The sequence below is a fragment of the Gavia stellata genome, chromosome 11 (assembly GCF_030936135.1).
Source record: "Gavia stellata isolate bGavSte3 chromosome 11, bGavSte3.hap2, whole genome shotgun sequence".
NCBI classification, from domain to species: domain Eukaryota; kingdom Metazoa; phylum Chordata; class Aves; order Gaviiformes; family Gaviidae; genus Gavia; species Gavia stellata.
In genome coordinates this window covers 8,676,399-8,748,487 of record NC_082604.1, presented here as the reverse complement: position 1 = coordinate 8,748,487, position 72,089 = coordinate 8,676,399, and the positions used below count along the sequence as shown (strand labels likewise).

At 40.1% G+C, this 72,089-nt stretch overlaps 1 protein-coding gene across 2 annotated transcripts; it reads right to left on the bottom strand.

Moving 5' to 3' along the window:
* Nucleotides 1-25,539: 25,539 nt before the first annotated feature.
* On the bottom strand, nucleotides 25,540-68,131 carry PXYLP1 (2-phosphoxylose phosphatase 1). Of its 2 annotated transcripts, none has more exons than XM_059822752.1 (5): nucleotides 68,053-68,131; nucleotides 42,456-42,617; nucleotides 41,383-41,509; nucleotides 29,649-29,788; nucleotides 25,540-27,045 (listed from the first exon to the last, which is right to left on the bottom strand). In XM_059822752.1, the coding sequence occupies exons 1-5, from the start codon at nucleotides 68,129-68,131 to the stop codon at nucleotides 26,114-26,116; spliced, it is 1,440 nt and encodes a 479-aa protein (XP_059678735.1). In that variant the 3' UTR covers nucleotides 25,540-26,113. The 2 variants fall into 2 exon arrangements, with proteins under 2 accessions (XP_059678735.1, XP_059678734.1); XM_059822751.1 differs by lacking the exon at nucleotides 68,053-68,131 and adding an exon at nucleotides 48,004-48,103.
* Nucleotides 68,132-72,089: the final 3,958 nt, after the last annotated feature.

Genomic DNA, 72,089 nt, shown 5'->3' with positions numbered 1-72,089 from the left:
TCAAAAAGAGCACTTAATTTTAACCCAGACTAGTTTCCACTAGTAAATTCCAGCTAAGAGTGCATATGAAATGACAGCCTTAGTCTTCGGCTCGCCAAAACATATAACTAAGACATACCCAGTTCTTACAAGCATTTCTGATGAGCTAAGGCTTTGTAAGGGAAAGAAGTAGACCTTGTCGTGTCCTTGTCTAAATAAATAGAGAAAAAACAATGCTGATTTTCACTGTTCATTAGAGTCGTCCCAGTCCCCTGTACTGCATCTAAGTAATCTCCTTAAAGCTGTATAGAAGAGATCACTTCCAGCTCCACGTTCTGAGGCTGGTGCATCTCATGACCTGGGGAGTTTACAGTGTCTAACTAAAGGTAACTGATTTCAGTGCCAGAATTAAGAGCATAACCCCCCCAAGCTGTTCATTAAGCCTCCAAAGTTATGTCAGGGAACAAGAATACGTGACTACTACACAATGAGCTCTGAAGATTCTGCACCTATATAGAATAGGTAGGTTCCCAACTCGGTCCCCAAAGTGAGAGTTATAAGGAATATGCATGCACATCCATCCAAGTTAATATGCATGGAAGGGAGACAATATATGGCCTGAAAAACCACCCTGGACAATCCCAGAAGAAAAGCCAGCTTCTCTAGAGGATGTTTCAAAGCTCTATTAGGATATTTGCTCCGCCACATTGGTGTCACTTAGAAGTTTCCTTCAAGCCTTTTCATACAAGCCATTGCTGTCTTTTCTCCTTTCCTTAATTGCTCTGTAATGTTCTCCTGGAAAGGGTCATCTCGTTTTAATGATTACCAGCTTAGTTGTGAATGCCTTTGTCTTTTGAGCCCTTCAATCTTTATATCCCCTCACTCTCTTTCCCTCTTTATAGCACTTTGGAACGTTTATTAATACCCTAAATGCACTTGGTTGTGCTGTTTGCTTGCCCAATCTCCCATCTATCAGCTCACACATTCTTTAATTCAGCTGCACATTCTCTCATCATTCATCAGTCCATTTACACATTCTTCTATCCGTCCTCACATTGTCTTTCTTTCTTCTTCTCACTTGCTGTTCTGTCACCTCTCTCATTTTTACAGGGCTCTCCTGCCTGTCTCCTGTGGGCTCTGCAACCCTGGCTCTCCAAGAGTATCAAACAGTGTGTCATTGTATACCATCTTGCACTCAAAATTACCATGAAACATTTCACAGCTAATCATACCTGCAAATCCAAGTATGTTTTATACATTCAGTGGCCCTGATTCTGATTTCATTCACTTCACAGTAAATTAAAGCAATGCTAGTGGGAATATACAGGTGTATAATTAATTTAAGTAAGATGAAAAAGAACTCATATTTTCTACCAATAACATCAGTATTAAAAGGCTAAAAAGGAAGTTGGATAAGTAAAAATCCAGCAACTGACTTTTTTTGAATGGGAAAATTGGAGAATCATTGTTTTTTTAGCAGAAGTGTTATAAAGCTCGTGTTATTTAGTCCCAGAGACTGTAATACAATGGAATATGTCTTGCTGAGTACAAAAGACATGAGAAAAACATGTTAAAAATTTGTACAAAATCCAGTACAAATACAATTGACTCCACAGAGATCCCTCTCAAGGTTCACACATGAGCACCCTAACTAATGGGATTAACAGGCAGAAACAGTGCTTGTAACAAACATGAGCATCCATGGAAACAATGAAAAACCAGAAACAACATGGACAACTTCAGCTATCTGCACAGGCCTTGCTCTGTTAGCAGTCAGGCAAAGCATGAAGAAGTGAGGCAGATTCTTGCCACATACACACACAGATAAGGGTTCTTGAAACTGAGTTGATGGACTAAGCATCCACAAGATCTAAGAGACCAGATGAGGATTCAACTTGGACCTAAGGAATCAGATCTGAAATGGGCCAATCTAATAGAGATAGTCATAGAGATAGTCACTGAATTCTCTTTGTACCAATAAAATTAAGCAGGGACCATTAACCAAAGAAGAGAGGGTTTGTGTGCCACCCTCAGACAGAAAGGAGGAAGATCTTTTGAAGGGACAGCTAGAGATGTAGCTGGAGTGCAAGAAAAGGACAGTCATCAGACAATATGGCACAAGCGGGACCGATGGCAAATGAAAATCCAAGGAGGAAGAGAATGCAACGCTTACACCCAGAGAGTAACAACACACAGGACAAGGATCGAGAGATGAAAAACACAACACAGTCTTAGTCTAAGAAGAATGACCAAGGAACAATGTGAGATAAAGAGATTGAGAACCAATCCGGTTCCAATTCCCAAATGTAGAAAAGAAGAAAATCCCTCAAACTACCAGGAAACAAAAATTTCTCATTAAAAACCAATGGAAAATACCATGCAGTCATGGACAAAAGGAGATAGATCTAGAGGTAATGTCAACACTACATAATCACTTATCATAAGGTTAAGAAAAGAGTATGATGAATGGACATCGCAGTCCAAACTCCAAACACTGACCATAACATCATGCAGAAGTTCTGTAAACAGGAGACTGTTTTACTCATGTCAATAGTTTCACTGAATTGAACAGGATTTGGTGAGACAGAAGAATGGTTCTTTCATGTAAAGAATAGAAAAGAAAAAGAAACCCATCAATACCAAGAAAACTGAATGAGGAAAATGAAGACCACAGACAAAAAGACCCAACAGAAAACACTCAAGAAGTCAGCCATTATCACGAAAGAAGAAATAGCATGATTTTGCTTCCACAAATAGCTACCACATCTTGGAGAGCTTGAAATGCATTGAAGTGGAACCCAGTGTAGGCCACAGAGAGGAAGAGAGGGCAGCAGAGGTTATTTGAACCCAGGAATATGCATCTTAACTGAGATACAATCACGTTGAGCAAATGTTTTGGAGGTAATGGAATGCAGATTTAAAGAACATGGAAGAAGTAAGGAGCAAATGAGTTCAAAGAGACCTCATTGACTCTGCCATTCATTCTTGACCTCTGAAATACTTGCAGCTTATGATGAAAGCAGTGACACAGGCTTTGCCATAGCCTTGTTAATTAACTAATTATCTAAAGCCACAATCATAATGAGAGCTACACAAAGAGCATTCAGAACACATTGGCATTCACCAGATCAAGTTACAGTCAAGGAAAACTATTTTTGTAGTTTATTTTCTCCCTTTCAGACTACTACAGAATTACGATGATGTGTTAATGGCTTAAAAGTACCTTTAGCAAGTTGGTACAAGGCTCAGCTTTCACTGATAATCAGCAGTTCGAATGAGCCCATAATGATGCTTTAGATTCAGTTCTGAGTGGCTGAGTGCCTTTCCCCTCTCCAGAGCATTCATATGGTTTTGATCTTGTTGCCTTCTGTAGAGGAGACTACCAATAGTTTGCAGGGACAGGGGAGAAGGGGTTTAAGAGTGTCATGTACATTTCTGAGGGGTAGTCTTCTGGTATGAATGTTGTAGAAGCCTGCACTTGCCTAATGCAGTTCAACATTCGAACAACAGAAATGACTGGGTTTTAAAGTAAGTCAGGAAAGAAAAAAAAAAAACAAACAACAAAACCCACTATGTATCAATGGATACCTCTGTACAATGTGCATGAGTATTTAAGAAAAACGTGAGGCTGGCTAAGGGATGGTGGAGATATGAATACTAAAAATATTGTAAATTGCATCAGTTATCATTAACTTTTACTGTGGAATACTTGGTTATGTTCTGATTACGCTATGGAATAAACAGAAATAAAAGTATTGCAAAGCCAGTGTCTAAAGAAAGATCAAAACAACTGGAGCTACCCAGACCCATCCCTCCAGTGCAGCTGTTCCCTACCACATTGCCAGGCAAAAGCTGTACAAGGGCCCGTGGGGTGGGAATCACTTCTCCATAAGCATCCTACCAACTCAGAGTCACCACAGACGCAGCACAACAGCCACATAGCCATGTCCTTGTGGACTTCTGAGTGAAAGAGTCACAGCACAGAGCTGGAAATCTTAAACTCAAACAGGGAGTAAACAAACACACACTGAAAGATATGGATAAATAATTAATAAACCTTCCAAGAGATCCAGGGGGGACTTGTAGAGGTTTTTTGCAGTCCACAAAACAGCTGAAATGAGTTAAAAAAAAGATAGAAACAAGGATCTATCTTCCATCACCATGGCAGAAGTGGGAAGGCATGGAGAGTGGAGAACACGGCTGTTTAAACAAACTCCTTTATTTACATTCTGGCTGACTTGGACATTATGAATTTTGTTTATTTAAAAAGCTAAGTATCCTAGCTTATGTTGTAATAGAACTTGTTTGTTTGTTGTTAGCTTGAAGCCTTTGTTTTTCTTTGGGAAGAAGAGATTATGAGAGAAGGTCCTGGCATGTTTCTCTCAAAGCTTTTGCCAGCTTGGGGTCTTGTCACTTCCCTTTACAGCAGTAACAGATGTCTGCAAGCCCACTCCATAAGGTCTATGGCATTTCATTTTTTTGCACATATTCTGTAATTGATGTCTCATTAAAAATGTTCTTTTGTGCTGTATTTCATGGCAGAGGCTACAGTGGGGGACACTTCCCTAGAATTATGTTTGAAAACCAGACTCAGATTTCTGTTGCTGCATGTGATAGATGGAATAACAGAGATGAAAGGAGGCCATGGAAATTTTGACTAATGAGGAGAACATGAAATATAGTTAGCCTTTGGAAATACCTTAAAGCAGCAAGTCTATATATTACCCTGTGCTCTTTCCTAGTTACACATACAGGCTTTATATAGGATTTACCACTGCGTTACATAAGCATTTCAAATACATCATTTCCACACCATTTCTCTGGGGCACACGTCACTTTATTTGTCCATGCACACCTTGGACATGGAAATGTTCTAGAAACAGAGTTTGGCCAGTGTATCTGAAAAGAAGTCCAAAAACTTTCACCAGTTTTTCATCACACTGCTGGTACATACTTAATGGGATAGCTAGAATTTTCTCTCCAAGATGGGAACTCCTTCAGGAGCATCAGCAAAAACATGGACAGTTTGAGGGGAACAAGTAGTTTTTCAGTCTACTGCTTTACTCTTCTAATTGACTTCTAGAATCCATCTCATAGTGATTGTTCTTCTAGGCTACCAAAAGATGCATTTCACCTCTGTCACACACTTCTTTCATTTCTGAAAGACAGCACTGTATGTCCACCCTGTACTGCCACGATTAGACATGAATCTTTCACATCTGGACACCTCTGCTGTAACATCAAATCCTTGCCACACCAGCTGAGAACGCAGAGCCAAAATTATAGAAAAATACCAAACATGCAGACACTGACAGAGAACAGTCACCATGTGGGTATAATACAATGCTAGCTAGTCTCTATGAACATTTTTTTCATTTGTTCTGTTGTGAAAATTGTATTTTTGTCACTTAGCTTCCGTTACAGACTTGGGGACTGCATGTCAGTTGTACTGAATTTCCAGCTGCCACAGCTCAACCCAGGGCTGTTGCATGTCAGTGTTGAGAATTAAGCATGCAGAATGCAGAGGCATTTACAATACATCCCTTATGATGAGAATCAAAACATAAATAAGGAAATTTAAAAGCCCATATCTAAAATAAAAATAACAGTCACCACTGTAGAGACTGTATGAGGCGAAATGAGAACTACATTTCAGCAAAACTGCACACACTCCTGTAGCCAGACAAGAAAAACCTTCTCCTTTGCTCAGTGGGATATTAAAGTTTATAGCTGTACTTCTTACTTTCAGATAGTTCTTTGAATGCATAGCTTCTGGCTTCCTTAATTTCTTTTGTATGTAATATGTTTTGATTTTTTTTTCTTGTTTAAAAAGCTGAACAGCCATAAATTAGTCCAGACTGTGGAGGTCTTAAAAAACATAACAGTTAAAACTGTAACATTCATAAATACTTTTATTATCCTTTCTAGACTTGTGGAATGGCTTGACATTCATGTCTCTAACTTGGCACAATAACCAGCATAATTTTGGACATGAGCAAGCACACTAACACCACCTCATTTCAGGCTGTTTAAGCAAGTAGAAGAACCTATGCACACTCCTTATGTGCAGCAAGGTGTTGTTAGTGCTATAAAGTGTGTGTGACATAAAGCAGTAAAGGAATCTCATACTCATTTTTCACAGAGAAGAATTACAATTGTTAAAGACTGATTCATGTTGCTGACAGACACGTACTACACACCTACATGCAATCTGGTTGCTACTTCCAAAGAGTACAGGCATGCTGGGGAACCTTGCTGTATGAGTGCTAACGAACCTCTGGAAGAGACATCATGATGGTTCTCATAACGAGTTGGCTGATGATCTTTCAGTTCCACCAACCAAAGAAATTAAAATGAGTCTAAGTACAGGAGCTGTGATCCATATCCAAAGAGCCAAGCGGGGGGGCAGAGGGAATGACCAGTTGTCTTAAAATGTAGCATTATAATTGATGGGTCTGTTTTCGCTGTAATTGAAGATCTGAATCGTTGTAATACACAGGATTTGCAAGTCATTCTCGGAAAACTGGTACTAAGCCCCCTTAGGAAATTTCAGTGAATGCAGCCAAGCATTGGTTTTTCTCAAATGTCATCTTTTCTATTGGACACATGTAAGCATAGGAACGTGTTTGATACCACAGCAAGGCGAGTCTCTCAGCCATGCATTCTATTAAATATTAAACTTCAGATGTAAAACAGGCTCATGCCACCAAACCATGTCCAGTTCTAATCCTTATTTTAGGTTAGACAATTACCCTTTTATTGCTTCTAAACTAAACATCTCCCTAGTTTTTAATCAAGTTCATTTGGTTCAAATGAATGCTCTGCAGTTGTGGGAAATATCTGAAAGTATTAGCGGCTGTTTTGTAGGAATCTCAGAAGAAACATTCTGCATGTGGTCCTTTGAGACCGTCACACAGAAAAGGCGGGGGGGGGGTGGGGGGTGGAAAAAACACAAAAGAAAAGTCCATGAGGAGCTAGGTTCATGCTCACACACGATGCAAGGTGTGTTGGCTATTTCAAGACACAAGAAGAGCAAGGATCAGTTCTAGATAAGAGAGCTAGAATCAGCTGGAGAAAAACCCAAGCACTACATAGAACATTTGGAGAAACAACTGAAACACAATTGCCAAGTACACAATGTAGAAATTGAACACGACACATACGCTGCCATCAGTTATCCCTTTAAATCAAGAGTTGAAGATCTGAGTCTGGATTTGATTGCAGCCACAATTCATGAGCCAAGTCAGGGCTAGTGCTTTGATTCAGTTCTAATAATACCAATTTAAGTTACTTCCATGACATCTGAGCACCAAAGAACAGAAGTTTATCTATTCATATGAGGTGACACAATCAAATACAGAAGACTTCCTTGATTTAGAACTTATGCGGATTCCCCCAAAATTAACATTTACTACTGCAAAAATTAATTGCAAATGCCACTGAGGAGGCATGAGACACTTCTAACTATCCTGAGAATGCTTTTGCAATATAATATCCATTATATTAAGGCTCCTATGACACAAATGGTATTAGTACATATAAGACATTCTATAAAAGAATGATATAGAACCAGGGGGAAAAAAAAAAATCAGATTATGGTTCAGAGTCTTTGCTGCATTTGCAATTCATGCCAAATATGTTCACTGTCAAGCTGTCATTTTATATTAGAAGTTAATTTTCCTGCTATTGATCCTCTCTCTGCTTATTCTTTTTGTCATTCTTCAGCTGCCAGGATTTTGGAAGAGCAATAACAACCGAAACTATAACAAAGAACTTGAAGTCCCAAATAAATTTTGCACATATTAATTCCATAACCATCAGCTAGACTGACTTCTACAGCCTCATGCAAATTTTCATTAAAGCTGCCATGCATTTGAATATGAGTCACTGTTTAAAGAGAAAAGAGTAAAAAAGGTGTCTTGCTTTCATGTTGAAGAGGAAGCTAAAATCAAATAAAGGTACTTCACAGCGTAGGTGTATATAATATAGTTGTTGCTATACAGAACACACCTTGTTTCTGAAAACAAAATCAGACAAGGACAGAAATATGGCCCACAAATCAGGTGTTAGATTTCGGTAAGGAATTAATGAAATACACCATATAGGATAGGTTGTTACATAAACAGTGAAGGAAAAAGAATTGTGATAGGTATAATTGCCCCCAGTGCATGCAAGCTATGCTCATTAACAGCTCTCATCAGTACGGATATTCCTGAAAGTTAAGTGAAAGAGCCATACATACAGTCTTTCCATCAACCTTTTCAACCATGTTATTCTTTCACTAAGATTTACTGTCTTTGCACTTTTCCAAGCTGTTTTTGGCTGAGAGATAGCATGGGAAAAAGTAGACCAAAGTATGTGTAAGCCCTGAGCGTGTAAGATCTTTCTGGCCTGCAGTGATGGGACACCCTCTCCTGGAGAAACAGACACGCTTTCCCTGCTCCATCCGTTTAATAGGAAACTAGTGATATTCCTGGGGTCTGGAGCCAAACAGCCACAACAAATCTTGATATAATAACAATAACTAGGAATGTTTCCCCTTGATATACACAAGATTCTTCCCAGGACTGGCAAAGACACTGTTAGATACAGTAGTCTTCAGAAAAATTACTCATTCACATTTAAATTATTAACAGTGCTATGCTATATTAGAATCACAGTAGAAGAGAATAATCTCTAGAATAAATCAGTCATGAAATGAATTGACTCAGATTCAGATCTTCCACAAGAGGAATCCCATCGGTTGACCAACTCCCTACATTTCAAACTATGTCACTTTGGACCTGACAGCATATCACCCTTCAGGTGGCTAGCTCCTAAAGTTAAAAATTAAAATAGCTCAGACAGAAGCACAGGATCATTTTATTTGGCTAGAAGTCTGAGTCCTAGACATTTCCTTTTCCTACTTCTTTAAGATGACATGGTTTCACATCTTCATGGATTATGGTAATTCTCACTCATCCATTCATATTTGCTTAGAATGTCACCTGCAAAATTTATAAAAGTTAAGGCTGCGAAACTTCTTAAAGGGATACCTGAAAGAGGCAACCTGAAAATAATAATCAATATGCTATAGCCTGTGGATGGATCACCTTTTAAAAGAAGGTGAATAGAGCAGGGATTTGTGGTGCCAGTAACCAGGACTAAGTGTGACAGAATGTAGGTTCCAGACCAATTGTAGCCTTCGAAAATGAAAGAACTCTACAAGTACAGGTCTCCCAGACGAGCACCCTGGCCTCCAACATGGCATATTTCCTTTGGCAACAACATCTTATATGATACTGTGGAACAAACACATAGGGGATCCATTTTTATACCCTGCGGTGGCTCGCTGCTATGCTGTATGCAGGAAGTGGGACAGCTCTCTCAGTGAAGTTTCTGACCTGGACACTGCTGATTTGTATCTTAATTAGATGCAAAAAAGAATGGGAGGAGGAAGACAAGAAGTCACAGCTCAGTGTCGTCACTGTTGTGAATTTTTAATTTCGTTTGACACTGGTAACGTATTTCTCTCATTTGGAGAGCTTCTAACCACAGCCTCCTGTGCTACAAGTTTTTAATAAAATACAAATGATCAAACTCCAGGTACCTCTCTCAGTTTGCAGCCCAATTTAGAAACAGTCAGCAGAAGAACAGAGCAGTAGCACACTGCTCAGGCTGCGTCTGATCAAAGGGGAATTACTCCTCACAGCTTACAGAGTGTTCAGTCACTGTTTACCTCAAGGCAGGAACAAATAGCAAGGGTAAGACATTGCAGCCCCTGGGAAGTCCTTGCAGCCCTTAGAAAGTCTGCAGAGAAAATTTTCTAAGATGTGTTAAGCACAAAGGTTCTCAGTGCCCAAGGCAAACTGGAAAATATTCCCTCCCTCAAGTTACTTGAACACTAAATCCTTACCTGCAGGCTGAAGCTGTCATTTCACACTGAGTAGCATCTTCTAGTGTCAGGAGTTCTACTCAAATCATTTACTTTTCTCCTCCCCACCCCAACACACAGTGGTTTCTTACACAAGCATCAACAGAATACTGAATTACTTTAAGGAAGGAGTGAGATTTACATTAACATATAAACATACATTAAAGTCCTGATTAAATTCAGCAGTTGCCTTCCAGACAGTTCAAAGAGTTCTGCATTCAATTACAGTTTGGTGTTTATAAAAAAAAAAAGTAAAGTTTCAGCATTTCCTTGTGTAAGTGCTAGCCTAAGAATGAGTGGTTTGGGCTATAAACAGTAAGAATGGAGCTTAAGATATGATACTGCTGGTTCAAGAATCAGAGAGGCAAGATGCAAATTAAATACAACCACTTCAAAGATGCTCCTGTACTGTAGTCTTTATAGCATCAAACTGGCACTAGGGGAAATAGCTGAGGTTCTGGTGAGGATCAGAGGACAAGACTTTTTTCTTTCACTGTCTAGTCAAAGCACTTTGTCCAGTTCATTTTGCTAAAAGGGCCATCTCTCAGAGTATAGACACTGGCATTATGGCAGTGGGATCTAATCTCATGTGCAGTCTCATGATTAAAAGTACAAATACTTATTTAAGAAGGCAATCAGAAATAGGGAACTCAATTTATCATTCTTATCATCATGTGAGTTGGATTAATGGAGAAGAACCAACAGAGTAAACCACTATCAGTCTAGGGCAACAGGAAATTTTTTCAGTTACGCACAAGAATTTAATGCAGTCTGTAATGTTTCACATCCAGTACAAAGCCAAAACTGAGGCTATAGATGTTGGAAGTCCTGGGCAATGCTGTGTTGGGAGTAAGGTTCAATTTGTAAGTCCCTATCCACAGAACAGTGAAGACTTACTTAAAAAGAAAGTAATGCGAATCCCTTAACTCTGCTGCACCATAAATTACAAACTGGCTCCTTGAAGAAAAATCCTAAAAAAAAACCTGTAAAAATCTGGTAAAGCCAAACAGCCTTTTGGCAATCCACCCTGCAGACCAGCCCTCTTACACCATGACCTACAGAATGATAGATACTGGGTAACACCTGCATTTACAAAAATACTAATCAAAGATGGCACACGCTTGACATCACCCAACTGCATATTACCTCTTTTTTCACTGCCTTTTCTCAAAATGGAGGATTAAAGCCTTTCTGTTCAAGATCATTGTGCAGTGCAAGCACATTCTTTCAGAGTTCATACACACCTGACCGGCAAACAGAACTCGGCAATCTCTCCTAAATGAGTAGCACGAATTGTCTATTCAATCAATAAGACCTTTTTGCTGATCTACTTTTACAAGCAGAGTCGACCTAAGTTCCAGGACACTGGACTGATGTATCTATATACTGATCATATGTATAGTGTATTTATGTTTTAAGTTTTAGCAAAACACACAATTAAGCATAAAAATTTAGCATCCTCAAAAAGTTAACTCATCAACCAGGTTGATAAGAAGTCTCTCTTCAAATAGTATCTCATTTCTGCTGTGTATTTTATCCTGAGGAATCCTGAAGGGGCTTTGAAAAATGCAATAAAGCACTGTATAAACTATATACATTATATTATCATTTACCTCTCAGATGAACTCTAGCACCTGTTTGACACTGTGCATAGCTGCACAGCAGGCTACAGCTTGAAGCAGAACAGCTTTTTACATTAAAACTGCAGGTGGAGTTCAGAGCCAATGTAATTACAGAGTCTGGGATTTCATCAGAACACTAGGGTTTAAATTCCTTTCACTACTTCTTGTAAAAGTCTGTGGAACTTGAATTAATAAAAAGGTTTCCCTCTAGCCACTCCTATTCTGAATTGACATTTCTTCACTCAACTGGCAATTTTAGCGGTCAGTAAAATCACAGAGGAATCCTATTCTCGGTTAGAGCTTCCCAACAGACACTGTATGTTGGAATGAGTTCAGGATTTTCAATCAGGTTGCAGGTGAGCCTTTTCAAAGTTTGGTTCACAGCTGTGAAGGGGCCATGCTCATTTGCCTATAGTGTTAGCATCCATCAGGTGGATGGCATGCATCATTTTTTAATGCAACTACCATGCTAACACTTCCAGCAAGATTCGTTTGAAATTGCTTCTTCTCTTGACACCAACAAAGCAGCCTGCCATGTCAAAAACATAATTTGGAACTTACCCACCTTCTCTCCCTACAGACACTCTTTAGAGCAGATCAGCTGAGACTACTGGCACCAATCTGGAAATGCTTAGTTGCACTACGTTTATGGACAAATGTCTATTGATGGAGAACAACAAAGAAAAAATTATGTTCAGGATTTAAGAAGCCTGGTGTCTGTGCATTTTTATCTCATCTCTGATCAACTTCAGTGTCTTCAGAACATGCTTTAACTTTCCCTAGAGATGGGGCAATCGGAGAATCTCCTTCTTCCGCCTGGTCATATATTGTCATAAAATCTGCAGAACTTGAAGATTTCTACATTCCTGTCAAATGTTGTTGAAATCAACCCAGGTTCAAAAGTTACGTCTCCCCAAACCAATGCCAAGTGCGATTACAAAAAAAACCTCACTTCTGTGTTAAAATGCTACCAATAGACCAGATTCAGTCAAGTGCCAGATTAAAGTACCAAAGCTTCGTGTTCTTTTCTTCCATACATCCAACAAATAGGTGATTTACAGAGCCGGCCTACCGGGGTAACAGCAGCATATTGGCATTCTGTCAGACTGAGGAAAACTCTTCAATAGGAAAGACAGCTGCTAAAAATGTTTGATAAGGGGCACCTAACTCTACTGGCAAAAGTAATTTTCTGTTCCTAAGATCTCAAGAAGGTAATGACCAGTATCTCTGCCTAGCTTTGTGCAGATAAATGATATACCTCCCACTAGTTTTGATAGGAACCAAATTGATAAATGCTTGAAAATTTAGACCAATATTTAACAGGACAGATTGTAATCTCCTCTTGCAGGGAAGTGTTTTCATTATAAAAACTACTTTCCCTACACCGCTGGAAAAATCAGAAAGAAATTTTGAAAATTCACATTTTGGAGGGCCTGAGGAAAGAGAACAGTACACACAGAGCAAAGTGTACCATTCAAGCCCAATTCTGGCTTGACAGACTTGAGAGCTGGAGATAAACCTTTTCCCCCATGTACTTATTTATGAGAATCCCCTATAAAAATTTGTATTTATATGCAGACACACAAACAAATGCACATGAACTCACAGGCACCATTTGGATTCTGGAAAAGCAAAACTTTGCAACAAGTTTAAATAAGAAATTTAAAAATTTCTAAAAATAGTGGATCGGAGATGCAATAAGCCCTTCTAAATTCTGTGTCTGAAAAAGAAGACCTCATACACACATCTATATTTTTAAGTCACCTGAGCTGTCATTAATTTAACAGAAAAATATTTCAACTTCTTTAGAATGAGAGACGGCGGGGGGGAGGAAGTAATGAAAGGTAACAGGTTAAGAAAATATCGATTTTTCCCTGAGGAGGTTTTTGGCAGGAACCCAGGAACAAAACCCCCATTTGCACACCCCGGTGGGAACTGAGAGAAACCCCGGCCCTGCTGAATTCTGTGGCTTTATTTCGATGTATGGGAAGTCATCCTATAGCTAGCTGTACATGACTTGAAGACTCCGAAGGAGTGTACAGCTTCTGAATTTGCGAGTAGTTTGCCAGGAGACTACTATGAACACATGCCAGCAGTATTTTATGTGATGGATATTAGGAACATATTTACATAAAATCAAAGAAAAATAAAGGATGAAAGAGACTTGGAAGCCACCTGTTTATCTCCTAGTTGCAAAATAAAAAAATAAAATAAAAAAAAAAAATCAACCAATGCTCCCAGGGAGATGTTTGTATCTCCTGTTCCTAAAGACACTGAAGGCCTGTGACTTCAGTTCCCCTCCCACCAGTTCATTCCACCAGGCTTACTCCTGCAAATTTTTTCTTAAATGTCCAACTTCAGTCTTTTTTACTACAATTACTTCTTGTCCTAACCACAAGAAAGCAGATATTATTTCCTTCTTTTTCACACTAATCATATTTGCATTTGATTAAAGCCTTCTCCCCTTTCAGTTTTCTCTTCTGGAGTCTATCTCAGTCTAGGTTGTTCAACCATATTTTTGAGCTTTCCTATTGTTCTTGAGGTTCTGTGTCCAAAAGTGAACACACCACTTGCGGTAAAAGTCCTTTACCAATGCTAAGAAAAGTGAAAGAATTACTCCATGCATTTTGAGGCCATACTACTTCTTTAGCCCACCATCCTTTTCTCCCTCTGACACTCCCTCATGCAGTCCATAGACAGTAACATCACTTGGCTCTGGTTCTCTCTCTCACTCATCTCTCAGGGTCCTCAAGAGTGTAGCCCCATCTCTGCTCTGCTGAAGACCCCCCTTCCTCCCAAATTGTCCTTCCTTGTCAATTTTATTGCTAAATACTTCTGTTTTGTCTTAAATAATATCATCTGCAGAGCACTTGATCTTCATGTTATCGATAGAGTTATTTTTAATAAATATAGATGAGAGAAGTTTTCAAAGATTGCACCAGTTATTTTGATTTCCTCTTTTAACAACATTTCATACTGACAAAATACTACACTTAAATGTTCTCAAGAGCTTGAAGAGAAAGAGAAATTGTGACTGTTTCTGTGATAAATTGAAAGCTTAAGAAAATAAGGATAGAACTATAGCCATGTTTCAACCTATCTATATTCATTATTTAAAAGCACATAGGACTGAAAAACCATGATGCGGATTCTGTACTGATGAAACAGCATATTGTTTTAAAAAGAAAAGAAAGCAACACTGCATCTCCTATTCCACAGCCATAAGTAAATTGCTCGTAGTATATTCAGAGCTGGAAGTATTCACAATGAACCATTTATTAATTCATCAACTTTCCATCCCCAAATTAACCACAAAACAATTTCATATTTTAATTTGATATGCAACATCCAGAAATATCCAAAGGGATTCCATGGCATATTTCAGTTTTGAGCTCTCATGCAAACCGTTCCCTGTACCTGCTGTTTCCAGTTCTCAATATTTGACAAGCTGTACCTGCTTCACCTCATGCACGTGCTATTCATATTTCTGTTCCCTGATCAGACAGTTTCCAAGTCCTCCATACAACTACCAAAATACCTTCATGATGGCCAGAGCTGAATGAAATCTATACCCATATTTACAGGGAAACACACATTTGTACAAAAGCTGATGATCTTCTGTCAAAGTATGCCAGTGCTGGTTTTACCCCCTCTACAGCTACAGCCTAATACTCTCAGGCAATAAAAAAATAATCTGAAGTTGGGGTACAACATCAACACGAGACATGAACTCAACCTGCATCCAGATTTTCTGGATGAAGCAAAAGGTTGATTGGAGTGGCATTCCAGCTCCTTGGAAGAAATACCTTCTGGGGATTTGCCGTTAGGGAGAAGAGATCCTCTTTCTCCAGATAAATCCCTGCTTTGTACATTTCATCACAAATTATTGCTGCTAAGATTTTGCTCACACAGTAAGTGAGCAAACACAAACACACAGGACTGCAAATACAACTGGAAGGAACCTGCATCTTAGGCTACCGTTCACTCACAGAATCACATTCCACGTGGAATCACATTCCATGATTTCTTTACTGTCACAACTTAAATGCTAGCAACTCTGTAACGTGCTTGATTAAGACATTGTTTTACTAGCATTGTCATACTTAAAAATTAAACCCTGGTTGACCTTAGGATTTTTGCCTATGACGTTTTTTGACGAAGCTGTACCAATCTCTGCGGTGGCACTCAGAGCCCTGTGTCAATCCCAGAGCGATGCCCAAAGCCCTGGAGGAGAGGTGGGAGCAGACCAGGAGGGTCTCGCAGCCCACCCTCGCCCATGGCAGCTGGCAGCAGCGCGGGGGGCTGGCACCGCTGGGCACAGTGAGGCCTCACAGGTCCGCCCAGGCCCAGATCCCACTTCGCTCTCTCACATTTTGGCAACAATTTTCCACGTTCCCCGTGGCTGCGCCTTTCGGGTGACCATCATCCTATTACTACATAGAATCACAGAATCACTAAGGTTGGAACAGACCTGTAAGATCATCGAGTCCAACCATCAACAAAAACCACCACCATGCCCATTAAGCCATGTCCCACAATGCCACGTCCACACATTCCTTGAACACCTCCAGGGAGGGTGACTCCACCACTTCCCTGGGCAGTTTATTCCAGTGTCTCACCACTCTCTCAGTAAAGAAATTTTTCCTAATACCCAGTCTGAACCTCCCCTGGCACGACTTGAGGCCATTTCCTCTTGTCCTGTCGCTAGTCACTTGGGAGAAGAGGCCAACACTCACCTCTCTGCAGCCCCCTTTCAGGTAGTTGTAGAGAGTGATGAGGTCTCCCCTCAGCCTCCTCTTCTCCAGACTGAACAACCCCAGCTCCCTCAGCCGCTCCTCATCAGACTTGTGCTCCAGACCCCTCACCAGCTTCATCGCCCTTCTCTGGACACGCTCCAGCACCTCAATATCCTTCTTGTAGTGAGGGGCCCAAAACCAAACACAGGATTCGAGGTGCGGCCTCACCAGCGCCGAGTACAGGGGCACAATCACCTCCCTACTCCTTCTCGCCACACTATTTCTGATACAGGGCAGGATGCTGTTGGCCTTCTTGGCCACCTGGGCACACTGCTGGCTCATATTCAGCCGGCTGTCAAACCAACACCCCCAGGTCCTTTTCTGTGGGGGAGCTTTCCAACCACTCATCCCCAAGCCTGTAGGATTGCATGGGGTTGTTGTGACCAAAGTGCAGGACCTGGCACTTGGCCTTGTTGAACCTCATCCAATTGGCCTGGGCCCATCGATCCAGCCTGTCCAGATCCCTCTGCAGAGCCTTCCGACCCTCCAGCAGATCAACACTCCCCACACAACTTGGTGTCATCTGCAAATTTGCTGAGGGTGCACTCTATCCCCTCATCCAGATCATCGATAAATACATTAAACAAGACCAGCCCCAAAACTGAGCCCTGGGGGACTCCGCTTGTGACTGGCCGCCGACTGTATTTCACTCCATTCACCACAACTCTCTGGGCTCGGCCATCCAGCCAGTTTTTTACCCGGTGAAGAGTGCACCTGTCTAAGCCACGAGTCGCCAGCTTCTCCAGGAGAATGCTGTGAGAGACAGTGTCAAAGGCTTTATTGAAGTCCAGGTAGACAACATCCCCAGACTTTCCCTCATCCACTCAGCGGGTCACCTGGTCATAGAAGGAGATCAGGTTGGTCAGGCAGGACCTGCCCTTCATGAACCTGTGCTGGCTGGGCCTGATCCCTTGGTTATCCTGCATGTGCCCTGTGAGCGCCCTCAAGATGAACCTCTCCATAATCTTCCCCAGCACTGAGGTCAGGCTGACAGGCCTGTAGTTCCCCAGATCCTCCTTCCGGCCCTTCTTGTAGATGGGTGTCACGTTGGCAAGCCTCCAGTCGTCTGGGACCTCCCCTGTTAACCAGGACTGTTGATAACTGATGGAGAGCAGCTTGGCAAGCTCCTCCACCAGCTCCCTCAGCACCCTTGGGCGGATGCCATCAGGCCCCATAGACTTGTGACAGTCCCGGTGGCATAGCAGGTCATTAACTGCTTCCTCCTGGATCATGGGGAGTTTATTTTGCTCTCCATCCTTGTCTTCCAGCTCAGGGAGCTGAATACCCTGAGGATACCTGGTGTGGCTGTTAAAGACTGAGGCAAAGAAGGCATTAAGTACCTCAGCTTTTTCCTCTTCCTTCGTGACAATGTTCCACCCTGCATTCAGTAAAGGATGGAGATTCTCCTTGGCTCTCTTTTTGTTGTTAATGTATTTATAGAAACATTTTTTGTTATCCCTTACGACCGTGGCCAGATTGAGCTCTAGCTGGGCTTTCGCCTTTCTAATTCCCTCTCTGCATGACCTGACGAGGTCCTTGTACTCTTCTTCAGCTGCCTGCCCCCTCTACATGTCCATACCAAAACCGTACCAGGAGGAAGGACCCCATCTTGTTGCCATATTCACGTTCCCCACGCCAAGCAACGCCAGGACGCGGCGGGCCGGCGGTCACCAGCGGTAGGCGCGGGCCCGCCTGGCGCGCCTGAGGAGGCGGCTGCCGCCTTCCTCCTCCCTCCTCTCCAGCTTCGCCTCAGGACTTCCAGGGCGGCAGCGCAGGGCCAGAGGCACCGGCCGGGAGAGGTGCCGACACAGCCAGCGGCGGGGCCGGGCGGCCGCCGCGAGGGCCCTGCAGTCGAACGGCCTCGCTTCCCTGCCCCGCCGTCCCCCCTCACAGCACTGTCGGGAAGCTGTCCCGTGAGGCAAAAATCCCTCTCCCCTGGGCGAGGAGGGGCACAGGGCACAGCCTGGCAACCGAACAGCTCTGGGGCTGCCTTTGCCTGGAGGGAAAACTGCAGAAAGGACTCTGAAAGGACAGAAGGAGCCAGCGCTTGCTGCAATTACACGGTCCACAGGCAGCACTTTTCAAGCGCCCGCATAAACATCAGACGATGACAGAACTGAAAAGGAGAACAGCTACAAAAATAAGCAGGAGCAGGTAAGGTGGATTTTAACTGTGTGACCAGCCGGAGCGTGGCCACAGGAACGCAGAGAGGCAGGGCTGGGTCCCCAGCAGCCGCTGCAAATCACAACCCCAGTGGCCTCAGCAGTGGGTCAGACCTGCGGCATGGACAACCGCCCTGCCAAGGAGCTATCAAGGACAGAGAGACACTGTTTTCCCTCCTGCCACATGCTTCCAGGATTTGCAGCAATTTTTCCTCCTAGCAGGCTGTTGGCCCAACAGACAGACATTAAGGTCTGCATCCCGGTGGAGTGCTTTACAAAAATTAAGGATGGCAAGCAGTCAGTCCTTCATGAGAAGGCAAGAGGCAAGATTCAATCAAATCCTGTGGTTTCACATGGATATCAGGACACATGGATACTGCCGTGACAATGAACTCCCATTCTACGCCAGTCAGAATAAGCACTGTCAGAAGTAGCACAGATGCATAACAAGCCCTTACAGTTAATAAGACCCTGTCTATCTCTGTGTGTTTAAGCTGGCTGCCTTCCTCCCTATAACCACCACTTCAGAGCATGAATGGCTGGTTCCAGTCCCCTATTAAAAGCAAAAATATTTTTAACACTCTTCTGCAAGCTCTTCTGCAAACATTTCAGTGTTCTTTCCTACCAAAAAACCAATTACCACATTGCAGACTGAAGGAGAAGTTGATAATTAACAGGTAAAACTTTCCATAAACCTATTTAACTGTGGGTTCACGTCTGAAGGGTTAGGAACACAGCTGAGAGCACAGTAATTGCTGACAAATGTCATCTTGCACCAGCTCTATTACATAGTAATAGACATCATTTAAACCCCTATGGAAGAGGTTTAAGCAAAAAGATACCACTCTGGCACTTGAGATAGGAATAAGAACACACTCAAGACATTATTGTTGCCCGCTTGACAGCTAGTAGTATCAGTAGCCATTAATTATCCTCCTGATGCCTGAACTATGCATGCCCGAACGTAGCAGAAAAGCACTATAGCCTGTTACTGACAAAGGTGGTGGGGTTTTTTTTGTTGTTTTTGTTTTTTTTTAAATGGAAGAGGTACTCAGTTGGTCAAAAGCCTGTTATAACTAGCATTGTCAAAGGAGAACATTAAGCATGTGACCCGTTCAAAAAGGAGAATGAAATTAGCAACCAGTGGGCCAATATCAGTTCTTCAGAAACTAGGCTTGGTTCCCTCTCTGTTGCTCACCACTTTTGGGGTGGACAGACTTTTTTAAGGAAGTAACAGTTTTACCAGTATTACAGTCATCCCTCCCATCACCTAAGTCTACAGAATCCCTTTTCAGATCACTCTGTTTCTGATGACAAAATCATTTGGGGCTGCCAAATCCAGTGGCCCTACAGAAGCAAGACTGCTGCAGCTCTGCCTACCCAGGTCCAGCCAGTAGCAAGACAGCACTCAATCTATCCAGTAGCTGGCCCCGGACCCTTTAATCTTCCAGTTACCTCACACACTCATGCACGCATGCCAGCACTCCCACACACGCACTACAGATACCGCTGTAACTGGCGTTAGACATTCATTCTGTCCCATAGCTGGTCCTGGATCCTCAGTCTCCTGGCTAGTATGCTTAAAACAGCTGCCTGTTTGTACCTGATCCAGGGAAAATGCATGCAAGAATTTGCAGCAGAGGCCACATTTTCTATCTATTTTTCTTCTTTTATCTTGGTGTGTCTTGTTTTGCAAGGACCTTCAACAGCAACAACTTCAGCTCATAAACTTTTCCTCCCTGCATTCTCCAACGAACATTATTCAGTGGCATCTTAAAGACTGACAAACAGATGTATTTTTTTTCCTTTACCATAAAGACTATTCTTAGAATGAGATCTGGAATGCTGTCAAATGCCATCAATTTTTTCACACTTCTTTTTTACTTTCAAGAGAAGAAAAAAATTTAATGATGATTTTTGTCAGGGGATCCTGAAGGAATAGCTTAAGAGTAGTTCTAAATCACTTTTGAAAACAACTGTCCAGGACTTTTGGAAACAAAGGGCTTAATGGTATTTGTTTTCAGTTGGAAGGAACTTTGCAAAGTTCAGAGTCTGTCATATCTCAACTACTTGAATAACGACATAGTGCACACATGTGGCATAGCTCCTTTCATGTGGAAAAGGGGAAGAAACCAAACCACAAGGCAAGCAAACTACCTGAGACCAAACAAGCAAACTGACAGGGAAAGAAATACTCTGCTTTATAATTCCATATATTGTAGGCTTTACTAACTTCAAAAATTGCTCTGGTGGAGAGGACTGAATTTGGTACCGAGGATAGCAAAGCTGTAGTGACCTGGAGAATACACCTGTGTTCAGCAATATGAACTACTTTCTTCAAAATAACCATCACAGTTGTCATCATTATTCCTACTTCACCCCACAAGATTTTGAGCATCTTGTATCAATAAACAACCATTTGCTTAAACCATGGAGAAGGAGGCCTCTTTTTCAGACTGCATGATGAAATCCATCTAACAACTTACCTGGTTTTAACTCTACTTTTCCACAGTGATGCAATTTCAGAGCAAAGGCATATTTTTTTCCAGTTTAATTCACACAAACCCATTTTTGTACAACAGAAAACCGCCACGAGAGGGCATCCTATTTCTTCCTTGATTCAATCTCTTGCTCTCAGACAGCATTTTTAAAGAGAACCTTCTTTCTGTATTACTACGCACCTGAACATTTTGCATTTAGATGCCTTCTCAACCACTCCCAAATACAAAAATAGAATGACAGATCAAACCAAGCCATTTGGTATTCATAATGTTCAAGGAGCATTTGAAACTAAAGCTATTATACCTATCAAAACTGAAACAAATGGCGGGGGGGGAGAGAGAAACTGCACATCAGCACTGCACTGAAAAATAAGCTGAATTTTATGAGGAAACACTACGCATATTTCACTCATGCTACAAGTACTCAAACGTGTTTAAACATCAGTTTCTAAATATTGTGTTTAGCACACAAACAAAACATGCACTCCTACATCAATTTCAAGGCAACAACAAGATCTCAAACAGCATTCCTTAAAGCAGAAGCTTTTATTTCTGCTCTACCATTTGATTTAACTGTGCAACTGCACAAGTCAATGCTTCCCAGTCGGTAGGCCTAATTCATCAAACCATCCCTATAGAAAGAGCATTCATCAATTCCAGGATAAATAAATTCCCACCAATTCCTCTTTCCGTTGTTCAGGTAGTTAAATTTATGACCTTAGTTCAAATATAAATCCACTCGCAATTGCAAATTGAATCATAAGTAGGTCAAACTTTAAAACCTAATAATTAATCAAGTTTGATAATGCAGTTTGCTTATCATTTTGTCTCCATCGCCAAGTCAGAGGTTTGCGAGAAGGATCTCAGCCCTGTAGGTCTTTTTTTTTAGCTCTTCCAGTAGCACTGGAGATGTATCAAGTCCTTCATTGCTGCAGATCCTCTGAGCATGAGGCTTACAAGAGATGAGCATATCTTAATGAACTGTGCATATACCAAAGAATAATTAGCTTTTTTTGTTTGATTGGTTGTTTTTTTACCTTAGAGATTTGGTAATGCCCATCCACTGACCCTCAGACATACAGGTAAGCAGGTGCTAGCAACATGGTAAGTTAGTTCTTGTACATACGGACTGCTACAGGAAAAAAGGAAAATTATTTATAACATTAGCACAAAAACATGAAAAGACAGGAAAGATACCTTTTGCTGTAACTGATTTGCATCTTCAGCCATCTAAACAATATGAAGAATCTGACTCTTCTATGCCTTTGAAAATTTTGCTCCAGATTTTCCTTAAATTCCCCAATCCAGGTTTCTTACCATTGCCCTGATGATAGTGGAAGGCCATTTTGGCTGAAACAGCTATCATGCTCTTCATTATGCCCTGTACAAGAGAGATGGAGCTACTGGAGAGTCCCTGCTGAAGGGCCATGATGATTAAGGGACTGGAGCGTCTCTTGTATGAGGGACTGCTGAGAGACCTGCGACTGTTTAGCCCAGAGAAGAGAAGGCTCAGGGGGAATCTCATCGATGCATACAAATATCTGAAGGGAGCGTGTAAAGAAGAGGGATCTTTTCAGCGGTGCCCAGTGACAGGACAAGAGGTAGTGGGCACAAACTGAGACACAGGAGACTCCACCTGAACATAAGGAAACTTTTTTTTTTTTTTTTTTTACTGAGTGCTGGCACAGGTTGCCCAGGGAGGTTGTGGGGTCTCTACCCTTGGAGATACTCAAAAGCTGTTCGGACAGCAGAGATACTGCAGTATTATAAAGGTATTAATTCTTGTTGGGAGTTCTGGAGAAGTTTCATTAACAGCAAAGTATACATATGTTTAAAGCAAGCAAACCATAAGAATACAACGCAATGACCTGCATTTCCCCTAGAAACAGGAAAAGTTACTTACCTGTTAATTTCCATGTAACCTTGTTTCTTCTTCAAAGGAAGGACAAAAACATGCAGGAAGAGCAATGACTGGAAACAGTCAAAATAACATAGGTGCCTTTTCACTATACTGCACACATATGGCCCTGATCATACAAACTGTTAAAGACTGGATGCCAGAAGAAAAACTGATAAAGACAAGACATCAACAACTATTACGTGCACTGCTGCTTTTACCTTGTTACATTCCGTTATGGCCACACACCGCTTTTCTTATACATTTTTCTATGCAAAATGGTTACATTCAGCCTGTGCTTCTCCATTTATATACTGTATACTTGTTTGCTCTTTATAAGTCACTCGGCACTGCACTGACTTTCTTAAAAAGATCACATTGAGGATCATTGCTTTATTCAGAGACCATGCAGTAAGGAGTGACAGCAGGGGGGTTGCTGGAAAGAGCATGAACCACAGAATGGTTTGGGTTGGAAGGGATGTTTAAAGATCATCTAGTCCAACCCCCAAGTATTCCGACACCCACTTTACCACCCTCCTTAAACAGAACAGTTTACAGGTAACAGTGAAGCAAAGGCTGAGGAAGAGAGAACAGAAATGAGGAATGAAATACCAGTTCCCATATCTCACTAAGCATAAAGAAAATGCTGGCTAGAGGTTAACAATACTTCATATTCACTGTTACCACCATTATTAGGGAAACCCTTCAACACAGCAGCATTAATGGAGATCAGACATCCAGAAAGGACAAATATTGACATCTGGGGCAACCTGAGGAACTGCAGCTACTAATAGAATCTGATTTTTCTGTATCTGTCTTACTTTCTTTGTGATGTATGACTGACTATACAGATGAACATATTTCCTCGCACCCAACTTAACTGATTTACCTAAAGGGATTAGCCCCAAGGTCTACTCGAGACTTCAAGTAGAACACTTTAGTTGACCAGCAACCAAAGGTCCATAAAATCAGTGCATTTTTGCTGCTCTACAAAAAAGTTAAGCTAGAAGTTTGGAAAACAGCTGCATTATCCGTTAATATCTGGGTTCTCAATGCTTCTTTGAGCCCAACAAATGAGAAATTCATCCAAATTCACATTTCCTCCAATTTATGGCTGCATCTCAAAATCCCTACAACAGACAAAGGGGATCTTTCTGCACAAGGACATCAAAACAAACACTTTATGGTCTGTCTTCAGAAGACGATGTAAGGTTAGATGCTATTCCTAGCACAGGCTTTTGAAGACACCAAGACTGGCATTTGCAGAAGCTGTTAAGGGTTCAAAGTTTCTAAATAACACACTTGAAACACCAATGACATATGCCTATGGTAATGTTTTCTGCACTTCAGCAACATTCCTGCAAGTTCTCAAACAGCATCAAAGCTCCAACAGGTAACACTCTGAAGAGCTATAGCTGCCTTTTGCAGATAGCTCAACAGCTCTTTGAAGTATTTGGTATTTATGTTGGACAAATGATCCAATTCACATGATTTATACAAAACGAGCTCAACTTTCAGATTCGCTCTTCTTGTTTGCCCTCCAGCACACAGGCATGTATGATGACTAACAGAGCTAGTCTCTTAGACAGAAAGAAAACCTTTCCAGAAGTTACACATTCTAAAGTGGTACAAAAGCCCCAAATTTTCTATCATGATTTTTATTTCAATATTCATGAAATGTTTACCTGCTCCTTCTCAGACTGGGAACCAGAACATATTAAATGCAGAAGTTACTAATGCAACAAGCAGCATAACAATGCACAGTTATCTTGTTACTGCAAACAGCAACAGAAGTCAGAATGAATGTAACACACAAGTATACAAAGAGTCCCCAAAATTTTATTTAAAGAAACATGTTCAAATGCAGCATTGAAAACAGAGAGACTGGAATGCCAATAGTCAGAGAACTTATGCTGAGTTATGTTTTCTTTGATAAACTAGCACCATTGAATCACAAGTCACAGACTAAATTATTTCTAGAGGTGTAAAAAACCTCCACAATTATAAAATTTCTATGAGTTCTATTAAAAACTGGTTTTCAATTTACTACTGCTAAACAGATAAAAGCAGTTTGAAGTACAAGTTTTCGTATCTACTCATTGTTCAAGTTACCCATAAAAGACAGTTTATTCTTAAGTCTAAACATCCTGATCAAGGGGAAAATATTTCTAGAAGTCAGCTTCACAAGTCTTTACAAACTAAACAAGTAAGAAAGATCTACTGTGTTATAAACATACACAGTACAATATGTACAAGTCTGATCTTACAAAATAAGAGCTTCCTAGTCCATAAAAATACTAACTCAACTACAAAATTTTCTTAGTGTTTAGTCACGCTGTCTCAAGCAGTCACTATATCAAATTCCTAAAACACTGATTAGTTCTATAGCACAGCAGCTTGAACACGTTCACAATGGGAAAGAACCCAACACTTCACCATAAAACTGATTTCTAATCCTAATTTCCCACTCAAGTATAGTGGTAATGTTAGTGTCTGCTATCTATTTTAATGTCACAAGACCTTTACATATTTCTAGACTGTGTTTGAACTATTCAAAGTGCTGAAAGTGCAATCAAAGAATAGAGTTTTGTATCCATTTTCCAGTACACCCTTCTCTGGCACTGGCAATAATAGCCAAGTATTTATAGGTCTGTGAGGTGAAAAAGGCACACGCTCATTTGTACATGCTCAGGTAAGTATGCACAGATACACACATGCACTTTGCTTTAAAGACCTACCCCTAAATATTAAAATGCTTCTTTTTGAGTAGGGAGCGTCAAGAATTCCTTACAAACGGTTTAATGCAGATGCCTGGAATTCATAAACACCTTGATACAAACTGCTTAAAACGACTGAGATGGCGGTGAAAAAAATGGGTTTGGTTTTAAACTTACGGTATCCAAGTATTGCTCTGGAAAACAGAGAAACGAAGTCTACGCTCTCTCAATCTTTATCAAGCGACATCCAGGTTACAGTAGCCCATGTGATTTATCATTTCATTACAGTTAACACAGCATATGTGAGCATACACATATACATAACACTCCCGCAGTATTTGTTCTTCTATTGGAGACCATCTGCAGTCTGAATGAAAATAAAACTATTTGAAGAATGTTTCAAGCAATACCCTTTTGTACTTACACATGCAAGTACAAGAAATAACAGAACTGAACTGCACCTCAACCAGAATACAGGCTTTCACTGATACGAAACTTAACATTGCTTCCTTTTCACTTTCCTTCCCTACAGTGGTCTTCTACGACATGCATCATAATAACTAGTGCTGTTAAAAACTAAGAACATATCCCTCTTGACAAAGTTAACAAATTTTTCTAGTGGGCACATTGGCTTGCTGGAACGTTTATAATAATCCTTGCAAAACGAGGTCTGGAATGTGACATCAGCGCCATTATACAGGATGCGGATAAAGTGTTCTTTGGGTCTCTTCCCATCCTGCCACAGCTCAAAAACTAATCTGGCAGCAAATCTTGGAAATCTGGCCTCTGTAACGCCCAAGGCACTAAGAACAGGTGACAACGTGACATCATGTGCAGAGTAAAGAACAAATACTTCTTCTTTCTTGCCTTCTGCAATACGCTGCAGCCGATTAACAGTCTGGTTGAGGAGAGGATGAGTAGCCAATAGTGCATACAAGAAATAAAGTTTCTTTTCCTGTCTTTCTCTCTCATCCTCCAACTGATGTCTTTTGATTACTTTGAAGTGTTCCATACCAATGCAGCCAGTTTTAGTACATGGAAAACTGACATTGTGGCAAAAATAGCACAAGAGAGAATCTATAGGGTTAGAAGCTCTCAACTGCCTGGTGGGAATGCCTACTATCTTTGCCATATCCACATATATTTTCTCCAAATCATTGTTTTTCACCCGTAAACTGTATTGTCTGCGCTGTTCCTCTTCTAGGTAGTGGTTTCGCATAGGACAGTCGCAGCTTCCAGAGCAAAAAATGGTGCTCCACTGATGCCTCATGTTAATTTTCTTCCAGTCAAAATCTGGCAAAAAAGTGTAGAGCAGTGCCAACGCACTCTGCAGAGTTCGACTTTTTCCTGTTGTCTCCAGGTAGAGCTGTTTTGCTGTCCATTCACTCAGAAGCAATTTATGTTTGTTTATATAAATTTCTCGTAATAGTTGTCCATTTCGCAAGTGTTGTACAACCCCTGGAAGAGATTTTTTTAAGGAAGTTATAACACATGATTAGAACCTTCTTAGTTTTGGAGAAAAAATAAAATACAGAGCTAGCAGTCTTACTGATAAATGCACAAGTAGTTAAAGCTTATAAAATTCAAAACTGAACTTCCACCTATGCTTGACTGTTAGGAAAATTGAACGAAATATGAGATACTTGCTATTTTTCAGTATCTCTCAGATTCTAGGAGCTAAACTGAGATATAGATAGAAAAAGCTGGTTCCATAAAATCTGTTTAAAACCTAAGTGGTTTAATGTTTGATCTTTGGACTAAAGACACAGACTGAATGTGTCTAACACAATTACAAAAGTAAAATAGTTATGGAGATGGATCCAGAGTTCATCTGAGTCAGGTTTCCAGACAGGCAGTGAATGCTGCACTCCCTGCAAATTTACGACAGCCAGTAAAAGTACCAGCAGTCAGGACATGAACACAGAATGTAAATTAGTGCGTAAACTCGCAAAACAGAGTGGCGAGGTGTGGCAATGGCATCAAACTTCCTTCTCCGTCTTCCTTCAGGAAGTACTCAAACTGCTTGATAATTCTTACACTAATGCTCTGCCTTTATCCAGCTGGAAAGTATCCTTCTTTGTGTATCCTTCTCATGCCCCAAAACCTTTACTCCAGCATCCACCTTGCTTGTGTTATCCTCTCACAGCAAAGCAACAGGCATGAACCCTTTATGCACTAACATATCTATATAACTTGCTACAGGCAACAGGAGTCTCAAATACTAACCCTGTTACAAGCTGCGTGCAGTGATGAATCCAGTTTCACAGGCAACATGCTGTGTTAGGAAGAGTTCCTTGGTAACCTGACTAGATTTCTCCTGAGATCACTTTGCAACACCTGACACTGGCCTAACACAAGTATTTCTTCTGATGGGATCCCAGAACATATGAGGATTTAACAGGCAATTTTTGGACTAAAAAATACAGGAGATTCCTGGAAAGACAGTTGTCAAAAGGAAAATGGTGCTAACTCCCCAAACCTTCAACATTATTTTCACTCTCTCTAGTGAGTCTCCAAATCCATTGACTACCCAGATCCACCGTGATATGCTCTTTCAGTTGTTGGTACTTCAGATAAAAAGAGCAACACAGTTAAAAGCAAGGTGTGGGAATAAAATGGAATGGATCAATGTTAAAATTTGAAAAGACATAGGAGAACAGAAAAGTATTATAAATGTGAATTTTCAAATTAAATTAATGAATGTTGCAGAGAAAAATCCACATGTGACTAACCCTTTTACAATCACATTTCTACCCAGTTGTGCAACAGTATGTTTCCACATGTTTGTGGGAAAGTACTTTTGTATTTTCATTTTTGACGCACTAATACCTGCAGAAAAATAAGCGCGGCAAACAAACACATTGACTTCAGTTCATACCAGTTCAGCTGGCTATTCTGGGTGGAGAACACAAACAATTCCAAGAGCTGTGGAATCTGTGAAAATCTGATTTTTTACAAAGGGGCAACTTCTTTCCATGCCTTTGTCTTCTTACCTTTTGTTCCCCTCGTATTTTCCATTGCCTGCTTACAGCAGTCCCAGGTCCTTTCCCATGGCCCTTTTATCACTGCTCTGATCCAGCATTACCTCTACTTTCCCTCTCCGAGCCCAAACTTTGTGTCTTTCTAATATTCCCAATGGCCCAGCACCACAATACTCCCAGGTCTCCGCTTGCTTTCTTCTACATACTCAAATCCCTGACTGCAACACTTCCAGTTACTTCCCATCTCCTCTACCCTTTTGGTATAAATGAAGGAATATGTTCACTAGCAGAGTTCAGCAGCTTTTCTCTCGGAGGTAATAATGATGAAGTCTCAAAACTTCATTTTTTTAAAGAAGCTGTTTGGCATTTAATTGCTGATATTTTCACCTTTTCTCCCAATAACTAGCTCAGCAGAACTGATAAATGGAATAGGAAAATAAGCTTCATTTTCCTGTGGTGAAAATACACATAAGTAAATATGCCAGAAAACATGCTTTGTTACAAAGCTTGAGGGAGGAAAGAAGAAAGCACTAGATATTTACTATTTTTTCAACTTCCATAATACAAGTATCAGATGTGCCTGTTACATCTGAATCTCTTGAAGGGGACACAGTAGTTACATGACAGGTAAAAACTGGAAACTAAGTGATTGTTCTTCAGTTCCAGGGCCATTCTGAATTACAAACCAATCAGTAACAGCGTACCAGATTTTCCTCAGGAGGGATTGACCAATGTTATTTTTCACAAGGGTGACAAAGCAATTCCATGGTGTGGAGCAACAGCAAGGAAAGGTGCTCTGACTTGTTACAAATAAAGTTAAAAGAGATGCCAAGGGTGATCAATCTGTAACAGAATGTAGGCAAGCTGTAGGATAAAGCATGGTTTCTAAAACTGTTGCCACTTTTACAGTAGAAAGTCTAATACTTTAGTCATATCCCAGTATAACCTAGGCTATGACCAACATTATCAACTTCCCATAAAAAACATTTATTTCCATATAAAGAAAAATAGAAGATCCCTTTTCAAGTAGATTGTATTTAAAAGAAAAGAGGAAAAGACAGAGCTGCTGTGGAAACTTACCTGTCTGTGTAAGCTCTCCCATTTCACACAAAGAATGACTAGGGTAACGAGGCAGGTTGCTTAGGGAACCATCCATTTGGGCTGCAGACCCTCTGGACATATGTTTAATGAAAGCTTCAAGCTGAGGATGAGACGGTTTCCTAGAGAGGCAAACCAAAATGTGAAAACTTCCAAAAGCATATGGGAAAACAGCTCAAGAGAGTCAAGTATTCTAAGTATGTCAGCTCAGAAATTTCATGGTGTGAGGTTATTTCCCACTGAGACAACATCTGGTCTTACTCAGGACTTTTGCAAGTATGCAAAAGAAATCTAACTACTAACTACCAAAGAGCTATAGAGAGACTGATGTCATGTTAAAATTATGATACCCTTTGGTAAGTCATTTGGAAAGATTTTTTTGCGTTTTTTTGAATGCAGTCACTAATACTGCTGTGAATTAAGAAAAAAAAAAAATCCTTACCAAAAAAATACTCTCTCCAGTTTCTGAAGTACCATTGCACTTTAACACCACAGCCAAAGGCACTAACAATCTATAAAGGGATTCAAATAACCAGTATTTTAAGTAGATGATCTTGAAGGAATTCTCAAGTTTTGTAATGTACGATGCTGATTACAATATCAGCCTTTAGTTCTAATTACTTCAGGTTTCAAATCAAATAGCACATGTAGCCTCAATTAAGTGGTACCCGGAAAGTAGTATCCAGTGGCCCCATTAAAATTGGAAGTCATTGTTTTGGGTATTGTACTATTACATGGGAAGAAAGAATCCAACACTGCTGGCCACTTAAACAGATAAGATACCCCCACAATGCAAGTAAGGAATACAACTGGACAAGGGATATGCACAAAAAAGTCTAGGTTAACTCACTGAAACAGAATTCAAGTCAGTGAAAGAATGCTTAGATCTCCTAAACTGTTCTGCAAATTTCAAATACACTATAAACTCAGTTCACTGTTGTACTGCTGTGCTGAAAACTACATATACAAAACATTCCACAAACAATGTAATTGAGAGGGATTTAAACCTTTTAAAAAAAAATCTGATCACACTTCTACAACAGAAATACATTACATAGGGGTTTCTTTGTTAAATGTCAATGTTCAACAAATGTCACACAGTCATCTCTCTGCTTTTGTGAAGAACTAAATCAGAAACTGTTTGGCAACCCAACTCTGCCCCAGATGGTTCTCATTTTAATAGGACTTTCAGCCTGAAAACAGTAAATATTTTTTTTATGTTGCTCATTAAAAAAAAATATATAAATAAAGAAGATAAATTTGGTCAGAGAACTTTTACAGAAGTCTGGGTTTTGTGTTTATTGTTCATATTTACCCTTTGCTAGAATGAGAAACTGTTTTCAAACCTCAGGTCTAAAAAAAACTTACAGAGTTGCAGGAACCACCAGAGGGAGCAATAACACTACTAAAGTATGAATAAGTGTCTGGAATCAAAGTTTACTAGGACAAAAGACATGCATGCTTACATAAAAGAGTCAACTGAGAAACTCTTAAATGAGAAAGCACCTCTTGCAGGGCTATGCTCACAGCATGCATATACACGAGGTCTCATAAGAATCAGTGCCTCTTTCAACAGAAAGGTAGCTCATTGTCATATCATTTTATAAAACTTGAATTTTCCAGTATTTAATTTACCTTAGAAAAAAAAATCTTGGGAGGAAAATGTTATGATAAATTATGGCACAACTGCCAGTAAGAAAAAAGGCAAAATAAAACAAAAAGCAGAACAAGAGAAAAATAACAAAAGAATGTCTTCATTTTTACTTCAAATTGAAAGGAAAACCAGCCAATTTATGACATTCTAAATCCACAGCTTCTTCTGTATATTATAATTTTAGCAACACAAATGAAGATTAATATTTGAGAAGCAGAGGTACATAAAAAAGGCTTTGTTCCTTTCTAAAGCAATGGAGGCTTCCTGTTGCACTAAGCATACATTAGAGAGCTTAATCCAGCTCCAGATGTGAATTTCAAACAGAACTTTTTGTACATTTCACTATTTTCACAGCCCAGCAGTGCAATCTAAAAATGGAAGAATTACATCGAGAAAATTAAATTAAACCCGTTAGCAAATAACTTTTTAAGCTTATTACAGACATAGCAGGCTGAACGACCATTTTCTAAAATTTGCACTTTAAAAAACTCTGAACATGAATAAACTGTCAATCATAATTTTCCTTAAACCCTGTGTACTTAATTAGCAAGTTCTGCAAATACATGTGCAAGAAAACTAGGAGAACTGCATTATCCATTTTGCTTCTTTTGCTGCTCTGCTTACAAAAACCTGAATTCCGTCGGAACCAAACCTGTACTGATAAAACTGTCAGCAATCACTTGTGAGAAGGAAGAAAGGAAAGACGAAAGAGAAGTATTTATCAGTGCTTTGCAAAAAGATTTATCTAAAAAACAGCAGGCAAGATAATCTAACATCCAAGATAAAATGATAAAATGTATGATAATTGGTAAAATTGTATTCTAATATATTAATATAGCTTTTCATATACATACGTAGATGCAAGTTACTTAACTTCGGATTACATTATTTTTAAAGTGAGCACAATCACAGCAAATGCTTGCAGAAGTGAATTATGAAATATGACTGTTAGACATATTTCTGAATATAAATTCAAAGCTTACTACTTGTTAAATATATTCCAGGGGAAGAAAAAAATAAAAACCTAACAATAGAAATAAGAACCATTCTGCCTGAAGGGGACAGACATCTCAGGCTACAATATACTTCTATCCCGAATGTAAACCTCACGTACATAACCAAATTCTGAACATACCAACAATTCTCCTGATTAACCCCATACAACTGAGCAAATAAAAACTTATTTTTCTCAACAGCAAGATTTCCAGCACCACTCAGGCTACTAGCTAACAAATGATTCCCCCTCCCCGCCCCACGATTTCTCTTTTATTTAGAATATGAATCCTCCTGTTGATTTGGCCGATTTACAGATGCCGCAGGAGATGGAGTATCTAGGCAACACAGCTAAGACTGCTGGGACCATTTGAGCAGGAAGCAAAGAAAATTACTCAGTTGTACAGTTGAAAAGACTGAAAGATCCTTAAAATTTTATTTCCATACAAGTAACCAGAAAATAGAAATGGCTTAAAAGAGATATCCTTCTGTAATTCACTGGATATAATAACGGTAAGCTACCACATTTGGGAAATGTATTAATACAACAAATACTTCAAATTTTGTCAGAACATGGAATGGCTTTTCACCTAACACCACTTGTAATAGTCGTACTTCTTCCTAAGTTTGAACATTTATTTCCCATTTTTAATGTCTGTTGATTTGCCTTTTAACGATTTTATTTTTGTAAAATAAAATAAATTTTATCTGTAACAAAACTGAGGAGGGCTTCTTTTCCCTCAAATAATGAATTCAGCTTGTCTTTTTGTTATTACAAACTAAACACTAGGATAATAGATCCCAGTTTTAATAGTGTAGTTTTCATGCACTAACATTAAAATGGACCAACATTTAAATCCTTATTCAACATTTACATATCTTATTTGTAAAGGTCTTAAAAAGTTTTAATACCGAAATGTCATCTCTTTATTGCTACACTGTAACCAGTGTACATGGAAAGAAATCATTCTGTGCAACTATTTGAACCATATGTGTATTTCTGCCAGCAACTGAGCTGAAATCCTTCAAAGAAAATTTCCTTTTTCCTTCATGAGTTTAGATACAAAAATGTAGAGTTTTTTGGGGTTTTTTTATGAGAAGCAAACTAACTTGCTGGTTGTTCTGAATTAGCACAAAGTGAGAAATATAGTACCAGACTAAGCATATGCATATGACACCTCAAAAAATCTGCTGATAAATTTTGGATGGCTTAGCTATAATGGCATAAAATACTGTGTCAGAAACATGCATGAAAATATAGTTATTGCATCTATTATATATGTGCAAAGGTATGAAACATAACTCATGCAGCTCAACATTAAGTTCAAAAATATTACATAGTAAAGCCTCAAATCATGCATAGCAGCACAGAAACTTCATTATAGGGCATTTTTGCACCCCAGAGACCAATTGAGTTGAAGACTTCAAGGTCAGTATTTAGGAACTGCTATGGAAGACAGTGGGGCTTTCTGCCCCTGGATAAAGTGATGCTCAGACTGTTTGAGTGCATGGCAGCCTCTTTTGGTAAGAGGTTAGCTCTTTGAGCTAATTGAATAATAGTAATAATAATAGTAATAGTAGTAGTAGTAGTAATAATAATAATAAAAAACAATCACAGTATGAAGGCCATTGCTAGACTTGATAGTTAATTCATAGAGCAAGAACAAAATCATCCTTACTTCTCAGGGCTACTTGTTTCAGGACCACTCAGGAAAATATTGCTATTGATTTATATTGTCTACTTGTGAAACATTTGCTTCCTTAGTGATCCTTGTGAGCAGAAACTGGTTTTTTTGAAGAATTCTAACATAAATAGAAATCAGATCTAGAGCAGAGTTTTGTTCCTCCTTTAGACCTAAGCTGCAAATCAGACCCAACAAGGCCAATTTTTGGTAAAAATTCCCCACCCCTCAATCCTTACATTTATTAATTTTAGGACTACTTTTGACCAAAATTAATTCCTGGATAGGAACAGGCTGAGATTCCTTTAACATTCTTTCCAATCAAAGCTCTTGGACTACTGAACTATTGCCTTATTTCTAGTATGTGTACTGTAAAATGAAGTACAGTGTAAGGTTTATTTCTTCAACAAACCTGATGGCCAACAAACCACAGCATTCAATCTGTCCTCCAACGCATTAAACTGAATACTCTTTTGAACGACCTCCAAATTTCAGACTACATATCTATAAAAATTGCAAAGTTAATCTAATTAAGATGAAGTACGGTATTTAAGAAACAGACGTGGAAAGACATTATCTTGACAGGACTACATGCAACTACAGTTTATTTAATAATTTACATGTTCATAAAAATTCAAGAATGGCATAGTGTACCTTCACCATCATATAAGATGCTACAGACAAAAAATATGTTGGTCAGGTTATGATGAAAAGATAAACTGCGATAGAAGAAATACTTTAATTAAGATCAATTACTAAAAGTCATTTATTTAAAACTAAAACTGAGTAGTTAATCACGTAGAAAACTAACAGCAGATTATGGATGCTTCACAAAATTAAGGAGGGGTAAACTTTTTATTCCTCTTACCCCTGTTACTGCACAGTGCTGTCCTCACACAGCACTATACTCTAGAGTTCTGCAGGAGATCTATATGCCTCAGGAAAGAACTTGTGGAGGTGGACATTGATACAAGCGAGATATTGATTTTTTTTTTTTTTTAATTTTCACAAATGGCATTTATCTATGCAAATGTCACTTCTGTTAGTAAATGCGGAATTTGCAAAAGCCAAGAGGACCAAACTTCTCACAAGAAGCTGCAGAAGTCTCAGTGTGTCACTTGGTGAGTAAACATGACCACGGCAAGCACACACCAAGCTTCTGACAACTAAACATTACCTTTTTGTAATCGTATTGTACCAGATTCTGTCTGTTAACTATACCAAAAGCAAGTCCCTTTTCTCTTTACTTAAAATGCAAAAAATTATTTTACAACTTCAAGCAAAAATAACATGTGCTTTCTGTGAAGTTCAAGTAGATAAAAAAAGCGTTGGCTCAAAGGACTGTACTGTTCCCTTTTTAGAAGGCTAAAGAATGGAAAGAGCCACTAAAAACAACAATAGATAACTGTAGTCTACAAAAGAGATCCTTAAGACAGCATTAGTACTGTTGGGGCTTATTTATTCATAAAGGTCTTACAGCTTTTATCTTTTTATAACAAAATCTATAGTGATCCAGTTCACTGCTCTTCTGAGTCTTTAGAGAAGTCAGAAGAGGGGCCTCAGGAGACCTTTCTTCACCTAATTCTAGTCTGGATCATGCTTTGACCTCTCTCCAAGTCAAATCCACACCTCCTTTAGCTCACAATATGATACTTGCCTCGCCCACACTTTTCTCTCTCATTTTTCTGGCAGTTTCAAGACATGTGCATATTGAACCTAAAATTCAAATATTTGTTACTAAGCTTCTTATGATTAACATCAACACCTCTCAAAATGCCTTAAAGCGTATGCCAATTAACCCAGCACACTATCAAGTTATAGCAGTCTTCTGAAATCATTGTAGCATCTTCCAAAAAGCATGTCTTCTCTATCTTGCGTACAAACTCAATGAAGAGCAGTGCTATTTTTTTTACTTGTGACACTACAAATCTAAGCTACAAAAGGAAAAAGAAGTAGGAGATTGATTTATTCCCCCCATAAGCAAACACTACAATGAAAGGATTTTCATAACATCATTCAATTAATTTTCTTGAGGAAAAAAGTATGTATTATTCAGTTCCCTTTGGAAATTTGCATCCAGAACAATGAAAATAATAATAATATTAATTGAAGTTTTAGATGGAAGAAATCTCCAAAGCATTTAATCCATTTGCTTATATTCATTCCACACTTATATGTCACAATCCATAATTCACAAAACCGAAGCGTGACCTCAAGGCTATTTTGCATACCTATTAGAAGTCCACGGGGCTGTAGCATAATCTGCTTAATTAATGAATTCCATCAGCTGAATGCCAAGTCAAATAAAGAACAGACTGAGTATGAGCAGCATACTTATCTGAAACTCAAGTCCAGAAAGCTTAAACAAGCCAGACTTTCAATCAGACATCTCAACTTAATTATACAGCATCAAGAAACCTTCAGTTCAAAGGTAGCAATTATATACCTTGTAATACTCTCAATATAAATACGTTTACAGTCAAGCACCAAATTTACATCACAAAGGAATATAAGCCTGACAGCCAAACGTGGCAAATAGCTTCCTGATGTTAAAGTAATAAATGTTCCATTCAGAACAATGGCAGAAACAGTAACAATTCTAGCTTTATTCAGAAAGGTCAGCTTTAACACATCTGGACAGAATGGTACACAGCCAACTCCTTTGATCTTTCTGCTGCCCTTTCAAAGTTGACCAGGAGATTCTATTTTACATAAACTTTGTTCTCAAGGAGACAAGGTCTTTTTGGTTCTCCACTCATTTTTAGTGGCTGTGAATAGTAGTGGATATATCACCTATACATTGATGTTCTAATGTTTCATAAATCAGTAACAGCCAAGGGTATCTACACTGTTGGCCTCCTCACATCCTGACACTATGCCCTCTTAACTGCTTGACTTGGTCATTCTCTTGGCAGTGTCAAAAGCTGCACTACTTGCTTGCCTTTTATGGATAGTTCTCCTGACTCCAGGGCCTTTATGTTGTATTCCTTGCCTGAAACTGAAGTGGAAATAGCTATAAAAGCTTCTCTGACAAACACAAAACTGATGTCTCTTGTGGCACTGGAATATTGAGAAATACAGCTACTCATCCAACTTTGTCACTTGCAGTTAACATCTTTGCAATAAAGTTTTCTCACATACGTTCTAACGTGACAGACATTGAGCAAGATCAGAAGATCAGAGCCTTTAAGAACTCCAAAAGGAATCTGAATCATATTTCTTTACTTGGTATTTCATGCTGAAAATAATCTCACCCCTTAAAGGCAGGTCATTAAAAATGTTATCATAGCTATTAGCAAATGATTAATTTTCAATCTTGTTAGAGAAATTAATTGCCCACTCAACTCTATGGCAGAGATAACTGGAGTTTGGTCTCCTGTCTGCAACCTCAGGGCTGCGTATCTAATTTCAGAAAGGCAGTCAGCTTGCAGCGCACACAGAGGACTGTTGGGGTTGGGCGCCTCTCAAAGAATTCAGACTTCTCTTGGAGGATGTTAGGTAAGACCACTGAATGCCACTGCTTAACAAAACAAGCATTTTGGTGGAAGTTGAAGTATGAATACAGAAAAGCAGCAGCCAACATGATAGCAGAGGAAACTTTTAAAAAAAAATAAATTACACTACGTAAAAGGTCCCAGAACACTATCACTTATACAACTTGTTCAGTACAGTCAGAAAAATCAGATATTTTGGTTTGTATTCATCGACAGGCATTCCAAAAGAGTAGTATCATTTCAAAAAAGAAGAATATGGTTTTGTTCAATTTCTGATTTTAGTACTTGTAGCAAGCAGCTAAGAAAGATGTAAGTACATATATACACTCTAAAACCAGTGAAATTAGAACCTATTTGAATTTTCTAAATTCCAATGACGTGTTAGCTATAAAAAGCAGATTCCTCATGTCTATTTTTCTTCCCATTTTGTTCTTAAAACATATACATAAATTTTTGTATGTATATTTGTATACATTGTAGAAAAAAGTGTATATATGTGGAATATTGTATTTTTCTCTGTTTAGAGGAAAAAAAATTGCAAGTTTTCCTCTGTTTAGATCTTTATACAAAACGTGGGCAGATAGATAGGGTAGCCTGACTATAACTTGGGAGCTCCTAAATCTGTTTCCTACAAACAGGTAGAGACACAGATGGGTTAAAACCGATGATAATTTCAAGCTTTCGTAGGGTTACCCCAACCACCATAACAGTAGCTTGATTCAGCAATAACAGTTACTTTTCAATTACTTGTGCCAAACAGCATTGCAACAGTGACTACAACTGCAGACAGCATTGCAAGCCTCGCAAATTTCAGGACATCTACTAATAACAAAGGCAGTTTCTTTTACGCAGCCAGATATCTGAAAAGAAAAGCAACGTATTTCAGCTTTCCTCAGAGAAAGATCCAATTTGCTGACCATTTTCTCCCAGCCTTTGTGTCCACTACCGTATGTATCTAGTTAGCAAGCCTCTTTAATCAAGCTTCCCATCACCTTTACAAGTGTATTGGATTTGTGTGGTGAGGTTTTGGTAGCTGGGGGGCTACAGGGGTGGCTTCTGTGAGAAGCTGCTAGAAGCTTCCCCCATGTCCGATAGAGCCAATGCCAGCCGGCTCCAAGACGGACCCGCTGCTGGCCAAGGCCGAGCCAATCGGTGACAGTGGTAGTGCCTGTGGGATAACATAGTTAAGAAGGGGAAAAAAACCAAAACAGGGCAACAGCAGTGGAGAGAGGAGTGAGAATATGTGAGAAAAACAACTCTGCAGACCCAAGGTCAGTGAAGAAGGAGGGGAGGAGGTGCTCCAGGTGCCGGAGCAGAGATTCCCCGGCAGCCCGTGGTGAAGACCATGGTGAGGCAGGCTGTGCCCCTGCAGCCCATGGGGGTTAACGGTAGAGCAGACACCCACCTGCAGCCTGTGGAGGACCCCACGCCGGAGCAGGTGGATGTGCCCGAAGGAGGCTGCGACCCCATGGGAAGCCTACGCTGGAGCAGGCTTCTGGCAGGACCTGTGGACCCGTGGAGAGAGAGGAGCCCACGCTGGAGCAGGTTTGCTGGCAGGACTTGTGACCCCATGGGAGACCCACACTGGAGCAGTCTGTTCCTGAAGGACTGCACCCCGTGGAAGGGATCCACACTGGAGCAGTTTGTGAAGAACTGCAGCCCGTTGGAAGGACTCACGTTGGAGAAGTTCATGGAGAACTGTCTCCCATGGGAGGGACCCCATGCTGGAGCAGGGGAAGAGCGTGAGGAGTCCTCCCCCTGGGGAGGAAGGAGCAGCAGAAACGACGTGTGGTGAACTGACTGTAACCCCCATTCCCTGCCACCCTCTGTCACTTGGGGGGACGAGGTAGAGAAAATTGGGAGTGAAGCTGAGCCCAGGAAGAAGGGAGGGGTGGGGGGAAGGTGTTTTAAGATTTGGTTTCATTTCTCATTATCCTACTCTGATTTGATTGGTAATAAACTAATTTCCCTGACCCGAGCCTGTTTTGCCCATGACAGTAATTGCTGAGTGATCTTCCTGTCCTTATCTCGACCCATGAGCCTTTCATTGTATTTTCTCCCCCCTGTCCAGCTGAGGAGGGGAAGTGACGGAGCAGCTTGGTGGGCACCTGGCATCCAGCCAAGGTCAGCCCACCACAACAAGTATGAGATGAAGCTATACTGAATTAGTTTCAAGTATTCTTTCATATCACTTCAGCATATTTTAGCAACATTCCTACTGTGCAATATTACTACTGCGTTTCATTTTTAATATACTTGAGCCAGAAACAGACGCAGGACTAGATATGAAAATCGGTTCATTTTTTCAAGTAGAACAGCTATAGACTACTAATCACAAATCTGAAAGTGTACCATAATCCATCTTCTCCTTCAGAGAGATTCTTTTGTTAAAAACCCACTGAGGAAAAGCTGAAAGGACATAGTATTTCAGGTATAAGAGATAAAATCATAAATGCTACTGATGACTGGAAGCTACTAAAATTTTAAGGAACACAGCCCATGAATCTATCAAAATGAGAAACACATATTTGAGGTATCTAAGTCAGAAATGCACTTTCAGCATACTGGTAACACTTTCAGCACGACAGAGTAAAGCCACTTCTAAATAATTATACACCAGAAAAGCAGGAACATAATTTCTTTAAAGACAGAGGAGATTCCATGCTATTTGGGAAAAAGGTATTTACAGTATATCCACATTGCTTTGTATATCAGTAGATCAGGAGACCTACTATGCCTCTTTTCCTGAGTAATGTACGCAGGTACACAAAGCAGATGCAGCCCCCAGCCACTGAAATCTCCACACCTGACACTGCTGAGTGGGCAACAACATAAAGGGGTAGATTTGCCTACGGGTTTTGCTAACACATCTGAGAGTTTTTCTTGGTATTTTTCTTTTAACTGTAAGAATCCAGTAGGTTCACTAGAAAGTCCTCTGCTGAGGAAAAAAAAAAGTAATACCATAGATCCTACTTAAAAGGAGAAAAAACACTTGTCATTAAGCAAGCTAGGACAAAGGTTGGTGATTTACATCATCACTGTTTATTTCTACACTATACTTCATCTTTATCAATAAGTAAACTCTAATGAAAGAAAGGTTCTTGCACAAGGAAGAGAAGCAAGTCAGATATATCTACAGTTCAAACTGGTTCAGCTATGAAGAAAAGCATCAGCAAGCTACAGAGACATGATGTTAGACAGAAGCACACGATATCAAAACAGAAATGTAAATGATGTTTTAATGATAGTCAGATATAAATAACTTATGTGGGACAGTTTTCAACAGCAAGCTGTAACTGCAGGAAAAGGGTAGTATTCAAGTAGCAAACAGTGCACTTTCTGTTTAACCTGTATTTTAATGGTTAAGTGTAAACCCTCCCTCTTTTTTTTCCTTAAAAGTACTTTGATACAGATCATTAATTTAAGGAAACTCTGATAACTGATATTTCTGGGGAAAAAAAAAATAATATAAAACACAAATATCCATTTTCCTATGGCAGTGACCAACTGAGACCTTTTTGCTTTCACACAAAAGGAAGCATGCTTAGTGGAAATGGAAGAGACATTCTGAAACACTGCACTTAAATTTTCAAAATGTGTAGAAGCTTATCTAAGAGGAACGGTAACCTAAATATTCAGTTAAATAGCTTTTACTTTTTACAGAAACACCAAGAATTTCTTCTGGTCTGAACTAGTAGCAAGTAATAGTTCCTGTTTCAAAGGAAATATTGTGCACCACTGACACAGGGCTTTTTTTTTTTTTAATCCACCACAATACACAAAGATCAGAAGTCACAACATACTTCAAGCTGCACAAATTGTTTCCTGAAGAGGAACAAAATAATTATCAAGCAAAACACAAACTTAGTAATGATAAAAGCCAAGAATTTTACCTGCTAGGCAGCAACATACAGTCAATGTCAGGTCTCTTTGTCTTGGGAATGGCATATAGCGGGTACCTATCTCCGTGTCGAATCAACACTTGAACTGACACTAGCTTAAAATAATGAGGTGCATGACCTAAAACAAAGGGAGAGAAAGAAAAAAAAAAAAAAGAGGAAAAAATAATGTAAAAATTTAAGTGAATGTTACCTAAATCTTTTCCCTGGGAGCTTTTTCTTTAAGAAAAAAAGCAGGTATAATTGGCTTGATAGCTTTGGTGTTGCAATGAAAGAAAAACCCCGTAAGAAATGGTAACTTACTGTCCCCAGAAAGATTTCACTTTAAATTGCAACACAACTTACGCAAGACTGAGGTTCTTGGCACACTCTCCACAGTACATCCAAAGTCCAAAAACCATACAAGACATTATTCAAGCACTGATCTCCACCAACATAATATGGCTACCCTACTCTTATGATGCCTCTCTTCCAGACTGCTATCATAATGATGAATTTTGCAGCATGCCTAATTGGGAGCTTTTTGATATACTAGTTTGTGATTTATTTTATATGCATTAGTGGGATATGCTAATGAGGGAATTCATTCAGACTAACTTGCTGCTGCAGCCACTATAGGGTGAAGAATGCAAAAGTGTCTTCTAGCTGACTATGTCTAATGGTTTGGAGTTCCAAAATTAACTAATTCTGGTTGGGGTTTTTTTCCAGAACTCCAAGTCAACTGTTTTTCAGATGTTAATAATATAATTTGCAATGCAGCTCATTTGTAATAAGCATTATAATTCAAATATTTAATATCTATATCACTCCCACCCCTTTCAGTTTTAGGTCTCAAGTTGACCATTGACTAGAAGCAGAACCAGTTCCAAGTAATCAAAACAGAAGGATACAAAGGGAAGGAAAGAAGAACAGCACATTTTGAATGATTTAACACAATTCAGCAAGCAGCTGGCGTTTGCTGTACCTTCTCCAAGCACCAAAGAACTGACAATGCACAAAGTTACCGTTTCCAATGACAGCAATTAGAAGCAAGCAACTAAACTGTTATTTCCATTCACAAAGCTTACCTTCCATGCTGCGTTCAGCAATGGTGGGAATATTGCAGTAAACATGAGCTTCATAAACAGGATCTATTGCAGGAGGCTCAGTCAGCAAATCAGGCATTATTCTCTTTCGGCTTTTAGGATTCAAACCATCTTCCCTGATGGGGTTTACTGGGATTAAATGCACTGAAAGATACAAAACATACAGCATATACAGGAGGGTTTAAGGACATATAGGACTGACTTTTTTTTAAAAAAAGTAATTATGCACAAAGACTGTGGTTTCCATGAAAGGATGACACTCTACAGTTTAGATCCTTGTTGTGAATTTTTCATGACTTACATAGTCAAGAAGGCAAGCCCAGAGAGCTCTTCAGCAAAGTCAATGCTTGGCTAAGACTGCAGAAATACATCTGGATGTAGAACAACTCTGCTGTTTGCACTCTTCTTGAAGCTGCTTTTTCTGTCAGTCTCTCATGAAGCTCTAAGAGCACGAATAGGAAGAAAAGGGCCATAACAGGCCCAGCTGCCTCTCATAATTTTAACTTGACATCAGCAAAAGACACAGCACAGTTATAATGATGGTACAACAAACCATTGGGAAAACAAAGTAATCAAGATTGAAGGGGCTGTATTCTCCATCACTTTCTTTACTAATCCCCACCCTTACATGGCTACCTTGCCAGCCTTAAATAGTCTGACTTATCTAAAGAAAATACACACAAAATATATTTGTTGAAATGTAACTGAGACTACCACAAAAAATGTTAAATGCAAAGAAATGCAGTTAACACTTACTCACAGCAGGGAAATTAACAGAAGTACCACCACTAGTTTTCCAACATGTAGAAGCATGCTGAAGCGTATCTGAATTTAAGGCCAGAGTTGTATTGACAACATCTTTTTACCTTGTATTGATGTGAAAGCACTAGTTAATTTATGAGCCTTGTAAGACTACACTCGTAACAACAAATGCCCACATTTTTTTTTTCTATTAGTATCTTTTGGTATTTGAACAGGGGCAGATATAGAGGTGAAAATGAGGAGGAAAAGTGTTCCTGTTTTTACCCCATTAGTCTTCTGTGGCGAGAGGAAAAAAAGAAAAAAAGAAAAAAGACGAGAGAACAAATTTCGAAGCAGAATTTACTAATTCTTCTGGGTCAGTTCCTCAGTTGCATCTTGACTCCCAATCCTAATCTTAGAGGCAAATTTGTTCCGCAATATAGAGTTGTGAGGACAAATAATACCAATGAAGACAGCAAACTGAAGTGAAACACACAAAGATTTTAAGAGCATGTAGCCGTTAATATAACACAGACTCTTCATTCTTACACCACAATACACTACTTCAAATATTTTAATGTGGTTTCTCCTTGCCTGCCAAAACCAAAATTCAAGCATCTTCTATACCCTTGCTAGTGCTGTTGACATGGCTAATACCCGCAAAGCGCAGTGACTAAACTTCTTAAGCTGTTTCAGATTTTGCATGCCCACAGGACTGTGCTTGGCAAGAATATTAAACTGCGATTTTTACTTTGGCCATTTAAACTGCAGGGCTCAGCTGCCATTCCAGCATTTATTTATCAGATTCATTTTTTAGCTCCTTCCATGCTAAGACTCGCATTACTGTGAGACATTGCAAACCACTGCCCAAGAAACTCGAGCAGTAACGCAGAGCCTTGGCAATACCTATCAGAGGTTGTACCTCTGGCTTGAAGGGGGCTTGCAGCAAATTTGTATTTGGGCTATAAATCCTAAACTTAAGAATGTGTTACAACAGCTTCTAGACTCTGCAAATAAACAGCATTACAAGACAGTAGTTGCCTAAAGAGTATAAATGGGAAATTACAGCAGTTATGTTATACTGGTCAAGTTTCCTAGCCAGAAAAGGTTAGGAGCAACAACTTTCAGCTTTCTGTTAACAGATTTTCTCCAGAGCAACTTACAGCATTGCTACTGCTCACTTAATGTCACAAAAACGTACAGAGTTGGCTTAAGTACTCACGGAGGTAATGAAGCTCAAGTCAGCTTTAACCCATGAGTGTTTCAGAAGACAGGAGAAACCACACCCCGATAACAGCAGCTACAAACTCCAGTACTAAAATTTGGTTGGGAGATGTAAAACCGAAAAAACAAACCTAATTTTTTATCCAAGGCAGTTTTAACTACAAAAGACTGAACAGATCACATTTTTGCACTGAGACAATTAGCTACAGCAGTCAACAGATGCATACATTACCTTACTAAGATCAAATGCCTATGATTCATGGGGCCAACTATTTTGTTTGCAGATAGCAAGTCTCATTTCAAATCAAACTAGTTGAATAAATACTTTAACACTGCCAGACAAATTTAAGAAGGAAAAGCACTAAATCTTAAAGAGAAGAATCTACTCTACTTAAAATATTAAAAATAAAATTCAATATTAAAAATAGCACCTAAAGGATTATCAAATTACATATTCGAAGTTTAAAAAGCCACTGACAGAACACCCTTAAAGGAGACTCTTAAGTCAACACAGCAGTTATGGGTGCAACATAGGAATATTTTGTGGACTGGGAATGGACTCAGAAATTAGGAACAACAATAGTTCATGTCATTAATTTAAAAAAGCTTATTAAAACTATCCTATTCTAAATGCTGCTGCTAATGACATTTATTAATTAATCAGTAATAGCTGATAAATATTGCCCTTACTGTACAGTGAATAAGCTTGGCTTACACCAGGGAAGAAGGGACACAGCATTTCCCCACTAAACTAGCTCCACCCTGTCCACATCCAAGTATCTCAGATAGGGACTGGGCTAAAGGAGCTGCTAACCTTGAACCCGCCTGGGGCATAACCATGTTTTCTGGATCTCTGAACATATCTGAGCAACCGGATCTAGTGAAAAATGTCCCTGCCCACGGTGAGGGAATTGGACTAGATTATGTTTAAAAGGTCCCTTCCAACACAAACCATTCTATGATTTGATTTAAATGATTCAATTGTTTGTAGGTTTGACAAAGAAAATTCTCAAGAGGGTCAAAAAACTCCAGTCACCTAAACAAGCACTGTCGTAACAAGTAGTATTTACTTTTAATACACTTGAAATAACACATATTGGGAGGGGGCCGGGGGGGGGGGGGGGGGGGGGCAGAATCAAGCAAACTACCTATGCCTGGGTCTTCTATTTAACTATGTTAAACAGAAAAGAAAAAAACTCACATGATCTGGGCACCAATCTAAGCAATCCACCAGAAATTTTCACCAAAGGTATACACATAAAAATAGCAAGTATTTCAGAAGAGGGGGAAAACAAGACTAAGGAGAGATGAATTCCAGTTGGAAAGCTGCTTTCTGTTTGCTCAGCCTTACCGTCACGGTGACCCTGGAGAGCCCACCCAGCAAGGCTAGTCCTCCTCTCCCCTTGTTAAAGCTCCTCACAAGCTGTAACAACCCTGCAGTTTCCATGCTTTGGGATGAGGACCCCAAGTAGCACAGCCCCTCCTTGTACTTCTGCCTGCTCCACACAATGACAGAGGTACTTTCCATACCGACAGCTAAAGCCTCAGCTGTCTCTCAGTTGTTTTCTCATCTTCTGCCATTCCCTGCACATTGTTAGTGCCTTGCGTATTATGGTGGTTTCTCCTTTCTGCCTCCCTTTTTATTTCAAGTACTTCACGCTCCCTTGCTGTCTTCATTTATCCTGCTCCCTAGTTGCAGAGTCCTTCTTTGCACGCCTCATCCTCTCCAGCTCCCTACGGCACAGAAGGCTCATTTTGGTCCTCCATTTTGTTACCCATTATACCACATAGAGCAGTTATTTAAAGCTCTTTGAAGAGCTGACTGTCTCTCTGTATCCAAGTATTTCCTTACTGAAAGTCCTCCTCTGCAGTGTCAATCCCACCTTTGTCTACCACGCGGGGTTTCTGGTCCATGCGTAACCAGCAAACCTACAAGTAGTATTGGACTGACACAGCTCGGAGGAAGAACAAGAATGAAAAAAAAAAACCAACCCACACCAAAAAAAGTCCCTCAGACGGAGCTGAAATTCATCTTTTCACCAAACTCTGTTCTGCTCTTTCAGCTGTAAATCATTATAAGATCAGAATTCTATTATGTAGTTTTCACACGACTTTTTACAGCTTAGCACTATTTTATAACACTTGTTCTATTAGTTCACAGTAACATGCACTTGCCCAAAACAGAATTCTGCCACTGTGTACATAGCCATCCTTTAATCTTTGATTAGGGAAGTTTTTGAACAGGATCCTTATACTGCTGTGCCTTTCAAAGCTCATGTTTTACTATATCAGGAATACAACAATGTAAAACAAAAATGAAACAGATGATTTTAATGTGCACTTCCCACAGCCGGGGCAGTTAACAAAATATATCTGAAATATATTTGGTGATCTAACTGGAAACTTTGCCAACACTGAAACTATAGAGAATACGTACATATTATTATAGAGGTAGTTTGTCAACAAAAAGGGAAAGACAACTACATTTTATTTCCCAATTTTCATAAACTTAGTTTTAAAACTAAAGAAGCTACATAGAAACTACTCTGAAACTTTAATTTTGAAAAAGTTGTATCTAGGGAAAAAAGTAGAAGGCCTACAAAAACAATAAAATGAAAGAGACCTCAATGCAACGCTGCTTGGTGTCCCACCAAGTTAGAATTGTTTGAAACACAAAGTAAACCTAAACACATGGGCTGGTATCAGACAAAAGTAAGACCAAATCGAACAGCCATACAGCAAACGCAGTCCTGCGAGGGACAGAGGGGCACTGGTCACAAGGCAGAATAGCTAAATACTGCTGTAAAATCACTCCTTCACAAATTTTTGCAGCTCCAAACTGAGATACAATTTTTTTTAAGTTAACAAAATTCAGAGGAAATAAAATCCAAACTCTGATACTAATTTTAATTAAACAAAAAAACCTCCAGTAATTTTCATTTTAAATCAAACCACAGAACCTGAAGAACAAATCTTAAAATGAAGTTAACAGTTTGACTAAGAAATGTCTTTATGAACAAAACCAATGGCATCTGAATTATTATGACGTATGGTTTTAATCTCGGTGTACATTAAATATGACCTATTTAAAAAGCAAGAAGCTAATTTGTCCGACTGCCATGCACCCCACTCCCTGAATGCCACAAAATATACCAAAAAAGACAAATACTAGACAAGTAGTTTCTAAGCGAGAGAGTCAATCATTCAGAATTGCTTTCAGTACAATGATTGTAACAATTACTACGTTGCAACTAATTCCCTGTGGAAGAATGTCAAGTTTATCAAATCAACTATTGTACTCGGAAGCCCAAGCAGGGAGCCAGGCTGATATGAATTAGGGCTACAAAACTGACATGAATTTGACAGAATTCAGTACAGAAGAAAAACAAACACAAAGCAAAGTGCGGTTCATGTGGAAGAAACACCAAATTAAATGCTAAATCACTCCATTACCAGTTTCTCTCCTTCCTGCAGTCCTAGTTTCAGCTTGAAAAACAAAAGGTATCACCACTGTTTACCAATAAGAAAAATATTTATCCATGACAAAAAAAACACTAACATTTACCTAAAACCAGGAAGATGGGCAACAAAACCATTTTCCATTTCTGTTTTCCCTTGTAGCTCCAACCAGCCTGAGAAGAAGCAGCAGCAGCACAAGTAGCCATGTTAGTCTCAATTTTCTGACTAACCAGAGACCTGAAGTTTTCATCTTTTATGAACAGAAGGTCCTTTCAGCCCCATGCAAACGTAGTATTTAAAACAGTCACATGGAAATGAAGCCACACAGCAGAAATGCAAAAAAACCTCAACCCCACTGTAGGTAACCTTATGCTAATGGGTAAAGAAAAGCAAATGCGCATGTGAGAGAGCACAAAAAGCTATTTATCCCTCTTCCACCTTACTTTTTTTTTCCTCTCCCCTTTCTGCTCCTAGCAGGGCACTAACAAGGCTGCCTAGCACAGAGGAGAACACTCAGGCTTCTGAAATTCTGATGATGAATGTAGACTCCTCTTCCAGTGGCACTCTCTCTGAAAAAAAAGGAAACTAGGAAAGGAGAAGTGGAGGAAAGAACAACTGGAAAGAGACAGGAACCCTTCAAAACAACTGAGATGGGGGGAAAAAGGTGAAGATGCATGCAGCAGGAAAAACAATCTGGAAAAAGTAGGTAAGGCGCATGTGGACTGAAGAGCACGTAGTGCAACACGGAAGGTACCCACTGTCAGTTCGGAAGCGAGGCAGCCCGGGCACATCGCTGCAGGAGCTCCGGCGTCCTGCCACCCGGGCTTGATCCCTGCCACCCTGCGCTCACGGCCGAGGAGCACATCCCTAGGGTCGCTTTTAGAGCTCTGCTTGGGCTAACAAATGCGTATTTGGACATCAATGAAGTTGAAATACGCCTGCATGACGCACCATCCACCCTTCTCATTTTATTCTTTGTACAGCTAAATAAAGGCTTTGCAAGTCTCAGAGGTAAGATCTGTATTAACAGTGAGGGCCTTCAGCCATAATGCACAATGCCACAATCACTAATGTGCTGTATTTGACTGCTGAGTAATCACACACAAAAAAAAAAGGCTTCTCAGCCTCACACTGGTCAAACTATCAAGTACTATTAAGAAAAACAACCATAAAAATCTTTAAAAAGGCTTTCTAAGCCTTTGAACAAAAGCTTCTAAGCTTCAGATTTTATATTTATATAAAATATAAATGGAGTTACTAAACTTTTACATAAGTTGGTCTTAAATTTTCACTGTCCTCTAATTTATTAAAAATGTGCAGTTTAAAACAAAACACCTCCAGTAATTTTCACTTTAAGTCAAACCACTTGCCCTACAGAACCTGAAGACAAATTTTATATTTATATAAAATCTGTCCATACTGAACTTATGAAGAAGTGACAGTCCTCAGTATCTGCGCAGTCTCTATCCCTCAACCATCCACATCTGAACCTGCTTCTTTCACCACATCCCTGCTTCCCCTGGCACGTGCCCTTCCAATTTCTCCAGTTCTGCTGTGTCTTCTGCCTGTTCAGGAGCAAGTGGAGCTGGGGGCCCCTGAAGTGTAACCGCTACAGAGAGCTCCCTACGCAACTGCTGCCCTTTCTACTGCAGAGCAGGCTCCAAGCTTCAAGGTTTTCTTCCCACAGCACTGCTAACTTCCCCACGCACCACCCCACAGAAAAAAAAGAGTGAAGGGAGCTATGGGGGAGGTGGGTAACAGAAAGAAGAACAGCGGGGAGCTGGGGGGGGCATACCTAAATTCAACCTAGAAGAGCAACAACAAAATGATCTGCCTTGACAAACCCCTGACAAGCTAAAGAAGGTTCCTTGGAGTGTAATTTCTCCACAATACTTCAGCCTAGCACTAGTATGTGTTTCAAGGTCACGTAGGTAGAGCTTTCAGATTGCAGCTGTAGCTGGGCAGCAGAGGTAAGCACTTCCCTTTGTCTACACTTAAATACGCTATCAAACCAAAGGTCTGAAAATGGATGACCCAGAGTACAGATTCATCAACCTCATGGTATTCACCGAGCAGCCAAATGGGAGCAAACAGTGAAGCGAGACTACAGATAGCCCTTCCCTCTGAGTTTCCAAGGATTTGCAAACGTTCAGCACTAGCGGTGAGTTATCCACCGAGGCATGCCCAGGCACATATACCTATTTGACATACATTCAGCTTCTGGATTGCTACTGCTGTTCTGCCTTCTGTAAGAGAGATCATAGTAATTTAGAGAATCTTCAAGGAGTCTGTTGACTTACAGCACAAACCTATTGCCAGCACCCTATGTTTCAAGTTCTAAGACAGACTTTTAAAAAATATTCAGGAAAAGTAGTTATAAGTAGCAGATATCATTGAATAAACATTCTTTTCAAGCCAGTGCTTCTAATCAAAAGCACTGAAAACCGCTTGCTATGGCAGCCTTGAACACATGCACGTCATACTGTAGAACCACAGTTTCTGCAATAGCCTTCATTACAGCACATTTTGACACCAGAAGTTAAAGCCTACTAGAATAGTTCTATTGATCCTATCAGGTAAACACAGACATCTCCCTTCCTACAGCAAAAAATATCAATTACTTTTGCAGACAATGAGTAATGCCGCAGCAGACTTGTAGAACAGAACAGAGTATTTTGAATTCTTACATATAAACATTAATCTGCCAAGAGAAATTGATTAAATTCATCAAGTTGGGGGGTGGTGGTGTCCATTTTGATGCACTGATCCTTGTAGGGTAAATTTCTGCATTACCTGCATTAATATTAGAAAAAAGCTGCTTTCAAAATTCTGTTCTTCAGTGCTATATTTCCTCATGTTCCTTAAATGACATATCTTGTTTCAAAGTGATGACACAGAAGTTATAGTCCCATTTCCTTTCCAAATTATTTCTTGTGATTTAATAAAGAGAAGAGGTGGATTTCCCTTTTACTTTTCCTCTTGCAGCCCCAGCCATCACAGAGCCTGAAGGACCAGTTGCCTCGCTGCCCTCCCTCCAGCTGAAGAACTCAGCCACAGTCAGTCTTCAATCCCAAACATGGTGGGGATGGGAGCAGGGCAGGCAACATGAGGAACCACTCTCCTCCAACCAGAAAAATACTCACAGGAAATTTGAATTAAGATTTAGGATAAACAGATACTGTCTTTTTCATGGCCAAAGAGAGAACTGCAGCATTGCCTCAACTGTTCTCCAGCAAAAAAGCATTCTGCAGTCCCCGGCAGGGAAGCTCAGCCCACTGTCACACATGCTGCATGACACAGTTTTTACAACGATCATATATTGGTATAACATTTTGTCTATGATAGGAGCAGTGTCATTCAAATTAAGGTACATAGGTAATGATTGTTGCCCAAAACTTCACCTGAAGCCTTGCTTCTTATTTTAATTACCCAAGACACAAGGAGCAGTCAATCACAGCCCCCACTTGGGCAGAGTCTCACTAAGGAAGCACAGTACGCACCCCAGGAACAGCAAAACCTAGACGGCGGCTTGCCCGATCCTGCATTGCCCACCGGAGTGAGCCCATTATTACTGTGCTAACGTTACTCAATTTCAGCATTAAGTTATCATTATCAAGCTAACTGCTAGAAAACATCAGCCCAAGCCGCATGTGCTGTCAATAAATACTTTAAAGTAAAGGCGTTTCAGCTGTCTTTCAAAGACTGTCAAAGATATCATTAGAGGAAAAATTGCAGACAATACAACTAACAAGACCAACAGCTATAGCAACTCACTATTATTCAGCTCACAGTGAAAATAAAACAAGCACTTTTTGGTTTGCCTGCTACATTTTCTCTGTTATTCTTTGTAACCTGAAGAAATTCACCTGTCCAAGGCTGAGATGGACATATCTACTGGAAATAAGAAATTTAAAGCAATGCTACCTAAAGTTTTCTATTTTCCTTTCTTTTTTCCAGTTCCTTAAGCTTCGATTAATTTTTTTTGCAATAACTTCTCTGTACTACAGAGCGATTTTCCCCCTAGAAGTCTGAGCCAATTATTAACTAAGTAAATAAAATTTACTTATTAATTTAATTAAGTAAATAAAAATGCTGTTTCTCTGTTTAAAGTGTAGGAAAAATAAGTTTTCAGAAACATCCTGTATATCACAAGTTGACAGACAGAAAATGGAAACTCAGAAGGGCTAGGAGGCTGCAGATGTACCTCAGCTAATTTGGTGGAAGTCAGATCTGATTGAAGGGGAATGAGTGTGAGCTCTAAAGTGTTTTGGCTTGGGTTTTTTTGTTGTGTTTTTTTTTTAATGTGGGTGTTTTTAAGAAAACCTTGCTTATAGTAGGCTATGAGGAGAAAAAAAACCTAAAGACTTCACAGTGGTCTCCTGCCATGCACAAGCTCAAATACAAGATAAGCTAAAATTCAGTTGAACAAAATGGACATCTATAGATATGCCCTAGTATGAGCTTTCACAGCACAATCCCCTTCTTTCTCCCCAGAACAATCATAATATGATTGTGGCTGCAACTTGTAAGTGCATCCTAACATTACTAATCAATATCGACATAATTTTACTGCATGAAATGCAACCAAAAGTTTATTCTTCAGTCTAACACTAGCTGAGTTTTCAGCTGCCTTGGTTTTCAGATAAAAAACTGGCTGGATGGCCGAGCCCAGAGAGTTCTAGTGAATGGGGTGAAATCCAGCTGGCGGCCGGTCACAAGCGGAGTCCCCCAGGGCTCAGTTTTGGGACCGGTCTTGTTTAATGTCTTTATTGATGATCTGGATGAGGGGATAGAGTGCTCCCTCAGCAAGTTTGCAGACGACACCAAGTTGGGAGGGAGTGTTGATCTGCTTGAGGGTAGGAAGGCTCTGCAGAGGGATCTGGACAGGCTGGATCAATGGGCTGAGGCCAACCGGATGAAGTTCAATAAGGCCAAGTGCCGGGTTCTACACTTTGGCCACAACAACCCCAGGCAACGCTACAGGCTTGGGGATGAGTGGCTGGAAAGCTGCCCCGCAGAAAAGGACCTGGGGGTGTTGACTGACAGCCGGCTGAATATCAGCCAGCAGTGTGCCCAGGTGGCCAAGAAGGCCAACAGCATCCTGGCCTGTATCAGAAATAGTGTGGCCAGCAGGAGCAGGGAGGTGACCATGCCTCTGTACTCGGCCCTGGTGAGGCCGCACCTCGAATACTGTGTTCAGTTTTGGGCCCCTCACTACAAGAAGGACATTGAGGTGCTGGAGCATGTCCAGAGAAGGGTGACAAAGCTGGTGAGGGGTCTGGAGCACAAGTCTTATGAGGAGCGGCTGAGGGAGCTGGGGTTGTTCAGTCTGGAGAAGAGGAGGCTGAGGGGAGACCTTATCGCTCTCTACAATTACTTGAAAAGGGATTGCAGAGAGGTGGGTGCTGGTCTCTTCTCCCAAGTGACTAGTGACAGGACTAGAGGAAATGGCCTCAAGTTGCACCAGGGGAGGTTCAGGCTAGATATTAGGAAAAAGTTCTTTACTGAGAGAGTAGTGAAACATTGGAATATGCTGCCCAGGGAGGTGGTAGAGTCACCCTCCCTGGAGGTATTCAAGGAGCATGTGGATGTGGCATTGTGGGATGTAGCTTGATGGGCATGGTGCTGTGTGGTGTTGGGTGGGTTGGTTTTTGGTGTGTTGTGGTTTGTTGTTGTTGTGTGTGTTTTGGTTTTTTTGGTGGTTTTTTTTTTTTTTTTTTTTTTAGGTTGGACTTGATGATCTTACAGGTCTTTTCCAACCTTAGTGATTCTGTGATTCTCTGTGATTCTGTGATCCCTAAAGTTTTCCACTGGAGATGCAAATCTCCATATGTACAATTGAGAACTACTGTAAATTGGCTGCTTTTCTTAGCTGTTTTTCATAGACTTGGTCAGAAATAGCCCAATCCTCTACCCCTTTCCAGGAGTGGGTCAAGGCCTATTTGTCTGCCTTTTTTCTAGATCACAAGTTGGGAACGTCTTCAAAGCTTTTCCTCATCTTGGGGCAATTGCCAAAAGTAGCCTTCTGCCCACAGAGCCACAGCTTGCAGGTATTGACCCAGGGCCTTATTCCTCATCAGACTCAGGGGAAAAAGGCCAGATTGCCTTGTCTGTGTATTCACGTGGAAAAATAAATGGAACAACTACACAGGACCACCATGCACAGTAGCTCTACCAGCTTTAAACAGCTTATGCCAGGACTTCTGAGAACAAGTTTCTTATTTCCAGCTGCATTAGCTGCATGCTTTGCCCATTTTTTTTTTTACAGGGTCCCAATCTGACTTGCACAAGAAAATAAATATGTTAGGAAAGCCTTTTTTTGCACCAAAGCACAATATGGCAGGCCTTGTAGTGTTATGTTTTTGAGACCAAATTTAATCAGACATGTTAAATTATACAATGGGCGCTTGCATTTATTGAGTCCAGATGTGTCTCTGAAAAGAGCTTTATAGTTTTAGGGGTTTTTTTCCCCCCCTCCAATTGTTTTTCAATTGACGATTCAGAAGGGCATATGGCACTGCTTAAATAGCTTCCAGGATTTTCAGCTTGACAGCAATAACACAGCAATGCTGACTGCAAATCCGAGTCTTTTCAAGTTCAAGAGAAGACAGTAATTTTCCACTTCTCCTCCCAAAGTGAGAAATTACTTTCTATATTTTTTCTATTTTCCTACTACACTGAAACACTACATTGTTTAACATGGAAAAGATTTATATTTCCATCAGTTAAATGTACTCCCTTCTTTAAAATAAATACAAATGCATAATAAAGCTTTTCCTTACCAGCTTCTCACTAATTACCTCACTGCTTGGCTCTCCAGTCGATTTGAAGGGGACAGGGGAGGTCCCTACCAGACATCTAGACAAGCAGACAGATTTCCTGCTCTACGAACACGTTACTCAAGTCAGATATTGCTCATGCTCCAGGTGATTTAGTGACAAGATGGAAAAAAAAAAAAAAAGCCCACCACTGCTTATGCTGAAGCCGTTATGCTGGTCCCTTGCCTACCACTGGTTCATTAGGATTGACAAATGAGAAGTGTTACGTAAACGGCACCACGATGCTATAAATGAAGTCATTCCTATCTATGTATCTGCATAGCTGCCACATCTCATCAGGCTGTGAGATGACTCTGACTCTACCAAATCAGTGTCCTGATGGCTACCAAACAAGGCTTAAGTATATGAAGATTAAATAGTTTTTTATAGCCTGAAAGCATGATTTCTGTAAATACAGTAGATCCAGACATTGTTACTTGTCTAACAAGATTCATGAGCACTACAGTAAAATTATAAAGCTCTGTCCTGCTCCTGTCTACAGAACTCAGCAACTGGTAAATGAACTAATCCAGCTGAATTGTCCTGGAGCAGATTTTCAAAACAGGTTTTATCAGCTGTATTCAGAAACTGTTGGCAACTCTTCCCATTTCCACAGCATTGTCTCAAAATAAAGGTCAACATGACAAGGTAGCTAGGTCAACATGACAAGGTAGCTGCAGGACACAATACTGAATGCTACTGCCATAATCTGCCTATGGGTGGTGACCTTTGTTTCTTTTTGTCCTCTATATTTTTTGGATCTCACAAATACTGGAGTGGGAAGCTGTGCACCAGTCATTACATCATGACTGAAAAAAGGTGCTTGGCAGATTTCACATGTGAACTGAACACAAACACAGAGGCCAACTACACTAAGTGTTCAAACATAGCAGAAGAAAACACGTCAAAAAGTATTTTCTCAGGAACATGGACTGCAAATCCTCTGGCTTCTGTGATCTTTTCATCTACAGCAGCTGAGAACGATACAAAAATAAGCCCCATACAATAGAGTTCAAGATAGTTCAACAGTTGTTCCTGTTCTGTTATCTAGCAATCTGTCACTAACACTTTACATCTTTGACAAGGGCTCTCTGCTGCTGAAGCATGCGTGCTCCCCTGCGCTTATTCTTTAAGGCGTTCACTAATTCTTGCCACTAAGCTCTCACTCATGAAATGGATATGAAGAGGAAATGTGTACAACTGTTTTCTATCATCCTAGAGAAAATGTCCGTCCGTCCCCCCCCCCCTTAAAAGGCCAAATGATAGGAGCATATGGTCATCTAGAGCTTCGAGTGCATGTCATTGCCTCTTTTCCTTAGGGCTCTCCTTAGACAGCATCCCAGAACAGTCAGAATAGCTTTTGAAACTCAAGTCAACTTTTATTAGGGTGCGCACTAGAACATCTAGCTACTGAAATAGAAATCACAAAATACAAAGGTAAAAAAACAAAGAAACAAGAGGACTTCAAAGCACACCTTTGCTCTGCCCACTACATCTTTACAAGCGTTGCTCCCGTGGTTTCAGAACACCATGTCAGCAGCCTTTTGGGCTGCAATAAATTCTGTACATCTGATCACTGGCAAAAGCATCTTTCTGTCACCTCTCAACAGCGCTGCTTTCGGCACTTCTCAGCAGTAGCTCTGTGTCTGCACACCTGGATCACACAGAGTAATCTCCCTTTCTCTCAAAGGGCTACCACCCGAAAGGCAGGAAAACCCACCATGTCTGCAGTTCAGCCACAGCCTCTGCAAAGGCACAGGACACAAGCTGTTTAATATGTTAATGTCATCAGTCAAACACCATCCACAGACATCTGGCACTTCCCTACATCAGTGTCCTTCCAAGACAAAAAGCCTTACAAATTCAAATCAATATTTTAACTACTGCATTAAATTAGCACCTTTCCGTTTCACATCTAATCCCAACTGTTTTCCATCCACGAACTGACCTGCTTGGGGAAGTGATCTCAACACCATATGCCACTGCTTACCCAAGCCAAGCCAGCTCACTTGTTTGTCCTTGTCAGCACCAGGGCATGGAAAGCTGCCATGGATTTGCTAACAGCAAACCCCAAAACAACATATTTAATACCATAGAGCCTGACAGATTTTTATGTTGGGGAAGCCTGTCATGACAGATGTAATCATTAATCTCAGAAATTCAGACCAGTGTTCCCTGGACCAGAGAACCAATTGATGGCTTTGGGACACTTGCTGTAAACCAGCTTAGGGGAAGATGGTGAATCTTATTTCTTGTTTTCGTCCAATATTAAAGTGCGCAGTTGGTAAGCCCAAAATTACACCATGTACCTGGGGTTTCCAGCTCTTTTAATCCAACCATCTTACAAAAATCATGAAGGGAGGTCACTTCCACTTTCCAAGACTTCGTATTTCACTGCAGCAAGTCCACAAAAGCCTCACTCTTTTAAATACAAACTACTTAGACCCCACCTCATTAACAAATAAACCACAATGCCATTTAGTATGTGCAAGCATTGCTTTTCTCTCAGTAAGTGAGCTTTGAAAATTTAAAAGCTAAGTAACTTCAGGAACAGAGATTACTCATTTAAAAAAAAAAAAAACAGTAAAAACCTGCCTGTAGGCATTAAAATCCTCAAAATCAGTACAGCTTAAGAAACCTTATTAATCACAGAAGATACACAAGCTGAAGAACACAATAAATTTTTCAAAAATCTTCACGGTCAAATGACGAGATGCTTTGGATTGAATAAGTCACTATATCATTTCAGCAATGAAAGCCCAGCAAAAGCACAGATAAAAGAACAAAACTGCCCGGCAGATAAACTGCAAGAGGAAAATTAAGAGGACTAAGAAGAAACATTAACAGCAACTACCTGAAGAATGTTAAGTATACCTGAGACAGGTACATACAGGACAACTAGCACATCCATAAAACCAATGGTTTTCAACTCAATTTGCAGCAGCACAGTGGGGATTAAGGCAGGCACAAAGCTCAGAAAAATGAAGTTATCATCAAATCTAAAAGTTTAAGTAGTTATCTATGCTTCCCTGAAGACTGCACGTGCCTGTGCAGTGCAGGAGGGAACATGACTGCATTATACCCACTGGTGCGAAGATAGTTTTCCCCAGGCCCTCCAGTTGAGACTCTGTGCCTGCGCTCTGAACAAGGAGGGGAGGGAGATTTGGGTCCAAACACTCCTCTGATGAAGACGCAGAACAAATCTCAAACAAAGGACAGCAAACAACTGACGTACGAGGAATCCATTTGCAATTAATAGGTAGAATTGTCCTAAAAGCTCTGATAAAAGTGAAGCCAGAGGGATAAAGCTAATGCAGTCTGAATTGATCATGAATTCTTAGAATACTGGTCTAACATCAGAGCGGTCGGCAAAAGATTAACAAAGGGCTTGTACTAAACCAGAGCAGGGTGACAAGGCTGTCTTTACCTTCTCAGTTTAAGACAGCCACATTTTGTTTTGATCCCATCATCTCCGTAATGAAACATGGAAAAAACAAAGGTGCAAAGGAAGGCAGCCTATAGCAAGGGGACAAGCAGCTGAGAAACTGCACGTGGAAAAGCAAAAGCCTCCAGGGTTGAGAATCACTTCCCACTGCCCAGCCAGCCAGAAGAGGGAAGCTCAGCAGGGAGGGCAGAATCAGACACAGGGCAGAATCAGACACAGGGCAGAATCAGACACAGGGCAGAATCAGACACAGGCCATCTCTGCCTTCGCCGGCTCGCCCACAGCTGAGCAAAGACCAAAGCTCATCTCCCACGCAGCCCAGGCAGTCAGCGGCTGTGGGGACTGGATCCACACTGCTGCCACCACCACACTGAAATCTGTTACCCTCAAAATCCCAAGCAAGAGCTAGAATGCAAACCTCGTGCAGAGGGGCTGTATTCTTGTGAGAATTGAGGGCTTATATTGTGCAGACTTCACCTGCTTAAAGTAACCCTGAACCACCAGACCAAATTTAACATTTATAAAGAATGTAACAGCTGCACATTAGAAACAAAACTATCTCTCTTTACTATTTCTATAAACAAAATAAGGTGAATTTCAGAATTTAAAAACAACATTACAGGTGTTAAAACACAGTTCAGGTCAGTATACAACTAACCTATGGAAAAAATCCCAGGAACAGGTTTTTTGGCTTTAAAAGACAGACATGCCAATCCAAAACTCATCTGTAAGGCAGCCTGACTCACCATTAGAGAACTATGAAAAAGGAACAGCAGAGAACTGGATTAATGAGCTTTTGTTGAGTTGATAAGGGTAACACTCCTGAAATTTTAAGCAACAAAAAAGAATTTGCTAATAGATAAATAAACAAAATTGCCTGATCTACTGCTACAGAAAAAACTAGTCATTTAGGTTGGAAGGGATCTCTGCAGCTCATCTGCTCCAAGCCAGCACTCAAAGCAGAGCTAACTCAAATCACATCACTCAAGGCGTTGTCCAATCAACTATAAACAGTTTAAAAGTTACGTGCGTTGGCTAAAACCACCTACAACTTACAATGATAGTAGATAGACTAAAGCTTGGTTATGACTAAGCAACTCTTAAAAGGGGAAAAAAAAAGTCATCCAAATTTCTTCACTGTCCCATGTCTTAACTGAAATTGGCCATGAAGTTGATACACGTTAAAAGTACAAACTGCGCTTTTCTGAGAAGACATTCAATTGACATAAAAAGGCAAGCAACTAGTGGCTCGTAGAAGAAAAAAAAAAGGAAGAAAAAGTGGCATAGGAACACTATGTGTATACTCCACATTAAAAAAAAAAATCAGAGCATTTCTTAAAGCTCTACAGAAAATCTGAGCTACTTACTCTATGTATTATATCTCAAATTGTCTGCAACTGCAATGCCGGACAGTCCCAAGCAATGGTTCCAAAAAACCTACTACTGAGTTCATAATAGGCTAATACAATGTAAACCAGCTCACAGGACTGTAAAATGACTGCAATATCTGAAGAGGTAGGAAAAAAAATAATACAAATAATTGTGAGTCACCAGAAGAAAACACTGCACAATCACCTTCTATTAGCTCCCCCAAAAGTCTACTACACTTCCACAGACTTTCATGCAAGGAAACCAGCTATGCACACGGTTGTAAGAGTTCAACTGCAATAGAGCTTCTAGGAGTTACATTGGGACATCACTGATTTGCAAAAACCTGAGTGGCCCAGGTGACTAAGGAATGCACCCACTCCTCAGGGAGCCTCTTCGTCTAGAGGTAATTCCACCTTTTGGGCCTCCACAAGAACAAGATACAAGAGGAGGGCCATTGTCTGAAGACTGCTTTAGGAGAAGCAAAGGCCTGGCTCACATCTTCACAGAACAAACATATCGGTCTCTCTCACACAGTCACAATGAACAAAATTTATATCCTTCCTCATTTCATATTTTACCCTCATTTACTTTTACAGCCCCATTCTAGTGATACACCCAAGTATCTCAAGATGGCAGGACTCCATGGAATGTAGAAAGACAACAGTATTACCCACATCCTTTAAAGAAACATAGGCCAAATTTGTTTAAATAACATACAACTATATATAACATACAAGTCATCTTCTGGTGGAACCTATTTGTGGCATTATTTGCAATTAGTGCCAAAGCCCGGTTTGGCAGGAAGCAGGAACAGGAAGGATTTAACTACAGCACAGGTATTCCAACAAAGATAGCTTACTGCCTATTAGCAACAAAACAGAGTTCACTCCCAGGTTAAATACACAGAGAGGGAATTAAGATCAATGCATTAATCTGGGTAAAGACTGACAGAAATATTAATTACTATAACATCTTTTCTCCTACTGAGAATATTCACTTTCCTTTGTTGTTTACTATCCATTCAAAACTCAAACAATTAAGGACAGGCACATACCTATGAGACTGTCCCTACAAAAAGTCACTGACCCTTTCACATGTTTAAAATAATTGCAATATGTATCACTATAATTATTAAAAGACTGAAGCAGAAATTTCAACACTTTCAAACCTTCTTGCACATATTAGGACCAAGATTTTAGTTGGATTTTGAGAGAAATTATGTTAAAATGCTTATTATTTTCCAGTCTTGTTTCCTTCCCTCTAGAATTTAACCCAACACTGTAGTAAGGACTTGCAGAAGCCTAACTAATAACTTGCTGTTAGTTTTTGCAAAGTATCAGGCTTTATTTATAGTAGCCTTCAACCATATGTTTTAACAGCTCTTACTAATCTCTGCTGAAATACAGTTCAACTAACCATCATGGATGAAGCCAAAATATATATTTAAAGAAGATTTATGAACTTCTGTAGACTGCCAGGTAATTTCTGCTGATCAAATCCTGTCTGAAGCAACTTAACCTGACCTATATTTAAAGCAGATATTTAAAAATGATTGCTGTTATTTTTGTGGGAGAAAATAGGACTGTCCCATAGTATCATTCTCAAGTCATCACTGTGTCTCCTCCCCTTTCAAGGGTTAATTTCTGGACTGGTATATTATACCACCACTTTTGAGAATCAAAAAAAGTTATTTAAATCTCTAGTTACAACATAAAAAGCATCTTCAACAAAAAACTGCGTATTTACAGTTAGTTTTCTTCATTCACTACTAAAACATACAAAGCCTTGGATGTATCATTTGTGGGTTGTTTTTCCCTTTAATCTTAAATTCAGATTAAATTAGTACTTTCAAAAAACCCAGAGAGACTTCTCATTAGGGGAAAATCTGCCATGCTTATGAGCTTGAAGGCAAAATTCAGGAAGGGAGATATCTGGTCTCCTTTTAATTTCATATGCTAGTAACACATGACAAAAAGAAGTTTTCTGCATCAAGAATTCTAAAGTTGCAGCTTTTTAAATATAGTTAGTTGTATAAATCAGCAAAATGCAATACTCTAATTTTTTTCTTCCACTGAAGAAATCAGATTCTTAAAATATGAAACACAACTAGTTACTGTTTGTTGGTAAGGAACACTAAAAGATGGTAAGGAATTCACCTTAGAGAGATGGTAAGGATGTGTATTCCGTCCAGAAACAGCCAGAAGCTTATATTATCTTTTTACTGAATACCTTGGGGTTTTTTCCCCCTTCTCCTTCAGAAATTAAGTTCTGAAAAAACCCAACTTACCCATTTTTTTCCCACAGACTTCGCATATCCCAGCTCCTCTTGGCATCCCACTGGCAGTCTCTGCGCAAGGGGCTGCGGGTGCAGCTCAAACCCCCATTCTGGTTTGGGGTGTAGACAGGGGGACGGTGGCAGCTCTGCAGTGCCACAGCTACAGCTTTGCAAGTTGAGGAAGCACATATTGCTTTGCAAATGGAAAGGCTGAACAGGGATGCTACACCCCCTTGGCTTCCACATCTATTCCCACCTGCAAGTCCCTGCTGAGCATTCGGCACTGGTACACGCTCCCCCGGAGCCTGCTCCCCAGACCAGCCGAGCACCCACTGACCCACTGCACCGCGGCTTGTCTTGCAGTAGGAGCTGAAGTGAGCAGTGGTGAGGATACCAAGCTAAACCCCGGATGCTTCAGTGTTGCTCTGGTACAGCTGTATTGGGCCACCAAGCAGGGATGCAAACACCAGCAATCACACCAGAGGGGCTGGGATGATTAAAGCAAACAGCCTTCCAAGGGGGGCTGTGCAGCAACACAGCAATTGCCTCCTACAGGCAACATCCTGGCGGGATTGCATATGGTGCTCTCACCATCCTCGTAAAGTAAGAGCTGCCCGCAGCACTCAAGCCAATAAAATAAAACTCCACTACTCTTCCTTGTGGAGAATCCTGATTTCTGTTTCCTATGACTCATCTGTAAATCTAAAACCTCCAGTGCAAAACAAGATGACAGGAAGTAGAGGGAAACTATTACTGGAAAAGCAAAACGTCATCTCCAGATATGCTGAAACACCAGCATCCAAGCCTGGACTATCAAGGCAGACAAAGTTCTTGGGGAAAAAAAACCCCACACTTTATGCAGGAACCAGCACCCTGCCAGAGTAGCTGCCGATATCCTAAAAAGCAGTGGCAGATACCAGAATTCTTTTTAGCGAAAGACAGGCCTGAGGCATTGGCCATAGTATCAAAGTATTTAGGGAAACAAACTTCAAACCAGAAGAGAAGCTCCATACACAGGATCTGCCTCAGAGCCAGGGACTTCGCAATTCTGCAAGTGCCTGAAGCAGGCAGGCTCACTGGGAGAGTCTGTAATTTATGCTTGCCAAAGGGTTAAAGAGCTAGTAAAAAGAGATGCTGTCCCACTATAGTTTTGGTTCTCTTCTGTTGATTGTTTCTTTCCTTACACTTTCAGTATATGGAAACAAAAATAAAAAACAAAGTAAACAAAGGTATTTACTTTGTTAAAAAAAAATTTACATGCTTTCGATTAAAAACTAAAAATTCATAGTCATTATCCAGTAAACTTTACAGAGATTACATATAGCATCTTAACAGCTAGCTTTGAAATTTCCTTCCATTTTGGTTTATTCGGGGTAATTTCAAAGATAAATAGTCGAGACATCCTGAGGAGACCCACCTTCACGCTTCTGCAGTCATACACAGATGTTCTAACATACTGGAAGGTCTGTGCTTGCCAAGTCATTCAGTTCTCATGTACCACACCAGTCTTAAGGGGAAAGAAGAAAGCAGCTCTTCAGGCATACTTGCAACCTCCTGTTCCTGAGGTGACCTAAGGGCTAACCAACATAATTAACATTTACAGGGTCCTAAATTATGCCTCTTCCCCATGCAGCATGAGGCTGCAGGACCAGAGCCGGATTCTGCCATGCCACTTACAACACACTTGAATTGGGCTGCACTGCCATCCTTGGTCTCTGTACTTGTGGAACTCCCCCAACCACTGCATTTACAATCCCTTTGCATGGCACTGGGCATCTTCCTACTCTGTGCTGTGTAAGGAAGACCTCAACCACTGCAACCTTTTCCTCTGGCAAAGAACAATAAAGTATCCCAACTTGCATTCACTGTGTTTGTACAGAAGTAAACTGCCCAGTTTTAGTCAACAACATTACAGGTAACGTTTACAGAGACAAAAATACACCCCACAATCTAGCACAGGTCATTTTTCCATTCTGCAGTTTTTCTGACAAAGCAAAACACTGAAGTCTTGTAAGAGAAAACCAACATAATTCCATTTTAGAAGAGTCTAACTGAAAACTCTGTCAAAACCAGTTCTTCTTTTGTCTCTAGTACTGAAGTTTTAAATCATTTTAGAGCCATGACCAAAACCTATGTGACAGAAGACTCTGGCAGCAGGAAGGAAGGTATCATGGGATCCACAGCAACTACATCACCTTGAAGAATGGCTATTACAGTTAAAAAAAAAAAAAAGACCTTTCTCCAACTATTTGGCAAAGTGCAGTCTGCTTATACGACTCCCTCTCCTCAGGACAAGGAAATGAAGATACTTGAGCTATACCAATGAGAAATGTCAGATCTGGCATTCGATCCAGCAAGCCAATGCAGCACACAACACTTGACAAACGTGAACTGACTGCTCCACAAACCTGCCTTGTGTACCTCTAGTACCATGGCATTGCAGACACAAGGCAGAAGGTAGCTTCTGCTCTTGTAAAAGTCATCCTTGCCAACCGATTCATGTCTACCCACTGCAACTGTTGGTGGGACAGAATACTTTCAAGCACTGAGAGCTGTTGGCTGCTGTCAAGAGAGATTTTGGGGGAATCTTTCTCAGTGATTTTGCCTTTAAGTTAAGCAGTATTAGTATCTATGTAGAGCACCAGCCTTGGGGGGAAAAAACCCAAAACAAAAACACAGGAAAGCAGACTAGTTTAGCTCAGAACTCAGAAACCACAACAAAAGAGAGAGGAACCAAGAACAAACATCAAAACAGCACAAAGTTTTCTATTAATCCTGGGTCCATCCCCAGCCTACCAATACTGAAGACTCTGAGGTCCAATACTGGTCATTTTCCCCAGCGTTTCTCTCCTTGTGTCTAAACCCAAGATGTGGCAACTGTTAGCTCTGAAACAATTGCCTTGGGTCTCTGTCTTACAAGGAAGGACAGACTTGCATTAGAACTGCTGACACGACACCCCTCACCTCCACTTCTTCGTGGCTGCAGAAATCACTGCCCATAAAGCAGTTCCAGACCCTTCACAGCATAGTCTATTAAAGTAAATCAGCATCGATTTCTGCTTGACTGGGCTGCAAACTGCTGCAAGCAATTCCTGAACCCTCACAGCTCAAGCACGGGACAGACTGTAATCTTGTCAGCCATCCCAGTGTGGGCTGTTTGTAATGTTGAGCCAGAACCTACAGAAAACCAGCTGAACTTGGCTTTCACTATGCCCTTCACTTCAGAGTCAGCTCACAACTCACAAATCTGGCTTCAAATCACCGCTGTTCCAGGTGTGGACAAGAGGGGATAAAATATCAAGCATTTACAGGAGTGATGCTCTGCCCTAAAGCAGAAGTTTAAAAAAGGAATATATGTACCATTTATATAATTGTGCATTTAATGCTACTGTTTCACTCTTCTAAACAAATTTAGCACAGAAAGGAAGAGATATTTTCAACATTCACTGCTTAGAAAAGCAGTAGTATGTTTTAAAATGACCAGCCCTCCTCCATAAAGCTGTGTGCTGCTTGTTAACAGAGAAACACAATCTCACAACAGCAGAAAACATCCGTTTCCACTCCAAATGCTTCAGGAGGTAACTCCCTTCAGAAAAAAAACCAACCCACAAACAAAACACCACAACAGTGGCTTGGGCATTTTCCTGAGTCTAAATGTGTTAACTCTCATTTTCATTCTGTGATCTGCAACAAATTATAAAGCAGTATAACCAAAATTTTTCTCCAGGCAGTTTTACAGTTTCATGAAAAAGAAAAGCAGCACATTACTTCCAGAAAAAAAGTTTTATACATGAAACAAGGCTACATTACTACCACTTTGTGCAACAGTGAGAATCAAATCATGAGGGATGCGTGCCTCTGAACTGTGTCATGTCTTAAGAGTAACAGATTCAATGCAAGGAAAGACCTTCAACATGGCAATAGGCAACAAACAATAAATACAGATCTACTAAGTACACAGAGCTACAACAGAGTCTGTATTTAAATCCACAGTTAAAGAAAGCTAACCCCTAAAAATACATATACCAATTAGAATTTGGCTGGTTTTCCAAGAAACAATAAACTCCCAACTACTCAAAGGATGACTAACATACTGGCAGACCATTCTCTATGTCCCATGGAGCTGGACACTTAAATTTTCTGTCCTTCAATGCTCTATTGCAGTGAAGCGCTCCATATCATGCAGTATCAGAGGGGCTGACATTTTCTGAAGGATGTTCTGAAATTTCTCAGGTGGGGGTTACTGCCTTGAGTCAGCACATGGGTCACCATGGGCAAGTACTTGGTCCACTTTTAATAAAACAGCAATTTTATGTATTCATATTAGTCATGGAGACTGACCAAAGATTCTGCTCTAAGACAGTACTGAAACTATGCTTCCAATATTGCAAGTATTTCCTTAAATATTTGCATGGCCATTTCATTAAAAGCTCAAGTTCAGAAACAAGTGTTTCCTTAGTTTAATATTAAACTCATCAGGAACTACAATTTGGAGAAGACTAAAAATGTACAGCTATGTTTAATTTGAAAGCAGCTCACCAAGCACTTGTAGACTAATATAATTTAGCAGGTACTGGGTTATTTTGGGGTTGGAGGGGAAAAATTGGTTTTGGCTTTAAGACTTTGGCTTGGTTTTTAAATTCTACGAACTCCATCTGGTTTCCAAAATAGTGTTACATAGTGATAGAAGACGACAATTTTGTCTTTGTTTAGGGATGGTCTTTGTTGCAAGTTTGAACTAATCCCTCTACAAGCAGAAGCTGGTAGAAGTTAAAACATCAGGCTACCTGTATGTCATAAACTACTTGGTTCCTGCTAGCCTCTATTGCAGTTCTCATTATGCAAAAATCTCTGTATGTATTTTGGTATTGGCACTAAGCTTCATGATGGCTGCTTGCTTAAGGGCTTTTTAAAGCACCCCTCAAACATCTTTATCTCCTGGAATTCCTCTTGCGCAAATGTTATCTTCTAATTAAGTGGAAAATAACTTCCTCTTTTGATGAAATGTGATTCACTCTCCTATATGCCTACCTCCTCATCTCTAAATAAAGCTCACTTTTGTTAACAATTCAGTTTCATATTTCAGCTGAAGTTCCTCTAGGACCCTCTACAAAATTCATAACCAACCATATATGTCAAGGGCAGAGCCATAAAGAGCCTAACGGGCAAAACAAGCTGCAATCAGACTCACTGGCATCTACCCATAGGAGGCTGAAAAAGCAATTCGGAGCCACAGGTCCCTGTATTACATGCAGATGAATTTAAACACACAAAAAACAAGATAAAACCACAAGGTTTCTTTCCCCTTCCCCTCCCTCCCCCCCTTTTTTTAAAATTTTTTTTTACGTTGTCTATCATATGCAAAAGGAACATTCCAAATCTAAAGTAATCCTCTGGTTTTGGGTTGTTGTTTTCTTTTTTACACCATGCAAAAAAAGCATAGACCAGAAGGACCGCACTCTTACATTAAAACATAATGCAAGACAACAACAAGAAGAATGTTATCCTGTACTACAGATATGCATTTTTCCTTGCCTTCTCACAGCAACTAATTACATTGGCATCTATCAGTACGTATTAGACTTACACACAACATCATCATTTTACCTAGCAAATGTTATCATTCATGGGCTAGGTGATAAGCAGTCATATGGCACAACGCTCATTTGTCAAGATAGACACTAACCTGCATTCAGCACCACCTGCCTGCTTAGTCATCAGGAACTGACGGCCCTCTGGAGTGACCCGTGATTAATTGATTTGAAGCACAACATAATTTATCTTTTCTTAAACAAACCGGTCACTTGTGATAATCCAATTCCACTGTTTAAAGTTTCCTAAGGTAAGGGTACAAATAAGGAGAAGTTCCAACACTCAACCCTCTCACAGCAGTTTTCTCAACCCCGTCTGGTCTGATGCAATGTAAAATAGGAATTGCAGCAGTTTTTACTCAAATGTGTCTTGTCTGCTTTCATGGAAGGATTCAATCACATTCAATTACTTAATTGCACTACAAAATTAAGATTTTTTTCTGAGATAGCCTGATTTGAAAAGTCTCTAGATTGTATAGATTTCTATATAGCACACAAACCTATTTTTATTCTTACATTTATTTTCCTTTTCAGAAAAAAAAACCTCACAAATATTTAAATACAGAAAGAATGCTTAAACAACACGTAAGCATGGCCATTTTTAAACACACCTATAGACCACTATGTATAGAAAACAAAAGGGGTGAACACTTACAGAATTGCAGACTGAGGCTCAAAAAGGCTAATAAGGCTGCCAAAGCCAGCAAGAACAGAAAACGGTTTCGGAAAAGCATTATTATTCGTTCTGCTTTCTCTTCATGGTTTCATCTTCATATATTAATGGTTCCTGCAAGCAACAAAACATTGGCAAACATATTTCAGATGTGGAAGCATCAGCTACAGCAAAGAAAATTCAAATATCCTTTTGACAGCGTCAAGTTATTTCTTAAAGGCAAGCACATGAGGCAATTCAAATTGGCAACAACGGTATCAATAAGTTGTCTTCACCCTAGTTATGAGATTAACTGTATTTCCACAAGACAGAACTTTCAAATAAATAAAAAAATTGCCATTTCCCATAAAATTAAGTTTTCTCCTGCTAACACAGAGTTAATGCCCATGTTATAACATTGTCAGCAGTTCTTTAACAGAAGTCCCTTGCCCTGTGCAAAGCAAATCACAACAAGAATATTATTACTTAAGGGGTCTCAAGAGCAATTTGGTAAATCATCCCTAGAAACAAAATAATCCCATAACATGTTAAAAAGGTACCCCCACACACACACTTCTAAATACAGGTTAAAAATTAGTTTCTCCAACTAGTAGCCCTTTTACTGACATAAAGTTCACAATTCTTAATTAAGAGAAGAACAAGTAAGAAAGATTACCAATACCACTATGCAGAAAATGGAAAAGTATATTGACTTAAGATTAACACCTGGAATAATTCTGTGTAACAATATTTTTAAACAACTGTTTTGACAAGGATCACAACAATATTTTTCAACCCAATAGTATTTAATAAACTTCAAAACTCAAATAACTCGTTGCAAAAGTGAAAGAGACAAAAAAAGCCAGCCCTCTCCTGAAAACACCCAAACAAGAAGCATGCGCCATTAGTAGAAAACACACTTTTCCTTGCAAAATGACATCCCGAAGTGCACAGAATTTGCTGAAGTACCCTGTTTTCACAGATGTCCCTTTTCCATTGGAAAATGGCTCTATACAGGGATGGGGGGGGGGTGTGCGTGTGTGTGTGTGTTCTCACACACACACTTTTTTTTTTTCTTTAAACAACCAGCTGCTCTTATGTGCAAGAGATGCCTTTTCCTAGCCCTGACAGCGTGTTGCAGGAAATTGGTTACCCTTGAAAGAAATCTTCTGGGATTCCCAGATCCTTTGAACTGAGCTCTGTTTATGACAGCACATCCAAACATTTTGGCAGAAAATAACTTTTTTCCCCCCATCAATGTTTCTTTTTACCCCAGCACTTATTTGCTCATGGAAAGAGATCTCTCTTGCTTCTTTCCTGCTTTTGAGAATGAAAAGGCTTACATGTACATGTAATTAATACCATTTGTTTATCAAAACTCTTCTGCGCTCCAAAAAATAACCACCTTAGCAAGATTTTAATCTCTACCTCTGAGCACTGCTAAACCATGTAAAATCACAATCTCAAAATTCAGGGTTTTTTCCCCCCCCAATTAATTTTCTCATTAGTATTTGAAAATGTCTCATGAATCACTGAATTTCTTATTTTATCTATTGTGGTTAGTCTTCAGAGGAGTTGTGGGATCTGTGAGTTGGCCCAAGGTGACCTCCATAGTACAAAGCAATGGGACCCAGAGCGTAAGTGGTGATCTTCCAGAAATGAAGATAGCGGGGCTTGCAGCGAGTGAAATGTATTATGCGTGTACATTTTTACAGGATTAAGGTCTTTCCATCTCATTTTACTTGAAGAATTACCTTTACAGCTTTTGGAAACTGTGGAAAAATTGAAAGAACTGGAGACTCTGAGAAGCAAGAAGCCAGAGCTATTACAGTATTTTTCCAAAATGCCAATAGCACCATAAATGGCATGTGCAAGCAGTAATAAAGTTAAAAAAAAAAAAAAAGAGAAGGAATTATTTTAACAGTCTCAGTTTCACAAAATCATAGCTCATCCTGGAACATCTTAGTGAAAAGTATGCTGAAACTAAACTGAATTAAACCACTGAAACTAAACAAAGCTGCGAAGGGTAGAAGGCATAAGGATTAGTGTACACAAAACACCAGGAGAGAATAAAGCAGTTAAACCAAACAGATGGAAGAACAGAAGGGGAACCACAGGAAAAAGCAAAATTAGACTTAGCAGGGAGGAGAAGGTAAAATCTATTAGAAAGCTCTCAGGAACAAGAGGTCTTCTGCACAGTCTATGCTCATTAATACTGTTGCTGCATACAAAAAAAGTTGCCACAAAAAAAGGAAAAATTACAAGACCGGAAAAAAGCAGATCATACACACTTCATATTAGCAATTTTTTTTCGAGAAAAAGCTTAATTAGCTTTAAACCTTAATTGCAAGACCAGAAGTTGGAAAACATTTAATTTTTAAATGCAATATTCAAGAAATTATAAACAAGGTCAAAAGATTTTTATTCTAAACATACTTTGGCCTGTTAACAAATTAGAAGTTGCTGTGTTACAACTTATGAGGAATAGGAACAGCTCCTGTTGAGTAATTGTTAAATAAGAGCCTGTCAGTAGTTTGTCATCAGCTCCTACTTGATATCAAGCTGCCAGGAATCAGGTGAATATATGCAAGACTGAGTACTGGAGCCTCTGCTCCTGCATGCTGGCACACCAGGTACTCCCAGGGAAAAGCAGCACTTAGCCAGCACCTATTATGTGAAGACAGTACAACAAGCACTGTGAACACTCACTGAAGTGAGCATTTGTAAGCTAAAAATGATAAAACTGGGGGGGGGGGGGGGGGGGGGGGAGGCGAGGGGGAAGGATAAAAAGCTAACCAACCTTATCTCCCCACAAAACTATTTTTATATGCAGACGGATCAAAAAACAAACCGCACAGCAAAACACATTTTGGGTCTTCAGAATATACTACTACATAGCAAGAGGCTGCAGCATTGCAGAGCATCTGCTGCTAACGTGACATTTAGAGAATATTGATCTTCACCTATTTACTCTGCCCGCAGGCCAGAGTGCAGGTCATGCCCCAGTCTTGCTATCTCCACATTGTAAGCTCTCAGTACTCAAAGGTTAATTCTATCAACAACTGACAACACCCCCTCGCTAGTCTCCAGGTATGGGCCTTGGTCCTTTGCTTCGGAGATAAGTCAGTAGTTACTGCTTTTAAAGGCGAGTAAGCACCATAGTGCTGCAGAAGAGGCAGAACCGAGCGCCGGGAGCAGCAGCAGCCTGGCAGCAGCTCCTGACACGTGCTAGAAAAGCAGTGATTTATGGTCATCCCTGAGAACACGTCTTTTGCTCAAGAGCAAAACGGCCTCAAGTTGCACCAGGGGAGGTTTAGATTGGATATTTAGACAAATTTCTTCACTGAAGGGGTTATCAAGCATTGGAACAGGCTGCCCAGGGAAATGGTTGAGTCACCATCCCTGGAGGTACTTAAAAGACACGTGGATGAGGCGCTTAGGGACATTGTTTAGTGGTGGACTTGGCAGTGTTAGGTTTAGGGTTGGACTTGATGATCTTAAAGGTCTTTTCCAACCTAAATGATTCTATGATTCTATGAATGCAGGACTTGATAAAGACGACCTACAGAACCCCAAACTTATTTTGACAACACTAATTATAAGTGTAACACATATAAGCAGTCTAGATATTCTGAAGGATAGTCATTAATAAAGCATCCTATATTGAAATGCAGATAATTAAAAGGCTACTTCTGAGCCACCTTTTGCAGCATGCAGAATTTATCTTTTTCTTTTAAACATGAACCAAAAGTCTTAACTCATCAAAACATGCCAGAATGACTCACAGCGTTTAGAGCACCCTCAGCTCTTACCTAATCTCACAAGATGGTGCCAACACGTGGTAGTGTAAGGTGCTAGGCTATTGCATGCTCACACAAGGGTAAAAACAGTCTTACAATGGAAGGCCAGGCCAGGAAGTCAGGAGACTAGACTAGCCAAGCCTCTGCTAGGCTCTTGGAAAAATTTGGTCAAGTCACATTCTCTGGTTTAGGCCATTTCACTGGAAAAGTTAGTAACTACCAAGAAATGCTGGGAGAGCA

Coding starts and splice junctions, on each gene's coding strand:
- PXYLP1 (XM_059822751.1), bottom strand. CDS start 48,103: ATGGCTACTTGTGCTGCTGCTGCTTCTTCTCAGGCTGGTTGGAGCTAC. Junction 41,510..42,455: donor TGCTGAACGCAGCATGGAAG/GTAAGCTTTGTG, acceptor CCTTTGTTTTAG/GTCATGCACCTCATTATTTT. Junction 27,046..29,648: donor GGGAGAGCTTACACAGACAG/GTAAGTTTCCAC, acceptor AATCTCTTCCAG/GGGTTGTACAACACTTGCGA.